This window comes from Megalops cyprinoides, chromosome 8 (assembly GCF_013368585.1).
Source record: "Megalops cyprinoides isolate fMegCyp1 chromosome 8, fMegCyp1.pri, whole genome shotgun sequence".
NCBI lineage: Eukaryota > Metazoa > Chordata > Actinopteri > Elopiformes > Megalopidae > Megalops > Megalops cyprinoides.
Genome location: NC_050590.1, coordinates 38,333,090 through 38,400,190, shown reverse-complemented (window position 1 = coordinate 38,400,190; position 67,101 = coordinate 38,333,090). Strand labels below are relative to the sequence as shown.

The 67,101-nt window shown below is 43.2% G+C and overlaps 1 protein-coding gene, 2 long non-coding RNA genes and 1 pseudogene across 5 annotated transcripts; 3 read left to right on the top strand and 1 right to left on the bottom strand.

The window, feature by feature from the left end:
- Window positions 1-20,937: 20,937 nt before the first annotated feature.
- LOC118782347 lies at window positions 20,938-21,945 on the bottom strand. Its single transcript, XR_005005132.1, has 3 exons — window positions 21,796-21,945; window positions 21,472-21,714; window positions 20,938-21,031 (listed from the first exon to the last, which is right to left on the bottom strand). It is a non-coding gene; the product is annotated as an uncharacterized LOC118782347 (long non-coding RNA).
- A 274-nt stretch (window positions 21,946-22,219) lies between these two features.
- On the top strand, window positions 22,220-30,634 carry fbxo31 (F-box protein 31). 3 transcript variants are annotated; one of them, XM_036535664.1, is made up of 10 exons: window positions 22,220-22,759; window positions 24,243-24,314; window positions 24,453-24,539; window positions 25,578-25,654; window positions 26,070-26,237; window positions 26,370-26,444; window positions 27,194-27,303; window positions 27,603-27,756; window positions 28,670-28,995; window positions 29,459-30,634. In XM_036535664.1, exons 1-10 carry the CDS (start codon window positions 22,336-22,338, stop codon window positions 29,679-29,681), a joined length of 1,716 nt encoding a protein of 571 aa, XP_036391557.1. In that variant the 5' UTR covers window positions 22,220-22,335; the 3' UTR covers window positions 29,682-30,634. The 3 variants fall into 3 exon arrangements, with proteins under 3 accessions (XP_036391557.1, XP_036391555.1, XP_036391556.1); XM_036535662.1 differs by lacking the exon at window positions 24,453-24,539 and having other exon boundaries at window positions 22,223-22,759; XM_036535663.1 differs by lacking the exons at window positions 22,220-22,759; window positions 24,243-24,314 and having other exon boundaries at window positions 24,340-25,094.
- Window positions 30,635-48,371: 17,737 nt separating this feature from the next.
- LOC118781694 lies at window positions 48,372-66,444 on the top strand (annotated as a pseudogene).
- On the top strand, window positions 58,579-60,130 carry LOC118781951. Its single transcript, XR_005005125.1, has 3 exons — window positions 58,579-59,172; window positions 59,560-59,611; window positions 60,055-60,130. It is a non-coding gene; the product is annotated as an uncharacterized LOC118781951 (long non-coding RNA).
- Window positions 66,445-67,101: the final 657 nt, after the last annotated feature.

Genomic DNA, 67,101 nt, shown 5'->3' with positions numbered 1-67,101 from the left:
TGGTGACGTTTGGCCAGGTGTGAGGCAGATGTTTTTTTAAAGTTGCAGTATTCGGGCCAGCCTTTTGAAGTAGTGATGATGCTTTCCCTCAAATCGCATGCTCCACAGGTGCCTCAAAGGTCACAAACTGTTGGATGGAGTTTTGGATAGTGGATCAGATAATGAAGTTTGGGGGTGACTTTTCAGAAAACTGTGAATTGAATAGAGAGAGAAAGTGTCCAATTTGGATGGCAAGGTAATGGAGAATGCTCTTCTTGATAGAGGGAGAAAGAATTATGTCCCCTGTCTCTGCACAGAAGGTAGAGCTCCCAGTGTGCATTTCCCTCTGGAATGTGATGACCGATAATGAAGGGTCAAAAGACGAAAAGGCACCACCTTTCACTGCACAGCCTGGTAAGCGACCATTTCTGAGTGCTATTTTGTTTATCTTTTGTGGCTTGTTTCCCCTATCATTTTGGCCAAATTGAAATGCTTCAATCCCATTACATATGTTTTCCAAAGAAACAATCTTCTCCCCATGCAGCGTTAAAAAAGTTGGGACAGCACTTGGGGCCTTCTAAAAAGTCATGCATTAAATCTGTTGAAAAACATGAGGTGACAGCAAAATACTCCAGAGCATAGAAGGGACAATCCTTGACCATGCCATATGTTTGTTTTGATATTTCAGGGTTTTCCCTGAGAGCCTGAAGGTGGTAATTGTGGAGTTCTGGTGTTCTAACAGTAACTTCTTCCTCAGATTTTTTGATATGTCCGAATGGTCAATCATACAGAAATGACACACCCGCCCATGGCTAAAACTGCAAGAAAACCCTGCCAGGCTATGGGCTGAGAGATTATCTGCAGACACTGTGGCTAACACAACACGGAAGTGAATGCATTGGTCATTATTGTTGACTGTGAAGCCATCATTGTAAAGCCTATGAAGGTCTGTAATCAGTGGGTTCAAAATATCGGCATATGTATATCTTTGTTTAAGCAGCAGATGCCTCACAAGTATGGAAAGATGAATGTGTCGAAGTTGTGTCCTGTACTTTGGCTCAATGTTTCCACTAGAAAAATAAAATCCACAGATTTTGTAAATGGCTTTGTTAGATCCTAGAGGGTTTACAATTTCAAATTCATCAGTGTAAAAATGAAGCCTAATTATGTTTTCATCACTATGAAATAAATGGGAATCTTTCTGGGAAAAATTTCTCCATCAGTGAAGTAGTTCAAATAACATTCTTCATGGACTCTACCATGCGCCACATTCTGAAAGATGTCCTCTCAACATCACTTTCAGTAGATCCTCAATTGGAACATATTGAAATATATCAGGTAATCGTTTTTCATTCACCCCTAACGTATGTTGTACTGGCGATACCAGACTGAGGTCAGTAGAGGCAAATTGCAGTAACTTGTATTCGGATTGTACAATTTCAAACGTGCGATCAAATACAGTTGCATCTGACAGAAGGTCATTCAACTCCTCATTATTTTCAATAACGAATCCAGGCTGAGCTAGATTATGTTTGTGTAATGCTCCTGGAAAAATTTCAAAATAAATTTCAGATCTGTGACTATGGTTTCTTGGGTTAATTTAGGAAGTAGATGTTTCTCCTGGAGATTGAGAATGAAGAGAGAGACATGTTTTTTAAGACCAGATAGAAGAATATCTAAATTGTGACCACTGGCCACAGGCTCTTCTTCTAGTTCATTGTCTGAAAGTGCATCAGATCCAGCACCAGACTCAGGTTCAGCATGGACTTTGTCTTCAGGAGGCACAGGATTGTTTTGTAGGTAATGTTGATGATTTCTGTAAATGTGAACCCTCAAGGCACCCACACTTTTGTATTTTTTTTACACTGTCCAATCGCACATAAAGCAAAAAAAACAAAAAAACAGTTCGTGCTGGTGTGTCAGTTGCACATGGCTCAAGTACTTTGGAATAGTAAACTTGACTACACTGCAAAACCTACATCTAAAAAAATCTTCCATCAGCTTGAAAGAAGGAAATCATTACCAAGGAGGGTTTGCTTAGCTTCACTTCAATTGTGTTGCTCTAGCCACAAACAGGTGTCATTAGGGGACCAAGTCTCAACCATATTTCCTAAAAAAAAAACACACACACACACACACACTTATAATGCGTGGGATACACTCATTACTATGTAACTGTAGCTATGCAGGTCAACACAAAACGTTTCCAAGCATAATTAATAGATTTATGGATGATTTCACAGTCAGAATAACATGATTAGAGGTGTATTCTCTTGTCGTGCATTCTACTGTGATTATCGACGGTCAGTAGATGGCGATGTTGCGCTTAGGACTGAGGCAAATACAATCCTTGGACAAAGCAGCTATCAATTATTTGATACGAGGACAATAAAATAAATAAATAAAGAAACTGGTGCTTATAAGACCCGTGTAGGCTATGTGTTTGAGAAGCCTGTAGTTCAGACACAAATTCGCTACATGCACTAGGCTTTGTGACGTACTTCCGATTCAACATACTTCCGGTCTATTTGCTTACTTGGAGTTAGCTAGCTAGAGAGCTCTTGATAGCGTTAATGTTTAGGCTTTTTCACAATGAGTGTACGCTAGAAAATGTTCAAGACGGAACATTTTCAAAAACAGGAGAAGAAATACTCCGACCATTGCTGTGTCTAGTGGTGTAACGGACCGTAGTTGATCGGTGATCTGTACGGATCCCCACCCACGGTGCGGCACGCATGTGAACCTTGGATTAATTGCAAAGTTTAACCATAATAATTGTGTGAAATAGTTTTACTGCCGCTGTTACTTTTTAAAGTAATAATTTCCTAAATCTCGATGCAGAGTTGCAGTGAAAAGATACAAGCGCCATTTTAAAAACCAGCAACTTACTTCGCAGAAGCGTTGCGAAGACGAAGGCTGCGTCCGAAATCGCTCGCTCGTTCATTCACTCACTATTCACAGTCATACAATAAGTTAATCATTTTCTTGATATAGTTTTGTGTTTGCAAGTTTATTCGAATATTTGTATGAACATCTTTGCGTCTGTGCCAGCTAGCTAGCTAAGTGACTAGGTAGTTGCAACTGACATTAACCTGCTAGCTAGATAATACCGCTACCAATGTAGCTATCACTAGTTAATTTAATGAAAGAACTAGCACCCAGCTTCATCTGTTCAAATTAATTGAAACTAACGTTAGCTAGCTAGCTGGCAGTTAAGTCCAACGATCAAGTGTAAAATGTATATATTGAGTTCTTTAAGTAATAAATGGAAAGCAAAGTGATATTTGTCTCCCTTTTTTGCTGATACGAAAAACAGTCCGATCCGAACCGTGAGTTTTGTGATCCGTTGCACCCCTAGCTGTGTCCCACTTTGTCCAAATTTAACAGCATGCTCAATTTCCATGGCTTTCCGACCCATCCTGACCTGAGAAGACAATGGCTGGTAAACATACGCAGGGACAATTTCACCATCTCCTCTCACACTAAGGTCTGCAGCAGACACTTGATCAGCTCATAGAGCCAACAACCCTTGATGGTCGAAATTAAAAATATAACCTCTGCTTCATGGAAAACAGCTAGTAGGCTATTATGAGAACAGTGTTATTATTGAACCATGCTCCTAGAAGAAGCTTACCCTCATTTTCTCTCCCTACTAAAACAAACTTGATTAACCTTCCTTGATAACTATAATGTCTTAGATGGTGTATATTAGCAGTGTTAACGTAATGTAAATTTCTGATCACCCAAATACACACGTTTCCATCTTATCCTTATTAACTTGATCAAATTATGTGACCAATCAAATTAGGTGTGATAAAGCAGGGAGCCACGGAAAACATCCAAGTTGGTGGGCCTTTAGGAATAGGCCTGCACGATATGAGGAAAATCTGCGATGTGCGATAACATTGTTCAATATTTCGATGACGATATGACTTGCGATAAATAAACAAATACTTAAGTGTGCATATTAGCTATACCAGGGGTGTCAAACATACGGCCCGCGGGTCACATCCGGCCCGCACAAAGATTCAAAACGGCCCGCACATCAACCAGAGGATGTAATACAGGCCCTACTATTTCCGTCAACTCTTTACCATTACCACAAAACGTAATTCGTCATCCATCCACTAGGTGGCAACAACCTATTTCAACTGATCAGCTAGTCATCTTTCATGACTAAAGAAAGATCGCGAGCTAGCTACTTGCTGGCAAGAAAATGGTGTCAAAGATAAGAAAAGTTGATAAAGAGTGTCTGGCCTTTCAGGAAAAATGGACAAACGCCCACCTCTTTGGGGATGTTAACAGTAAGTGTATCTGTTTAGTTTGCTCACAGCAAGTAGCTGTTCCAAAGGAGTATAATATTAGATGGCATTACCAGACTACTCACGCTGAGAAGTATGATCGCTACACCGGCCAGTTGCAGGAGGAGAAAGTGAAGGAGTTGGTGGCTACATTAGCATGGATTGAGGACATCGCTGGACAGCTGACACAAAAGCTCATTCAAAAAGTTCAGGGATTTGTTGCTTTTTCCGTCGCAATTGACGAAAGTACAGATATAACGGATGTGGCACAGCCGGCGATTTTTATTAGAGGTGTTGACTCTACTTGTAACATCACAGAGGAATTCGTAGAACTGGTACCCATGACTGACACTACTACGGCTAGCGACATCTTCAGTAGTCTCGCTGCATCATTGGATAAATTGGGAGTAGACTGGGCCCGTGCCGTAAGTATGGCGTCAGATTTATGTCAAAAGTCGCGAGCGCAGAAAATATACTTGCGAGCACACGAAACATGCTGCGAGCGCAGAAAACATTCTCACGCACAAAGCAGCCACCACGCGCGAGAGAATTTCTGCTTTGCGCTGGCCAAGCGAGCATGTTTCTTGCGCTCGCGAGAATGTTTTCTGCGCTCGCGACTTTTGACATAAATCTGACGCCATACGTAAGTCTTGCGACTGATGGCGCACCATCAATGATCGGTGTGAAAGCTGGAGTTGTGGCCAGACTTCGAGAGGAAGTGTAGCAGTTTGGAGGGGGTGAGTTTTGGAATTTTCAAAACTAACTAGCTAGCTATCTAGCTAAATTAACGGACTAAACTTAGCCATACTGCTAGTAATTATGTTATTGGCTGGACCAAAAGAGGTTAACGCCCCTTGAGGTTTGTGGGGAAATGGGAAACACCCCTTGAGGTTTTGGTCTGCATTGCAATCAAAACAGACATTAGCAACATTATTCACAGAGCAGAGATGATGCCACTTACCGTTAGAAACCAGTGCAAAATAGGCGTCTCCAGAAAGATTCAAGCAAAGGTCGTTGAAGTTCAAATTGCCCTCGCCTGCGTGAAATAGCACCTTTTGTTCGCATAATAGTTCTATTTCCCAGCGTATCAACCTCTATGGTTCCATATGGTACACCCAAGAACCCTTTTTTTCTAAGAGTGTAGGCTACAAAACAAAACAAATGTGATGCATAAGCCTATGCATCACATTTGTAGCGTACTATGTCTACATTAACAACAAATAAAAATACGACATCACTGACTAGGCCTACAAGTATATTAAAATGTTCGGGCTCGGTTAGTTCAAAACTTGTAAAACGATGTTTTTCGCTTAGGATATAAGCGTGGCTCTTTTTTCCTCAGTTTTTTTTTTTTTTTAGTTTTAGCAAATGACATGTAGCCTACTTTGGCTATTAGGCTATACGCGTTAAAATGGGGGGTTCTATTACCTCCCTAAAGACGAAGTATACTTTGCGGCTGCATGATTGTTTGAATAGCATGGTGCAGTTTCATGTAATGAATATCACGATTTAATTATTATTAATTTCATTGATATTTGGTTTCACAAATGCTGTTTGGCGCAGAGCAGGCTAATAAGGGACATGATGTTTGGAACAATAAAGAGTAACTTTTAAAATGCAATAAAACTATGTAGCCAAGTGGAGAAATACCACTTTAAAGAAAAAAAAAAGAAAAAACGGCGTGGCCCCTTTAAGGGATTATTGTAAGGTGACGTCAGCCAGAAACCCGAGCTCAGAAGCCACGTTACGCTGCGTCTTAGTACAGGTCCTGGGGAAGAGGGCAGACAACTTGTCTGGGTGGAAGACGCGTTTCCCCGTCTCTGTGTGCTAGTATCCTTACGGCGAATAGGCCAGTACCGTGTTTTATTTCACTGTTTTATTTCATGGTTGTTTTATTCTTGTTGCTAGTCTAATGTGAAACCAAGCAGGGTTAGTTGTTGAGGAGATTTGTTTATCCAAGACTACGTTTATTTTACCAAGTGCCATTTGTGAAAAATAGCTTATGAAGCTAAAGTTCTAGAAACCTACTTGAGGGGTGACGTCACCGCGCTGTGAGGAAAAGCGCGCGAGACGAGTTGATTAGTTTCTTTTAAATTTGAGTGAATGGTGTCCTACATACACTAGCTTGGGTGCTAGGAGTGAAAATACTTTTTATTTTTTTTCTAATTGAACAAAGCACTTGATGTAAGCTCCTTCTCAGGTAGTAGCTGTTCCTTTTATTTCTTATTTTTAAAACAAATCTCTGAACCTCTCTAAATTGGCCGCTGTCCCTAAAAATAGGGCAGTTTCAGAACCCTAAAGCCATTTATTGTGTCCTGTGATTGAATGAACCGGGTTACAACTATTTGCAGATTCGTGCATGCCGACCGACCGGATATGAAAATGAACGAAAAAGAATCGTTTTGAACACCACTAATTTTTATACACCAACGATACTAGCAAGTTGCTGAAGTGATTTTTGGAAAGGGGGCGTGTCTTATAGCCCTACTTAAAGGTGATTGGCTTTCGCCAGGCGAAATTTTCGCTGGACGTGAACATTTTTTAAGTCAACCGAACACTTATACGCTTATGGCGAGTATGAGCACATTTTCAGAAAAAAAGCAACGCAGCTACCACGGCAAAGGAGAGACAATTGGCGTGGGAGAGAATTGCTGCCCGAGTCAATGCGTAAGTTTGAATGCAGTAGTCTATTCATTTAACATTTAACCACACTTCCTTTTAATAGGCTATTACAGGTGAAAAAGTGGTGGAATGTTATTGAATAAAATGTTATTTTCATTTAGGTGCAATCCCATAGGCACCAAGTGCACTTGGCAGCAGCTGAAAATGAAATATAAAAACATAGTTTAAACAGGTAAGACATATTTTGCTTAGGCCTTGCTATAGGTCATGATTGTACCTCACTTTGGTTTTAATCATATTTGACACATTAAACAAAGTAAATATCATTCAGTGGCTATATCAACTTGTAGTAGTTTTACCCCCCAACAGAATGCTGTTTTAACACACATAAATGTCCTCCTGCCTAATATCCTGCTTAGTAGTGTTAGGAGACAGTTTTGTGGAATGGCATAGCGTTTGTTCCGGAGACACGCGATGTGTATTCGAATACAAACGCTGGAGACAAGCGATGTGTATTTGAATACAAAGCGATGTCGCTACATCCGACCGGAGCCAAATGGCGCCTCTTGTGAACCCTATGGAGCCAATTAGGTTACAGGGCTCAGGAAATACCCAATTAGAGAGGGAGCTGTTTAGCTATGCACAGCTCCACAAGACCAATCAGAAACAGCACCCCTGCTGGTTATCATAGCTCATATGCAAATGTGACTGCTATTAACTGTATAAAAAATGAACTGAATTCTATACCTGTTGAACTTCTGCTCAATGCTGATGTTCCCACGGCCGGCTGTGCTAATAAACTTCCTGTCTTTTGGCTACGAACATCGAATCTGCTTCTTGTCGTAACGAAACCCTTTTTGGGTGTTCCGGACTTTGACTAACAGTAGATTAACATTTGAATTCTAGTGTGTATATATATGTGTGTGTGTGTGTGTGTGTATGTATATATGGCGCACCCAAGAAATTGGGTGACCACATTGGTTATATCATTTGTATTAAATAAATGTTAGGTTTATTATTATAGAACGGCACAGCGTCTTGTGGGATCCTTAATGATTGGCACCACACGAGCAGTTGCGTCCAGGTTTCTATGGGAACGGTCCTCGGCTCTCCCCTCAGATGAAACTTGGATAAGCAACGGAACAGCAGCCTGTGCCATGTCTGTTTCTTTCACCTGTTTTACGGGTTAGTAATGGATAAACTCACAATCATCTTGAGTTCCAACTTTCTCCTGATGTCTGTTTGGTAACTGATTACATTGTTATTTTGACCATTTAAGAATAAAAGCGAAAATAGAAAGTTTGTCATTAACTGAGGTGGATAGCTGAGACAGTGTAAACAGTTAGCTACCGTCTCGCGAACTAGCTGTGGCGGCAAACTACAGTAAGGTTTAGCTTCTCATAGCTAATTGAATTAGTGGTGTCCTATTAATTTACGTAGCTGTTAGCATAGCTTTTTGGGCTCCCACACTCTGCTTTTAAGACGGTTATTTTACGAAGTTTAATGAGTATAAATGAGTATCAATACACTGGTTTTAAGAGACGGTTATATAAGCAATAGAACAGCAGCCTGTGCCATCTGTTTCTTTCACCTGTTTTACAGGAATCATTTAAATTTGTTAATGCGGTCCTGGCTACAGGGACCCGTAACATACAGTATATATATATTTCTCCCAACAGTCACTGATGTTGTCATCTGCCTTGAAAGCGTCCAGGCCCGGACAGCATTTCTGGCTGTGTGTTGAGATCCTGCACTGATCAGCTCTCTGGGGTGTTTACCTCTATCTTCAACGAGTCGTTAGCTCAGTCTGTGGTCCCCACTTGCTTTGAAAGATCAGTTACTGTCCCAATGCCGAAGAACAATAAGCCCTCATGTCTGAATGACTATCGTCCAGTAGCCCTCACATCTCTAGTAATGAAGGTTTTTGAGGGGCTTATTAAGAAAATCATCTGCTCCTCCATCCTCAACACCACTGACCCACCTCAATTTGCTTACTGTCTGTTAGTAAAGGTCCGGAACACCAAAATGTGTTTCGTTACGACACAAGCAGATTCGATGTTCGCAGCAAAAGACAGGTAGGTTTATTTGCACAGCCGGCCGTGGGAACATTAGCATTGAGCAGAAGTTCAACTAGTATAACATTTTGCTCTTTTTTATACAGTTAATAGCAGGCACATTTACATATGAGTTATGATGACCAGCAGGGGTGCTGTTTCTGATTGGTTTTGTAGAGCTGTGCATAGCTAAACAGCTCCCTCTCTAATTGGGTATTTCCTGAGCCCTGTAACCTAATTGGCTCCGTAGGGTTCACAAGAGGTGCTGTTTGGCTCCGGTCGGATGTAGCGACATCGCTTATTATTCAAATACACATCACATGTCTCCGGATCAAACGCCATGCCGTTCCACAAAACTGTCTCCTAACACCGTCCCAATAGGTCTACTGAGGGTGCCATCTCTCACATCCTGCACGCCACCCTTACACACACAGACGTAGGAAAAGGGAACTATGTGAGGCTGCTTTTTATTGATTATAGCTCAGCCTTCAACACCATAGTCCCACACATGCTGGCCTCCAAGCTCAAGGAACTGGGACTGAATGCCCCCCTCTGTGACTGGGTTCTGAACTTTCTTACAGGCAGACCTCAGGTAGTGACAATGGGCCAGTCCACCTCTAACACCATCACCCTAAGTACAGGAGCCCCACAGGGTTGTGTCCTGAGCCCCTTACTCTACTCTCTCTATGCACACGACTGTGCGTCCTCTCACAGTTCCACTTCTATCATCAAGTTTGCTGATGATACAGTGGTTCTGGGCCTCATCTCCAACAACGATGAGGCCACCTACCTGGACAAGGTGGAGAAGCTGGTAACCAGGTGTCAGGTGAACTGTCTGTCTGTACGTCAGCAAAACCAAGGAGTTGGTTGTGGACTTCAGAAGGGGGCAGCAGCAGTCTTACACCCCACTCAGGATTGGCGGGACCCAAGTGGAGAGGGTGAGTAGCTTCGGGTATCTTGGGGTTCATATCACGGAGGACCTGACCTGGATTAACCACATCCAAGCTCAGGTTAAAAAGGCCAGACAAAGGATGTACCACCTGAGACTGCTGAGGAAATTCAGGGTCCCCCCAGCAATTCTAAAAACTTTCTATACCGGGGCTATAGAAAGCATACTGACCCAGTGCATCTCAGTGTGGTACACAAACTTCTGTACAGGACCGCAAAGCAGAGAGTGTTGCGCTTAGCTGAGCTCATTTCCAGGGCTGCCCTCCCCTCTCTGCAGGACATCTATACCAGGCGATGCAGTACCAGAGCCGTCAGAATTATTATGGACTCCACCCATCCCAGTAACTGCCTGTTTAGCTTGCTGAAATCTGGCAAGCGCTTCTGCAGTCTGATGGCCGAAACTTACAGGCTCAGGAGGAGCTTCTTCCCCCAGGCCATCAGACTCCTCAACACGGACATGCCTGCCACAAATACTCTGATTGCAATGTGCGATACTTTCTAGCTTTTATTGTTATTATTGTTATTCCTGTTGTACATATTTTTACTCGAGTTTTTTATTATTACTGTACATACTTCTCTCCTTTTATCTATTTTTATTTAATTTATTTTTATCTGCTACTTTTGCAGTCTACAGAGTTGGACCAGTTGTACATTTCACCGCAAGTTGTATACTGTTATAACTGTGACAAAGTTCTTGAATGAATTTTGAATCTTGCTGAGCTTCCTGCCACAACATAACTCCTTGCAGTTATAAGTACTCAATACTCCAGAGATTTTGCCAAATATAGTAGTTTAATGTATACTGAAACAGAATGCTCTTCATCACAGGATGATGATGAAACCATGTTGTCTGCTGCCACAGAGAGGGATTCAGAAAGGCCTACAGAGGTATACATCTTAATATTATGTATGGTAGCTGCTGATAGTTCTCTCCCCATTTAATTTTTTTTGACATTCTTGTGTGGAATTTTGAGTTTGAAATGTACATTGAAGTGATGAGAATAAATAATGAATAGAAAAACAACTTGCACATTCTTATCCTTTTTAACAGAGCATGACTGGGCATTACCAGGAGGAGGGTCCATCAACCTCCACAGCACAGATTAACACAGTGAGATCAGTAAATGCCAGGTTAATTCTGCATGTAGAGATGTAGAATTTAATGTCATCCATATGTTTTCCCAGTTACCAGTAAAGGAGTTGTACAAAATCTCATCTCATGAAGAAAATGGCAAAAAATGAACTAGATGTTTGGTGTACTTGGAGAGGCAGATCTTGAAATTGAATTACTCAAACCCCGGTTAGAGGTGGGTGCATGGTCACAGGTGAATTATGTTAATTGTTGGAACAATATAAAAATACTAATTGTTGCATTTGTATTTGTAGGAAATAAAGACCAAATGAAATGTGAATGATGTCACATGCCCTCTCTGGGGTTACCCTGAGTTTATGTAGATACTGGAACTGGGCTTTGAGCATGCCTATTGTAATCCCAACCTGGGCTCTAGTCCTGCAGTGGGCCACACTGAAATGCTGTTGGGGGCCCAGTTCAGGGTCAGGGTAAGGGGTCAACAGAGAAGGCTGGCATGGGTACCCTCTGTCACCAAGCATGTGGCCATCAAAGTCTCTTGTAATTATATAATGGATACATTTTGAGGGTGTTAAAAGCAGGAGACAAGGGAATGATATTTGCACAAAGCTTTACTTACCATGTGCAAATCTGTTGCTCAGGGTACACTCATGATACATTTGTGACTCATGCACAGAGCCGGGCCACTTGGCTCATCATTCGTGATCAAGTGTGCTGCTTCTCATATGATCTTGACAGTGCAGAGAATGAGAGATATTAGTTGCAGTATATTGTGATGTATAGTCTTTGTTATTGTAAGACAGTAGTCAATGTACCTGCACATTAATGCTGTGGAAAGACTTCCTACTCACATAGTCTACTTCATTAATCTGAGGTCGCAGCATAATGTTATGAATAGCATATAATTTAAGAACGTGATTAACTTCAACTGGATGATTTCTACATCAGTCACCTGCAATCCTGTGGAATTCTTTGATGCCCAGGGAACACTAATAAAATGTGCAGTAGGCGTTTGAAAGTGCAAGGGACATTTTTCTTACGGGTCTACACAGTTGCTTTTCCGATATGTTCTGTTATAAAGGCAACTTCCGCTGGCAAAAAAACGAAGAGCAATGCAAAGAATTTGCTCTGATCTGAGAGCAAGTCCTTGGTGTGTAATATTAGATATGTAAGGCCGGAGAATGTTGTTCAGATAAATGATATAGTGTGACGAAAGACGGTAATGTTCGATTAGGTAGTCATCAGGGAATGATAGCACATCTAATCAGGGTATCAAAATCCTCTCCCGACGTAAGGCTTTGCGAATTAATTCGGCTTCAGCATCCATCGAGTTAACGAGGTGAGGACACCTCATCTCCGACAGCTGCTTCAGGCTCAGCAGGAGCGAGGAGACAGGGAGAAACTCAGGGTTTGTTAAAGAAAACCTGCCATCGAGCAGGTTAGGTTCACAGAGTCAGTTACCATGGTAACTGACCCAGATTTTGAGTTACCTCTCTTTCTGGAACGGAAAAGCCAGAGTTTCCCTCATCTCAGGGTTAAACTCAGAGGCTGCATTCGAAACCGCCCACTACATACTATGTACTGCGTACTACACAAGTATATACTTTATACTGAATGCTGTTTTTCAGTGTAGTACCCAGTATGCGACCATTAATGACGACATTTGTAGTATGTTACATCGTCGCGTGAAATCATTGCGAGTTTAAAAACGTCCAGATTTCCTCGTGGTATTTTCCAGTTAGACACCACTAGCATTCTCACTAGTGAAAAGTACTGACGAGTTCACGAAAAGTTGCCTATTCGCGAGTTTGGTGGTACGGGCACATAATATGGCACGGAGGAGGAGAAGGGCTGCTACCAAAAAAAAACAAAAAAAAAAAACATTTTGGCCGTGATATTTGAATATGAATGCAATGTCTACGCCGCTAGCTTACAAGCTTAACTTTTTATGGTGTTACACCTATTAGGCTATATGTTGTCAGATTCACGAATGATTTTTTATTAATAAAAAAAAAAATTCTGTGAGAAACAATTGATAGTTTAATTACAGATGTCATACAGTTTTAGATTTCAGTCATTTACATGTAATGGAATTACAAAGGATCATAATCAAGTCAATCAATTATAAGTGAGTACATAGGCTAATATATAATCCCCAGCGCGGTCCTCCAACGTTACAGCCGTCTCGTTGTCCGCGATGTTTTTCCTGTGTTTTACCTGTGACGTCTACAGCCGCACTTCCTTGTGGGATATAGTAGACAAGGTAAACTGGTCTGATGCATACTGGCGACATTTTTCCAAAACAGTACGTCATCCGGGTATCTTTGGCGTACTGGAAATTTCATTTTGTTCGCATACTGTATAGGTAACTACATACTACATTTGGTCAAAATCAGTATACACTGGTAGTATAGTATGCGGCAGACCCGGCCCAAACCAATTTGGCGCCCTAGGCGAAAATTTAGGTGGCGCCCCCCCTTGCATCGGAGTAAATTCGACTGCTGGTGTACATACTCACAAGAAACTGAATAGCTTTGTCTTCGACATTCTTTTATTTGCGATTGCAAAATCAAAACACTTGGAACAAATTAGAAAGAAATACAATAAAAATATGAAATGAATTTTTGAAATACAATATGAATAGCTTAAATAAAGTCACATCACTGCTGGGTTGTGCTGTTGAGGTGGAGGAAACAGGAGGAGCGCTTGATGCTGTAGATGACCCAAGATTTGCAGGGGTGGGACTGAGAAACCTCAACAGCGCATCTGAAGAGAGAAGAGGAATATATTACACCAATCTAATAATAAATATGATATGATACATAATATGATTTTAAGAATAAACTGAAATATGACAAATTAAAAATCTAAGGGATACGTGCATGATGACTACGCTGTACATGTTTAATACTCTTCTGATATGCAAATGATATGAGATTCAATTTTTGTCATTACAAGGAAATGCTGATTAGCAGAATGCAAAGAAGTAGTAAACTGCACTATAATATAGAATGTAGGAATGCTAAGGTATGCTATAACAGGAATGATGTGCACTGTGCAGGCTTAAAACTATAGGAAAAGGAATAACACGTTAGCTTTTTGATTAAGGCTAATATTGCAAGCTAAGAAAACGTAAGCTAACCAGTTTTCAATAAAAATGTAAAAAAGTTTTATTTTAATTTTAACTCTTGCTGCCCCTATAATATTTACATATTTGGAAGCTGGGTGGGAGTGCCATTTTTCATAACAGCTTTGGTCCTTCGTAACATGCCATTAGCCTAACTGAAGTTAAAACAGTTCACGCTAGCTATTTATTGATTAGCAAACCATGTTTGGTTAACAACGTGTCGTTGTTCTCCTACGTACAAATAATGTCATGACATCACCTTTATTGTATCATTACCTCTGTCTTTCTCTCTTTTTTCCTCCTCTTCTTTTCTTTTTTTCCTCCCCTGGGCACCAGACAGTTTGGGACGTTTTGACATGTTGTTGTTGTCCTGTCGTCGTTGTCTTGTTGTCGAGCTTGCTTTTGGGGTCACGTCAATGCGTGCCCCCCTCCCCCCTCCGCCAGCAGGTAGAGTCTAATTAGTCCGGGGGGAAGGGGGAGCATCTCAGGAAAGTAAAGTGTGATCATCATTATTATTATTATTTTTATTCATATTTAATAGGGTTTGCTATGCAGTTAGATATTTTTGGCTCATTATCTTCCTATTAAGATATATAATACCAACTAATTTTAAGAAGAGTAATTTTTTTTTTCTCCCCCGTTTTTGGCGCCCCCTGGATGGTCGGCGCCCTTAGCATTTGCCTATACTGCCTATGCCGCGGGCCGGCCCTGGTCTGTCTCGTCTTTTTAACACCACAAACGCGGTGTCGGAAGTGGGCCTTTGATTCGGCTATCTAGTACCTACATGTACATTGAGCTGTCAAGTGAGTTATTCAAGTTTTCAAGTTTTGTTTGCATACGCTAGCTATACTGCAGCAGCAGCAGTGAATAGCTATGGCCGCAATCATACCCCAGCCAGCTCCGATGAAGCCGAGTGTGAATTGGCAAATCTTCCGGGTGGAATATGAGGATTATGCCCTAGCAACAGGGCTGGTGGACAAGCCTGATGACGTCCAGGCGGCGACTCTGAGGAGCGTTATGTGAGCGAAGTGTCGACGTGTCTACAAACACAACTTGAATCTGAATGAGGAGGAGCGAGCTGACGTGACTGCCATACTGGACGCATTGGAACAGTACCCTTAAACCGGCAAAAAATGTGATATATGAGCGCTACGTCTTCGGCTGTTGCAAACAGGAGGAAGGCGAGACAATAGACTGTTTTGTGTCTCGACTCAGGGAGAAAGCTGCTACATGCCAATATGGAGTCTTAAGAGATGAATCTATTAGGGACAAAATAGTTATCGGCATTGCTAATGAGGGCACATGCAGGCGGTGGTTAAGGGAACAGGACTTGACATTAGCCAGTGATATCAAAGCATGTTCAGCAGCAGAGCTGAGTGATTGGCAGTTGAAATCTATGGAGCAGGAGAGAGCTCATTCGGACAATGTCAATGTTATAGGGAAGCAAACATTTAAAAAATCAGCCAGTATTACAGAGAAAATGAGTGGTCACTCCAGATCACAAGGTGAGGGCTTCTCTGCATGCAAGTACTGTGGCACAGCACACGGGTGGGGGAAAGAACATTGCCCAGCATATGGCAAGACCTGCAAGGCTTGTGGCACAGCCAAACATTTTGCAAGAGTTTGTAACAAAAACAAGAAAAGAGATGGGAAACTCAACATAGTCGAGGGACTGAGCACAGATAAAGGCAACGCGGCCATGGAAACAAATGATGTGTATGCAACAAAGAGCATTGTCGGTGAGAGCAAAAGGCAAAAAATGGTTTGCCAATCTTCGACTAAATGGCAAATAGAAGCGATGTCAGCTTGACTCAGGAGCTACGTGCAATGTTATGAGTCTCAGAGACAAGAAGAGGCTCGCTCCCAGAGAGAAACTAAAACCTAGCAACACCATACTGAAACTACTTAGACCACGGGCTGCCATCATTAGGGGTCTTTACTACAGAGTGTGCGGTACGGGGCAGCAAATACGAACTGGATTTTGAGGTTGTAAATACACGGCAGTTGCCACTGTTGTCTGGGTCCACGTCAGAGGAGATGGGACTCGTGCACTTCACCATCCCGGAGGAGCTCAAAATAGAAGGGCTCAACACAGTGGACAACAGCCTCACCATGCCACTTACCAGAGGTACAGTCATCAGAGCATATCCTGATGTATTCACTAGCCCTGTGGAGCCACTCCCCAGAGAGGTCCACTTTGAGTTGGACCCAACTGTTCAGCCGGTGCGGTGTGCACCACGCAACGTCCTGGTGGCCATGAAGGAAGCTGTGAAGGCTGAGCTTGGACAGATATGAAGCAGAGGGTCACATTACGTCAGTCAGTGAGCCCACAGATTGGATCAGTAATTTTAGTATGGTCATTGTCAAAAGACCAGAAAAACTGTGCATATGTTTACAGCTGCACCATCTCAACCAAGCGCTCAGGCATTCAGGTTACATCATGCCCACACTGGAGGATGTACTTTATAAGCTGCCTAAAGCTAAGGTGCTCACACTGGTTGATGCAAGAGATGCTTTTTTACAGTGCAAGCTGGATGAGGCTAGCAGCCTCATGACCACATTTTGGACCCCCTGGAGCCGGAAGAGGTGGTTGAAACTGCCATTTGGCGTGTCAGTAGCTACAGAGGTCTACCAGCGGAAACAGCATGAGCTGTTAGAAGGTCTTGAGGGGATGAAGCCTATAGCTGACGACATTCTCATCGTAGGCTGTGGCGACAGTGATAAAGAGGCAGGCAAAGACTACGATGTCAAGCTGGCAGCCCTTCTGGGCCGCTGTTAAGTCAAACTGCGGCTCAGTGTCAAGAAGCTTCATGTCAAAGTGTCTGAGGTGCACTTTCACGGCCATATCCTGTCAGCTGCAGGTCTCAAAGCTGACCCAGAGAAAGTCAGAGCTGTTTTAGACATGCCAGCCCCATCCGATGTCAAGGGTGTGCGAAGACTCATTGGATTCATCACTTACCTGGCCAAGTTTCTCCTGTGGCTCTCAGAAGTATGCGAGCCTTTGAGGAGACTCACGGACAAGGACACAGCTTGGCACTGGCTGCCAAAGCATGATGTAGCTGCCAAGGAGATAAAATGGGCTTGTGACAACGATACCTGTGCTGCAATACTTCGATGTGTCAAAACCGATCACAGTACAGAGTGACTCCAGCCAGCACGGCATGGGCTGTTGTCTGATGTGGGAGGGACAGCCTATTGCTTTCGCATTGAGGGCACTCACACATACAGAGCGAAACTATGTGCAGATAGAGAAGGAGTGTCGTAGAATAGTATTTGCTTGCTAGCATTTCCATCATTATCTGTATGGACAAGATAATATCACAGCTGAAGAATAATGATTATTTAGTGATCATTTATTGTAGCTGGTAAGCAGTATAATGGTTACTATTAAACAAATCGCGCGCACATGTACTCTGGGCTGCAGGCCCTGCAACGGAGAGGCCCCTATTTCTACTTGCATGTGACCTTTGGACCCTAAGGCCCGGGCTTCCAGGCCCTGTCCAAATTCTTTCATGTGACCTTTGGTCCTCTACCTCATCTTCTAGGCTTTTAGACTTGGGTAATAAATATGCTTTGAGGCTTTTAGAGGATCCTACTTGGGGAATATAGATGCATATCATTTGGTGGTACTACTCAGTGTGCCCCACGACCCACTCTCCTACTCTGCCCCCTTGTCAAGGTCTGTGACAGGGAGGACAGAGAGGAGTCGGGTCAATGTGTTCTCATTATCAACCAAGGATGATACCTTCAGAAGCAATGTTTTTCCAATTAGGAAGGTCAAGCCAAATCTAAACATCCTACCAGGCTTGTATGAGCGCTTCCGACTATTTAGGTTGCTGCAGAGTTGCCCACAACTCAGAGCAGAGACGGAGCAGAGGGCAAACAGGACTGTGAGAGGTTGAGGAGTGTGTAAGGTGTAAGATTCTAAGCACGAGACTTTGTGCGTGTAACATCTGAAACTCTGCTGAGCTGACCATGGCCTGTGAAGCCTTGCTGTATTGAAGACCATCAATAAACATTTCTACCTCTCCTTCAACCACGGTCCAGACTGAAAGGCTTTGTGTAACAGTTTTATTAGTAAGCTTGCAAGTACATCAATTTCACTGAAATCCAACACAGCGGAGACAGATCACAAGCCCCTCATAGCGATCTTCAGCAAGCCTCTCCTTAACGCTCCCAAGCACTTGCACAGCATGCTATTGGCTCTCCAGAATTACAACCTGCAAGTTATCTACAAACCAGGACTGGAAGTGTTTGTGAGTGACACATTGAGCGGGGCTGTCATTTCCAACACCCACCCGACCCTACACAGGCAGAGCACACAGTCTGCAGTATGGTGGACACGCAGCTGGCGATTGAGCAAATAAATATGGCTGACTATCTTAACATCACAGACAGGAGACTGCTGCAGATACAGCAACACGCAGACAATGACAGTCAGTTGCAAGCCGTGAAGGCTACTATGCTGCAGGGTTGGCCCGTTGGCAAGGATGAAACAGAGTTAGCAGTCAGAGAGTACTGGCCTATCAAAGAGGATCTGAGTGTTCAGAATGGAGTGTTATTCAGAGGTCAAAGAGTTGTGATCCCCAAGTCATTGCATCCTGAGATGCTTGCCAGAGTACACTGCAGTCATATCGATGGCGAGGCCTGCTATAGACAAGCACCGGAGACAATATACAATATAATCGACAAAGAGACAATGCTGAGCCATGAACTGCCCACACACTCCTGGCAGATTGTGAGCCTAGATCTATTCCAGCACAGTGGGAAAGACTTTCTGTTGTTAGTTGATCACTACTCAGATTTCTGGGAGACTGGTGTTCTGCCAGACCTCACCACGGAGACAACAATAAAACGATGTAAGGCTCAATTTGCTAGGTATGGTCAACCTGACAGGGTCATCTCAGAGAACGGACCCCAGTTTGCCTGTGCTCAGTTCCGCCAATTTGCTGCAGAGTGGGAATTTGAACACATCACTTCCTCACCAAGGCATCCTGAGACCAACGGCAAAGCAGAAGCTGCTGTCAAAATCACAAAGAACCTATGCAAGAAAGCCCTGTAGGAAGGCAAGGATGCCTTGAAGGCAATCTTACAAAGGCTAAACACCCCAACTGAGGGTATGGACAGCAGTCCTGCTCAACGGCTGATGTCACGCCGTCTGAAGTTGGCTCTGCCAGTGGCTCACGCACTTCTCAAGCCACGAGTCATTACAGATGTAATGGACAAATTGCAGCACAGGAAACAAGTCTCTAAATTCATTTACACCAGGACTGCTAAGGACTTACCTAAGCTTGCTGTGGGGGATGCAGTTCTGATGAAACCACTACCAGGTGACAGGACAGGCATCTGGCAGCGGGGAGTGTGTTGGCGGAAAGTGGCTCCACGGTGGAGGTCGAGGGATCCCTCTATCGATAGAATTGTGTGGATTTACGTGTGGCAGAGCCAATGCCGTCACAAAACCCTGCGGTTGGTTCAGAGGGGCCTCCAGCTGAATGCAGTGAGTTTCAGCCGCAGAGTGAAATGACTGAGGGTGAGAGGGCATGCATGTTCTTCCCTCGACCTACTCTCAGCAGGCCCTACAGCAGTCCCCTACTTTCACTCGATATGGCCGTCAGATACGGTCTCCCCACAGGCTGAACCTGTAAGGCAGCAGGGACTGTTAGCTACAGAGCCTGGGTAGCTGGGGGAAGAAAAAAAAAGGCAGACTTTGAACTGCCTCTAATGTTCAGTGTTGTTGGTACTGGTTGGGGGGGGGGTTGTTCAATTGTTTTTCAGATTCAGGTCATGTTTACGTTCATTTGTGTACGGGTCAAAGACAAAAAGGGTGTTTCAACCAGCCAAAAAATAAAAATGTAAAATGACCTGGTTTCTTGACTTTATAATGTACATAGAAATGTTGCCTATATCAATTTATAATTTCTTTAAGAGTATTTTGTTCATTTCACATTTTTAATATTATTCATCGAAATGGATGACACAAAAATGTCATTCAGCGCAACGACAGATTATTAAAAAAAATAATGAGGGAACATTCTTAGTCATTTGAACTGCATGAGTCTAGCACAACTCTAGTAAAAGATTTAAAGTAAAAGTAAAGTAAAAAGTAAAAGATTTATGCATGTACCATGTATGCCCTACATGCTGTTATAATTTCATTATAACAGCATGTAGGGCATACATGGTACATGCATTCTTTCTTGTGTGTATCACACACAATTGAAGATAACGTATCAGAGATGCTTTTAGTTTTCAAAAAGCCATTTTGACAGAATTTATCCAGGACAGGGTTTACATTTTCATGGTCGATGCAGGCACAAGTGTTTTGATCACTGGTCTTTGGCTCTGTGATGTAGAGCAGCCGCAGACATAAAAACTGACTGTAAGACAGGCAGTGTTCCTTATCCACCTCTGAGATGTAGAGTCACGTAGGCATGTCATGATACCAGAAAATTAGTAGTCGATACCAATACCAGTGAAATTCCACGATTCTCGATCCCCAATTTGATACCACGGTAAAAAACAAAAAACAAAAAAATAAATCCCATGTACTTCAACATACACTCTTTCATTAAAATCATTTGAACATTACAGAAAACAGTGGCATGTAGCCTTCAAGTAATAAATAAAAAAAACAACTATTAACATTACAGAAAAGAACAGCGGCGTGTAGCCTTCAAGTATTTAAAACAAACAATACTGTGCTTAAATACAAACAATCAACTTTTTATGATGGCACAGCATTTCAATTGCAGTACCTGGCCAAGACATGAAAAAATATGGAAATAATAAATAGACCTATATAATATAATATAATAAAGTGTCTCCGAAAAGCTTCTGATATGGTTGGCTGTGTATGTGTTTGTTGACTTTGCTCTTGCCTCTCCTGGTCGACATCCTCCTCTGGCTGATACTGGAAAATTATGAGATTTCAGTTATCAGGTATAGCTCAAAGGCTGCACACACAATGTACCAACACACACACACACACACACACCTCTATATACTCAGAGTGCAAAGCAGTAGTTTAAATTTACTGACATGGTGACAGATCATTAGTCCGGAAATATTTATTTAAAACGCTAACGTTATATTTCGATGACGGATGACACAGACTGAACAGTAAGGACGGTAGCCTACTAGCAATGGTTACATTACGTTAGCCTAAACACGGTAGCCTTTAGCGTTTAGCCATTGCAAGCGTCGTATGGAACATAGTTGGCTACACAGCAATATGCCATCTGTCTCAAACAAAAACAATGGTAACCTGTATTTCAAGATAAGGATAACAAGGATAACACTTTGCTGGGTACGTTGTTAATGTAACGTTAACATGAATTGAAACTCACTCACCTTGAATTCTTTGAATAAGTGGATGTCTGTCTTTGAGGTGCTTCGCTGCGTTGTGTTTCCTCCTTTCGTCTGAAAAATTCGATGGCACCGTCTGCATACTGGTTTTTGCGAGTTTATCATTAATCCCTGATGGCCCGCCTCCAAGGCAAAGTAGGCTACTTCTATGCACGACTCTCACTGTTTTTGTTTTTGTCGAGTCGAGGAGGAGCGGTCGCTGCAGCTGCGTCCCCGGTAGCTACTGTACTGTAGAAAAATGTACCGTCATGTTTTCAGAATTTTGGAATCGACTTGGTACAGAAGTATCGGCTCTCGTGACATCCCTACCTACTGCAGTGAATTAACCATGTCTTGTAGCTTGCAAGGAGCACAGCAGGTAGTCGCTCCACTTCACAAGCGTAAGGTACAGAGTTCGCAGAGCGCAGTCTGTTTTTATGGTTTGAACTGTTGAAACACAAAAATGTAACGTGAACATAGGCGTCATTTACGCTGGGGACACGTCCGCACCACTTTTTGTCGTGGCCCATTTTGTCCCCACCACTTTAAAAAGGTGTGAACACGTCGAACCCGTCGGTCTCCCCACTTTTCAAAACAAACTGACGCCCGTGAACCTTAACTATATGGTGACGCATTACACTAGGCGACATTGCTGCTATTACACGTAAAATTGTAAAAAGTCTGGAATCAACCTACTTCCTCTGAGAGCGTGGTGCAGCTGCGTAGATTCTCTACGCAGCATATGACATGACGTAACAACTTGCCTGCGTCTGGGGTAACCGCCCAGGCACGCTCGGCTAACACAGATAAGGCTGAACTCGAACTAGCAAGCGGTGCGGTGATGTAATGTTCCCGTTTTGGTAAGGACGGATGGCGGTGTGCGCCAGGCTCTGCGGAGTGGGACAGTCGCGGAGGTGCAGGCGGCGACAGCGACAGAACCAGCAGGGTCAGGACAGTGACTCTGAGATGGACATGGACGAGGAAGAAGGAGAGCGGATTGTGGGTAAAATTAAAGCGGAGAGTGGTCCTTGCCCGCCGGACAACGCCACTGCTGCGTCTGGGCCGTTGGTGACAGATTCCTCATCTCTTGAGGATGTCCACACAGACGTGAACAAACAGACCGACAACACCGGCCCCCCGAATCCTCAGTCATTGTCGCAGCTACCGCCAGAGCTGCTGGTACATATATTCTCCTTGCTACCCGGTACTGCGCTACCGAACCTGGCGTTAGTCTGCAAGAAATTCAGGCAAATTCTCAGCATGGAAACTATCTGGAGAAGACGCTGCAGAGAAGGTAAATTTTTGTAATTACAGGCTAGTTGTCAGTATCTTATGGTTAACTATGGCCTGTGTTATTCTCCCTATATCGCTGTTTTTCTGGTGTTCAGTGACGTGAGCTAGCTAGCTCGCTAGCTAGCTAGTGTGGATACGGGTTTGGCGAACACAGCTGTAGGGTTAGAGATGGGGGTAGTCACACTCTTCACAACACTGTGCCGGAAAAAAACTGTCCCGAGAGAAGAATTCTGGGAATGTGTTGTAAAAACAGTCTGATGGTTTGCTGCTGTCCTCTAGCAACTAAAAATGAAAACGCTTATGGAAGGAGTGCCATTACGCAACACAACAGAACACCTTTGCACTTGAGGACAGAATGCAGAGAAGAAGCTTACCCCCTAGGTGACAGGCACGATTGTGTCATGGTCAGCGGAATAAAACCGCTCTTTCTCTGCATATGAAAATTTGGTTACCACTTTCAAGAGTCTGCAATGAACTGCAGTATGTACAACGCGAATAAGTCTTTCAGTCCTTCACGAGTAACATTCCACAGACGTCACGTACATATTGGAAATTTCCTTAGCAATTTCTGTTTAGGGTCTTACATGTTGTTTATAAAGGCTTTATGTAAATCTTACGTAACACTTTCATGAGCTTATGCCAACAGACATAGACTGCCATGTTGTGTGCAGTGTCCTCATTTAGTTTGGATTTGATGTATAATAATATGTGGATGGTGATCTGGCACACCTTATGACCCTATGTCAAATGGCATAAAATTATATGAATATTTATCCAGTGCTTGTAAGCTTGTTATTTATTTCATATAGGAATCTTTAGTAGAGAATGTTACCAAAATGTGTGGATAAATTAAAACAGTAAAAATTGGATACAGAGGTGGTTTTCCTCGTTTATGCACAGGGCTTCTATACTTAGTCAGCGGTTAGTGGTGAGGCATTATACAGTATCTATTACCAGCGGCTCTAATGAAACTTGCATTGGGGCTATTCTAAGTAGTTACTGTGTTCATACTGTAACATGACAACTGGACCCTATAATTTATAATGCCAGGAGTGGTTTGTCTTTATGCAACACAAGTCCATTGCAAACACATTAAACACAGACACACATCACTCCCACTCAGGTCAAGATCCATTCAAAAACAATTACAAAGATTCTGCTCAGGTGTACTGTACACTCCAAAAAGATTATATAAGTTACAAGGTATATCTTGGTGGGATATATAATACATTTTGTTTCAGAATTAATTGTGTTTGCTTTTTACAGCTCAGAGCAAGGAGAGGGGTCAGAGGTCATGCTCTCTCAAAGTTCTAATTCTCTGTCTTTCTCAGAGTTCTTGCCTTTTGTCTCTCTCTCTGTCTCTCGCAGAGTTATAATAATGTGTCTCTCTCACTGAGTTCTGATACTGTGTCTTTCTCATGGAATTCTAATGCTGTGTCTTTCTCACACAGTTCTCACCCCATGTCTCCTTCTCTCTCTTGCAGAGTTTGGTATGAGGGAGGATCTGCGTAAGATGGAGGTTGTAGGTATATCCAGTCGGGAGCTATATGTCAAACGTGAGTTTGTCTCACACCACGCATACTCCAGATGGTCCCCACCTTTCTGTCTCTCTGGTGCTTACACCATCTCCCCCTTACCTGCATCTCTTCTTCGCTTTGTTTGGTGGCTCCTCTCCACATCCTGTATCTGTCTAGGTGGCAACCCTCATATCAAGTCGGGCCGTTTTATCAAACTGCTCCCTGATTATGAACACATGGACTATCAGAATGTATACCCCTGCTGTAAATACAGGCATGACTTTAACTTACATGAATTGCATGTAGCAAATTGAAACCTTAACTTTAACACACACTCACTTTATGTATATCAGGCACAAAGGATTTTAACACACCACTTATTCCTGCTGGACTTTCAAAACTGCCACACTGCTACATCACCCCTACTCTATTCCCACCAAACTCCTTCTCCTGTCCTGCTCCACTCATGCTGTGCTTCTGCTCCGGTCGTGCCCAGCTCCTACTCCACTCATGCCCTGCTCTGGTGTTGCCCTGCTCCTTTTCCACATCTACTCCTGTCATACTACACATGCCCCATTCCTACTCCACACAATTTCAAGTCCTACTCCAGTCATAACTCATATGCCACTCATATCCCATTCCTACTCTTCAATTATATCCCTTCATACTCCACTCCTGCTCCACTCCTGCCCCACGTCTTCTCCAGGCTTTGCAGTGGATCAGAGGAGGGTGTGCTGAATGTTTGCCTCAATGAGTAACCTGCTCCTCACACTGGCATGTGTACAGAGACCGGATCACTGTGATTCGGAGGGTGAGATGGTAGGTTACTTATGGTATAGAGAAGTGCTTCAGGGTGTTCCTTTCCTGTTGCTGGATAAATGAATGAACAGTGTGTATAACATCACACACAGTCTGTCTGACTCTCTCAATCTACAGGAGTGAAGGATATGATGATGCCCATGGCAGACGGCCAGTAGGCATCAATAGGATAAATGGGACAGGGAAGTTTTGATTGGCTAAATGAGTGACACAAGCCTCTCTGAATCTGCTCTCTCCATTTTTGTAAATGGGCATTCAGAGGCCTCAATTGGCTGTATGATACACTAAAAATATTTTGGGGGCTACTCACTGTAACTTTAATAAAGGTTTCAGCCTCATCATCATCCTTTTCCAGTGAGTGAGGGAGGTTTTGCATTGTTTGACATAACTGTATTGTAATGAGTAAATTGCTGGTAGCATGAGTTGTGTGCAGATGTACAATTGGCTCTCTTGTTTTTCCACCTACTTGCTGCTGTATTCCAGTGCTCCACCCGTACCGGCACATCCTGGGACTGTGGCAGCCAGATATCGGCCCATATGGAGGACTGCTCAATGTGGTGGTAAGAACAATGACAGCACCACCCCCACAGTAGCTAGCACAGTAATATATTTATATGTAATTTATATGTATTTATAGTAATATATATATATATGAGATATAGATGTACACACATTGTTCTACTCAGGTATGCTATCTGACATTACAAAATAGATCCTGAATAAAATATTTTAATAATATTTTTATAATATTATTTCATGTCCTGGCACAATGCTCACCCATCATGAATATCCCTAGTTTTGTTTGTGTGTAACTAAAGACAGGTCACAAAGTAAGAAATCTGGAGGCTCCATGTTACTGTTCTTAGCTCAGATTTATTTTATTCCAGCAGTTCAGAGCTGCTTCAAAGTGGGTTTTCATTTCAAAGTAAGGGTGCGTTGTGCTGTTTCTCTTTATGTCTTCTGCTCCCTCTCCAGGTGGACGGCTTGTTCATCATTGGCTGGATGTACCTGCCTCCCCATGATCCTCGTGTGGAGGATCCCATGCGGCGACGCCCCCTTTTCCGCATTCACATGTGGGAGAGCAGCAAGGCGATTGTGGAGTGCATGTACGGTCACAAGGGCCCCCATAAAGGAGACATTCAGGTAATAGGCACACTCAGGAAATGTAAAAGAGGTGCATTTGCAGTGTTGGTTTTCCATGAGAACTTCTGGTAAGTGTTCAGTGTGGAGCGTACTGCTCGTGCTCCTAATGAGACTTGGATTTGCTCTCTACAGACAGTGAAGAGAGACGAGTTCTCCACCAAGTGTAACCAGACAGATTACCACCGCATGCCAGGGGGCCGCCAGGAGGTGAGGAGGTGGACTCAGTCTCAGGGTCAATGTGATTGTCATCTGTTGAATGTTGCACATACTTGTCTCTCTAAGAGTTTGTGCTCTCACAAAATAGTTTAACACTCAGTATCACTGCACACAAGTGGAAACTGGCGATTGTATTACAACATGCAAAGAAAGCTTGCAGCAGTTTCAGATTAAAGTATGCTACCTTGTCAGGAGATGCTGACACAAAATAAGGAAAACGGTAAGCTTGTTACAATGTGGTAAGCAAAGGATCAATTGGGGACCATAACAACCGTACGTACTTTTAGCTGAAGCCATATTGAAGCCAAACTACTTGTCTAGATGTGTGTGTGTGTGTTTTGTGAGTGCTTAGGAACTCTAAGACAGACTGGTGTGAGGCACTGTGCCATCTCTCAATAGGCTTCCTTTACCATGCAAAGCACCACACAGCAGTCCACAGAGAGCATTATGGGTGATGAAGTCTACAGCTTCAAATTTTGGGCAAACTATAGACTCCACTTCCCATTAATCTCTTTGCAAAATGCTGTGTGGTGCTTTGCCACAGCTGGGTTACCTGTCTACCTGTGTTACTGTGGCATGGTGCTTTGCATAAATTAAGATTAAATGGAGGTAGAGTGAATGTTATAATTCTAATAAGAGGATCTGGAATTTTGCATGGAAGTGTTGTGTTGTTAATGTGAGCAGCTGTGTTCCCTAACACTATATTGCTTTATGTGTTGTGTGTGTGTATATATATCCAGGAGTTCCGCACATGGCTGGAGGAAGAGTGGGGCCGGACACTGGAGGACATCTTCCACGAGCACATGCAGGAGCTCATCCTCATGAAATTCATCTACACCAGCCAATACGAGTATGTCTATGGTATTACATCATCCACAACATCCAGTAGGGACTATAGTACACCATCACCCACGCCAAACAATCATCCAATAAGATTGGATATCCCACATCATCCACACTAGCCAAATAGCTAAATAGGAATTGGTTTATCACAGTACATCACCCGCACCATCCAGTAGCGGAGCTGTATCATAGTAAATTGCTCACGCCAAACAGCTGAGGTGTGTGCAAGTTGCTTCCCCGGTGAACATGGTTTAGAAATGTTTCCCCACTGTATGTGGTGTGTAAGCCTTCCACTCTGTATTTCAGTAACTGCCTGACGTACCGGCGTATCTACCTCCCCCCACACCTGCCCTCTGACCTGCTGCAACCTGGCCTCTTCAAAGGTACCTATGGCAGTCATGGCCTGGAGATTGTAATGCTCAGCTTCCACGGCACCCGAGCCAAAGGAACCAAGCTCACTGTGAGTCCTGCTCGACACAAGTTACACATGGTCCACTCATCCACACACAGAGTCAGAACTTCTCTATTCCCCCCACATGGTCAACTAGTTGGTAAAAAGTAACTTGCAATGACAGTGCTTACAAATATGTTCTTGAGATCATCAGGCATGGGGAAGTTGCAAATACTGTACAGTACTGTCACAACAGATATATGCACTATGAAACTATTCCTTCCAGAAAAGCACATTTAATACAATTTATTTATGCAATCAACAAGTGATTAATATACCATAATAAAAGAGTTTGATAAAGTATTGGTTTAAGTGGTAGTCCTCTGGCTACCAAAAATTCAGCCCCGGTAGTCCATAACAATGCTGTGCAGTCGAGACTCTTTTTTGCGGTACAATGTTAGAAAATTACAGTTCATTCATCACTAGTGGCAGATAATACACAATAGATAGATGCAATTGGAGTGATAAGGTCTCCCCTCAGTTATCCAATAAGACAAATTATTTACTTTTCCACCACAAAAACAACAGGGGGTCTCCCAAGGGGCTCAGACAGTAAAAGTGCTTGTCCTATGGCCTGGGCCAAACTCAGCCATGTCATTTGCTGACAATGACCAGGAGCTCACATTGTTTGAATGTTTATCTGTCATTTACCACAGGCAACACAGAATTTGAGTTCTTTCAGATTTTTCCTCTAAAATGTTTGAGAGGGAACTTACTTGCTTCTAGTGGAAATGGCTAGTTACGGGCATTGACGTAACCAAAAGTAATAACAACCAGTGTTCCTGAGTCACAGACATGATTGATAGCATAGTACCATACAAACACTGCTCTAGCATCAAAGTTGTAAAATAATCAATCACTTAGATTCCAAGATGTGCTGGTTTGGCAGCTGGTGCTTTCATGTCTCTGTGTTGCCCTCTAGGGCGACCCAAATGTTCCGGCAGGACAGTTGACTCTGGACATAGACCTGAGCCAGCCGGTGCAGCTGCCGGAGCTGGAGGCTCAGCGGAATATGGAGGAGCTGTCCCGACTGGTGCTAGGGGTCCACGAGCAGGTGCGGCAGCAGATGCAGGAGCGGCGGGGCGCGGAAGGTGGGCCTGGGGCTGGGGTGGGGGCCGAGGAGGGGCTGGGACCTGCGTCAATGGCGGAAACCACACCCACCTGCTCTACTGCTGAGCCTCAACCCTTCGTCCTGCCCCTGGGCATCATGGCCCGAAATGAAGTGTACCCCCGCTCCTGTAAGATGTGGTGAGTCCCATACACAACACCCCTATCAGACCTAGGCTCTCTCCTTGACTCAAATATGCAACACTCCCCCACCTGAATCACAGATACAGTATCACTCCATTACTCTGTCCCTGAGGCACAGACACAACACCACCCCAAGTCATAGACACAACAATCCCCTCTACCTTAGTCACAGACACATCACCTTCCTTTTCACTGAGTCACAGACACAATATATCCCCACTGCATGAGTCACAGTCACATTTTATTGTTTGGTTGATTGATTGATTTGGCAGATTTTTTGGTTGAATGCTTGGTTGATGAACTAATTGGTTAATTTGGTTAATTGACTGTGTAACAAACAACCTGAACCTACAGGGTGATTTGGCTACAGGCTGGTTGATTTCATTGATTCCTCTATTGATTGATATAGGTTATTTGAATGATTTGGTTGATTGGCTTATTGATTGATCGATTGTTGCAGCTTCTACGGCACAGGCCTGATCGCAGGCCATGGCTTCACAAGTCCGGAACGCACACCAGGTCTGTTTGTTCTGTTTGATGACGACCGCTTCGGCTTCATCTGGCTGGAGCTGAAGTCTTTCAGCTTGTACAGCCGCCTGACAGACAGCCTGCCCTATGCCCAGGCACCATCCCTGGAGCACTTCGAGGACATGCTGCGCAGCATGCAGTCCTGGACATCTTGACGGATGCCCCACGTTGCCACCACCCTACCCTGCCTAAGCCCCACCCCACCGCAGCATGCACAAGGGCCACGAGTTGCAGGAACATGCCGCTTTCTTAACCATAATTGGTGATGATTTTAATACTGCTGGAAATTACTTCACCCAACAAACTGCGTGCCTCCATTTTGTAACAGGTACTTGATCAGAGCTAAGCTTACTCCAAGAGGAGACACTTGTATTTACACACGTATTGTATGAAAAATCAGCTGTAATCATGCAGTTTGTGCGAGAGCCTTTTCTTTCACTGCTCTATCTGCTGTGTACAGTTGGCTACCTGAGCCTCTCTAGGTGTACTGGATTCGTAAGCATGCTGGGTTTAGACCCTGTATTGATGTGCTGAAAGACAGGACCAGAAACACTGAATCACTGTGTAACTCAGTGCCATGTGACTGACATCTCAACAAATGTCTCTATCCTGTCAGTGTGACCCCTCATGTAATCAGAAAGGCTTATCGTGTGGTTGTTTATGTGCACAGGAGAGCCTCGTATTCAGGGTGAATTGCAATGCTTTCATTGTACACCTCTCGCTTTCTGAATGGCATATTTGCTCATCTGAGGTTAAATGCCAAGGTACTGTACTTTGGCCTGGGTTTAGGCACCATGTCCCTTAGGCTTAATCCAGCCCCCTCATCCACAGCCATGTCAAGAGCTGATAGACCCTCAGTGTTTAATGTTTAATTGGGTTCTCTGGTATCCCTCTGGGCCACAATGTAGGGGAAAGACCACAGTCTGACCACAACATCATGAAGAGCAGAAATAGCCCTAAGGCAAGCCAGCACTGCGGGCCTGCATTTCATCTCATCCAGTCTTGCCTGCCACTTGGGTACTGCTGAATCATGAATATCTTTAGAGTACTGATTCTCAATCCTGCTCCTGGAGCCCCCCTGCTCTGCACGTTTTCCATCTTTCCCTGGTCTACCTACCTGACTGAACTCATCAGTGGCACTTTTGATTAGCTGAGCACACCTGATTTAATCAAGAGCATGTTAATCACAAGGATAGATAGAAGATATGCAGGACAGGGGGGCTCCAGGAGTAGGATTGAGAAACACTATCTTGTGCTTGTTTGTAAATAAACAAGCAAAGCAGTTCACCATGTTTGCTTTCTAGTTCATGAGGAAGGAAGAAATCCCCTTGCTTGTGTGTTACTGTCTTCTCTCCAAAATAGGAATGACACAAACATACTGCACTAAATGCTGTTGATGATAACTGTTGCAAAGAACAGGAGATGAAGGTATGTTTTCACACATGAACTACCAAGTATACGTGAAAAAGTCCTATCTTGCTTGAGATCATTGAAAAAGACACTTCCTGGCTATCCTCTTTTACACAGGAAAAACACTCCTACTTACATTTGACTCTCCTGGGCTTGGGGCAAACTTACTAAAAATACTTACGAAAATTACTAAAAATGCCTTGGAATATACTGTCAGCATGGGTCAGTTTGCTGTAGAAAATGTCTCTGGCTTGTTTTTGGAATTTCTGATGTCAAGCTGAGGAGTTGCAATGGAAAAATGGTCCTGTGTAGGATGTGTCTATGTGTATTATATGATAGTTTTGTGGGATGTGGCTTTTGTGTGAGATGTGGCATTGGTTAGGATGTGACAGTGTGAGTGATGTGACAGTGTGTTCACACAGCTTCTGCAAGGGCCAGTACAACAGTACAAACCTGAAGCAGAATAGGGTGATGATAACACGCAGAAGACGGATAACACAAGAATAATCTATTTTGTTTTTACTCTATGAAGATGAAAGAGCAATGAAAATGAAGCAGGGTCATTTACTCATGTATTTCTTATGTGCTGTTTGTGTGTTGATCTCAGACCAGAGCATTGCACAGGCTTCCATTTCAAGTGCAATTTCTAAGCAGGTAATGGTAATCAAAGGTCAAAGATCAAAGAAATGAACTCTAAATTCAACCACTGTTTCCTATTCTGTTCCATAAAAGTGTGTGCAAACCGTAGCTGAAACAAAAATGCTACACATACTTTTGAAAACATTATTCTGGTGTACAAATGAGCTTGATTTAAATACGAGTGCGCTTATTTTTCTTGACCTTTGTTTTGTTAGCAAAACAACAAAGTTGGTAAAACTAGAAAATGATTAGAAGTATATCCCTTTGTAATCGGAAATAGAATAGGGATTTTTGTTTGATTCCGAAGTGTAACAACGGTGTCCCGCTGATTTCAATGGTTTGAATATGTTTAACTGTTAAGTTGCTGCTTTCATTGTTCAACATTGTTAAACATTAGACCACCTTCGGTATTTCACAGTACCGTGTTCCACAGAGTTCTGCAGCTTTTCTGCTTCTCTGTTCTCAATAAACTGTTAACAAAATACATTCAAAGTTTATCGTTTTCACCTTGTGTTTCTGCATTAAGGAAAAACATTTGTGATGATAATTGGATCTGCGTCCAGCCAATTGGTCTATTAATTGCAGGCTCAACATTTGATTGAAACCCACCATCACGGCGGAACACAGCCTGTCATAACCCAATCCATGCCTGCTGCCCGATCCGTTCTGCACATGCGGAAAAGTCAAGCGCATGCGCAGAATTTAACCTCTTTTATGTCATTGCCCGATACGTCCCACGCATGTGTAGCAGAGCTGAAGTGATTAGCTCGTGTGAGTCCTGCGTAAAGCCTTAGGTAGCGGGTAGCAGGTAGCCGAGTGGTTGCAGTGGCTACGTCACTCCCCCCTGAGACCTGGTTAAGTAGCGTTGTCGCCGACAGGCTAACGGCAATTTGCCACACATGCGGGATTTTTTTTTTCGTCGCTTTAAGTCTGAGCAGGAGATGGTATCGGTTGGTAAATTGGCTGTATGTGTACGCTGTACAACAAATATGTCTAAAAATGAGTTCTACGCAGACCTCCAGCAATATCCAGAGAGCCGGAAAATAACAGCATCGCTATTAGACAAGGTTGTGCGAAAGAAAGTCACCCGGGTGGCTGATAACTACGTCATAAAAGGTAGGCTAACTAACAACAAACGTTAGCCAGTTATCGCTAACTAAGTTAACGTTAGCTAACGTTAGTCAAAACGGGGTTGAAGTTAACGTTCTGGCCCACCAGCTACTGTGGCTAAATTATCAATAATTGATTTCTAAAGTTATCATTTGCACCAGCCAAATCTTTCGGCCCAAACTGTAACCGCAAACAGTGAGGAGAAATCCGCTGAATTTGACAGAAGGTGCATTGGATTAGAATTGGGGACCTCGTTATGAAAGACACAGATCAGGACTCCGCAACAAACCCAATGCTGTTAAATCTGGCCTGGAAATCGCATGTGAATATAAACAATAATTATAATGAATAGATTGCATTCTCTGGCTCGTATAATGATGGGATATGGTGTAATTAGGTAAACTGTTGTGTGTGTCAATAAATGTAAATCGTTTAAGCACTGTGTTGGTTTATGATCACATTTGTCTTTGCATACATGTCAACCCCTTCGGATGCCCACCTGTATCACCTTCTGGAAACATCCATAAAATCCTTAGGATCTATACATCGCAACAAATGAATTAGATTTTGTTGTGTTATCATCATGTAATCTTACATTTTATAATTTTACATGATCTATCAGATGTATATTAAATAATGTCTGCAGTAACGATTCTGTGTTACTACAAACCGTGTGATTCAATGGAGTAGGCTAGTAATGTTACCTAGCGTTAGCAGCTAGGTAGCAGTTTAGCCACATATCAACGGATCCCCAGTAATAGTAATAGCGAAGAGTTGTGCTGTTGTAACGGGTGGTATCTTGCTGAGTTGTTTAATTCGATGTTACGTTACGGCCAGCGTCATTGCCAGTTGAGCTGAATGCAAATTGCGGCTAGCTTATCGGCAACAACGCTATTTAACCAGGTCTCAGGGAGTGACGTAGCCACTGCAACTGCTCGGCTACCTGCTACCCGCTATCTAAGGCTTTACGCAGGACTCGCACTAGCTAATCTCTTCAGCTCTGCTACACTGTCAAGTGTAATATTAATAAGAAATCGCAATATGCAAGGTTTATGTTTTATCTAAGGCTAGAGACAGTCAGTTAATTTACCTCGAAACTAGCCAAGACGGTCGGTGACTGCTAAAGTGATGTCTGACATGCATTCTTTCAGCTATCTTTACGGGGGGAAAAACCCGTGTTAAAATAAATCTATAAAGCTACTCATGTGATCATGTTGGTGGGAATATATTTTGTGGTAGCCTATGTGACTGCTACAATGGAAATATATATATATATATATATATATATATATATATATTATACCGATATTATAGAAGCATGGTAAAGTTATTTAATAACATTGAAAAAGTCGTGAATTTTTCATGTAAGTCTACGTGAGCCAAAGCCACTTTCTGCTACCAGCCTCCTGTGTGACAACACGGAAGTATTGGTCTATTGTGCGAGACTTCAGGAAACAAGCATCCAGGGGAGTATTCCAGAAAGCGGGTTTAGTGAAAACTGTTGCTGTATTCGAAACCGCATACCAGGGCCGGCCCGCGGCACAGGCAGTATAGGCAAATGCTAAGGGCGCCGACCATCCAGGGGGCGCCAAAAACGGGGGAGAAAAAAAAAATTACTCTTCTTAAAATTAGTTGGTATTATATATCTTAATAGGAAGATAATGAGCCAAAAATATCTAACTGCATAGCAAACCCTATTAAATATGAATAATAATAATAATAATAATGATGATCACACTTTACTTTCCTGAGATGCTCCCCCTTCCCCCCGGACTAATTAGACTCTACCTGCTGGCGGAGGGGGGAGGGGGGAGGGGGGCACGCATTGACGTGACCCCAAAAGCAAGCTCGACAACAAGACAACGACGACAGGACAACAACAACATGTCAAAACGTCCCAAACTGTCTGGTGCCCAGGGGAGGAAAAAAAGACAAGAAGAGGAGGAAAAAAGAGAAAGACAGAGGTAATGATACAATAAAGGTGATGTCATGACATTATTTGTACGTAGGAGAACAACGACACGTTGTTAACCAAACATGGTTTGCTAATCAATAAATAGCTAGCGTGAACTGTTTTAACTTCAGTTAGGCTAATGGCATGTTACGAAGGACCAAAGCTGTTATGAAAAATGGCACTCCCACCCAGCTTCCAAATATGTAAATATTATAGGGGCAGCAAGAGTTAAAATTAAAATAAAACTTTTTTACATTTTTATTGAAAACTGGTTAGCTTACGTTTTCTTAGCTTGCAATATTAGCCTTAATCAAAAAGCTAACGTGTTATTCCTTTTCCTATAGTTTTAAGCCTGCACAGTGCACATCATTCCTGTTATAGCATACCTTAGCATTCCTACATTCTATATTATAGTGCAGTTTACTACTTCTTTGCATTCTGCTAATCAGCATTTCCTTGTAATGACAAAAATTGAATCTCATATCATTTGCATATCAGAAGAGTATTAAACATGTACAGCGTAGTCATCATGCACGTATCCCTTAGATTTTTAATTTGTCATATTTCAGTTTATTCTTAAAATCATATTATGTATCATATCATATTTATTATTAGATTGGTGTAATATATTCCTCTTCTCTCTTCAGATGCGCTGTTGAGGTTTCTCAGTCCCACCCCTGCAAATCTTGGGTCATCTACAGCATCAAGCGCTCCTCCTGTTTCCTCCACCTCAACAGCACAACCCAGCAGTGATGTGACTTTATTTAAGCTATTCATATTGTATTTCAAAAATTCATTTCATATTTTTATTGTATTTCTTTCTAATTTGTTCCAAGTGTTTTGATTTTGCAATCGCAAATAAAAGAATGTCGAAGACAAAGCTATTCAGTTTCTTGTGAGTATGTACACCAGCAGTCGAATTTACTCCGATGCAAGGGGGGGCGCCAAATTGGTTTGGGCCGGGTCTGAGACAGACCATCACGTTAGTTGACAATGGGCTTTAGTAACTACTGCTCAGTACAATAACCACAACCGAGCAGGATGCTGGGAGACTACTCACTTTGCATAAGGTGAACTACCACTGAACGACCAATAGATGGTGCTGTAATAACACCCGTAACAACGCCGTGGGGGAAAACAACGCTGCACTTTCTATTGATTTGCAGTGCACTGTTCTCTTTATTGTCTTAAAACTAAAACACAACCATGCCAAAAACGTGTTGCGTGGTGAGTTGCATGGCAAATAAGATAACTAACCCTGATTTAAGCTTTTACAGGATTCCAAGACGCAGAACGAGCCAAAAAGACGTCATAGTTGGCTTAAAGCTATTAACAGACAGGAGGGCTCGCTAGCCACGGGGACCTTATGGGATCCGGATACTATTCACGTCTATGTGTGCAGCTGACATTTTGTGTCAGGTGGCTCAAAAAGTTAATTAATCGTCTGTCTGAGAATTTCTTACAAATTTGTATATGGTTGATTCCAATTCCCCAGATACATTAGTTTAGCTAGTTAGTTAGCTTGCTATCTACAGAGTAGGGGTGGACGGATCGATCCAAATATCGATAGTATCAATACCAACGTTGGTATCACTATCGGATCTATACTAGCGTGATGAGATCGATTCTTTTATTCCAGTTTCTTTTCTACGTTCAGTACGTTACTCTAATTTCATCAAAAAGTAGACACGTGTGTGTAAAACACAGCTCCCTTTACGTCTTGCCTGCTCACTCTGCTCCCCCTCCCCTCCCTGTTCTACTGTTTTGCTGTCACGTGACTCAGTAGCGCCTAGCAAACACTGTTAGTTGCCCTGAGCGAGAGCGTGGCAGAGAGAAAGAGGAGCGCTGTTTGGAGTTATTTTACAAGCGAAAATGAAAATATTGCAAAATGCGATGTATGTAAGACAGCTGTTCGTTACTGTGGCAACACCACCAATTTATACAAACATATAAAAAATCACGAAAAAGAGAACGCCGAGTTGCAACAAACAAGACGAAGGAGGAGGAGAGAAATCCCCCAGGTAGACCACTGCCGGCACAGAGACAAAAGTCGCTGGCAGAATCTTTTCTGCGAGAAAAAGAATATCCAGGTAACTCATACACAACAGTGAAACTAATAATTTAGTCATATCGGATCTTCAGTTTTAGTTAATGTTAATTTTCAAAGTGATACTAGTCATCATAGTTGTTACTTTAGCAGACTGATTAAATATAGACCATATTAAGACATTCAAATAACAGTCAGCTCATTACAATATGTTATCTAAATGAATTATTTCACTGGAGGTAAAAAATATTTTAAACCTGAAATATGAAAATGGCAGAATATAATAATCCTTTAGTGTTAACTGTCAAAGGGGCACTGGGATGTATTTAGGCCACATTTAGATATAGATATATCTACATATAGATATATTTGCACCATATTTACTTTATTTTTCTCAAACATTTCTGTGTACTTTGTTTATAAAAAAACTAAAGAAATTTTTATTTTGTTATGATATTGTTTCTGAACAAAAACTGAATACAAAGTCTAATTGAAAAAGAGGAATTTAAGTTTTACAACATGTTGTCCAGTAATAATTTTGTAATTTTGTAACTTTAATAACTTTGTTTATTTTTTCAAAAAAGCCAGAGAAGAAGTGCAATGTTATTATATATTTGTTTTTGAACAAAACCTCTAACTAGGAAGGAAGAATTTGACTTTTTTAAACATTTGTTCCCTAGTAATAGTTTTGTGTACTTTGTTCTTTAAAAAAGTCAGAGAAGTGTAAATAAAGGGAAAAATTGTTTTGTTATTATATAGTTATTTCTGAACAAAAACCTCAGACTGAAGGGAAAAGGAATGTAAATTTTCAATATTTATTTTTCTTTTGTGCAGATTTTATGTTAATAATATATATTTTTTTATTTGCCTGACTTTGCTTAAAATCTGTTCTAGGTTTTAACATGCACATAATTAATTAACAGTGGAAAGCAAAAATCACAAACACATTTGGTGGTCAGAAAATGATTTCAGAATTCAGATTTAACATATGATGAGACTGCTTGCCCCTACATGAAAGCACATAAGCTGCTTGTTTAAGTACAAAGTATCAGTATTGGCAATACTGGCCCTGTATTTACTTGGTATTGGAACGGTAAAAAATTTGCAGTATCGCACACCCCTACTACTGAGCCGGCCCGTGGCATAGGCGGTATAGGCGAATGCTAGGGTCGCCATCCATCCATAGGGGCGCCCCAAATGAGGGAAGAAAAAAAAAAAAAAACTTTTTCTATTTTTTACTAATACTATATTAATACTATTATTTCGAAATATTTTAAAAGCCCACAACAACATAACTACTTAGCCTATTTTCGGGGTTGCCCGCAGCATCACCCCGGCGCATCGCCAGACCCCCCACCCGGACTTTCCTGGTTGTGGAATGGGCGAGTTATCTGAACTTAGTGACGGCGAAACGTGATAGGACTAGGCTAACGTCAGTAGCGTAATCATGTCAAAAAGACCGAAGCCCTTTGGTGCCCAGGGAAGAAAAAGAAGAAGACAAGAGGAGGAAAAACGGGAAGCAGACACAGGTAATGTGATGAATGAATAGTTTATTTATTGCACAGTAATACTAGTTACAGTTGGAGCAGGGTGTTACTAGCTTACTTTGGACGATAGTAACGTTCGCTAATGTAATAAATAGCTAGAGTTAACGTCAGTTACTCCCACATTATTTTTTTTTTATTATTTTTTTTTTTAAAGACCCACCACCACCCCCCCTCTTCGGAGGACAACTTTATTTTTAAATAAAGGCAATAATATGGATAATAACATTGATATCCATAAAAGGGGGGATTGTGTATAGCACAACATACAGAATGTGAAATAAAGAAAGGACGGGAATAGAGTAGGACGGGACAATAGCAAAGGACTGGGAAGACAGGACTAGACAAGACAATTGACGAACATGAAGAGGCAAGTTATTAGAGATTGAGTAAAGTAAGCTATGATTCACATTGGGTGGTCATGGTTTAGGGATGCTGAAGGAGGTTGTCAGATATATTCTGCAAGAGTGTAAGTGACATGTGTCTATGTGTATGTGTAATTGTGGTAACTGATAGGCAAAATAAGTAAATAAATTAAAGAAAGAAGGGGGGGGGGTGAACCGAGAGTAGGAATGTTAGGGGTCAGGGGGTGAGCTGGGGTGGGGGGTGGGGGGAGGGGGGCGCCAGAAAAAGGGGAGCAGGGGGGTGTGTGTCTGGTAATATATACGGCTTGTAGTTATATTTGGATTGAATTTAGAAAAGTTAGAAATGGGTACCAAATGTCTTCAAAGGCTGATATTTGGTTCTTTTTGTGAGCATTACTTTTTTTCATTGAAATGTATTCTGAAATTAGATTAGTCCAGTGAGTGATGTGACAGGATTTCCTTGATTTCCAGTTTTGGAGGACTACTTCCTTAGCGACAGTTAGAGAAATTAGTTACTCCCACATTAAATTTGTAGGGAAAGTCGGAAAGACTATTCTGGTGTTTGGGGAATAACCTACAACATAATTTTGAGAAATACACTTTTTCTTTTAAGTGTGCTGCACGAACCATCCACTGTCTGTCTCAAGAAGCGAGGCATACATTTTTACTGACATCTTAGTCTAGTTAGCAAACATTAGCCGTTCTTGTAATAGTCACTTAAAATGCTTTTCCTTTTCCATCACCTTTTGTAATTAATAGTTGTAAGTATGGCTGGGCGATAAAACGATAACAATAATTATCACGATATAATTTTACTTGATAGAAATATAGCAAATATGCAATAAATTTTCGATATAACTAATGTCCACGCTTAGATATCATGCACAGAAATGAACCATGAACTGCTGAACATGTCGCAGGAATACAGGTAAACATTGCGCAAGTTAGGTTATACGGTGAGAGGTGTAAATTAAGGCCAGCACGTGGTATTGTTTACAGACACAGTGGCTGACAGGCTTGTAGTTGGAGCAGAATAAGCAAAATAAGTGAAATGAGCGACTCCGAAGAAAAAGCAGTGCCTATGACCAGCTCGAAGGACGAACACATCGTCGACAAGAAAGGTCACTCAACTTTGGTAATAGTTTGGAGATATTTTGGCTATTTACAATCCGACAAAAAACAGAGCAGCATGCACAAACTGTGCCAAAGACATGTGCCATCAAAGACAGGCATCACCACAAAACTGTTTCATCATTTGAAACAATATCACCCGTTAGAACACGCAGAAAGTAAGAAATTACAGTCCCAAACGAGTGTTGTTAGTGGACCCTCGACAAGCACCAGGCCAGTACCCAGTGCGACTACCCAGCAGCAAACGATCGTATCAGCATTTTCCAGCACCGTGCCTTACGACAAAAAAAGAAGACTCAAAGACATCACAAATGCAATTGCGTCATTTCAGTCCTTCCACTTGATGTTCTGCTTGTGTCATTTTTGTCTTCCGGTCTGTCAGTGTGTCATTTGTTTTATTTTTCTTGAGTGCATGTGCTTTTGTTTTTGTTTTCAGCCATCGCCCACCTCCTGTCCCGCCTATCTGCCCTGCTGCCACACCCACCACCTGAAGCCCATCCTGCACACCTGGTCCCTATTGTCTCATCATCAGTCTGTGTATTTATACCCCTCTATCTGCTCTGTTTCTTACCAGTTTTTCACAGTGTTTCAGTCTGTTTCATTCCTGCCTGTTTGTTGTTTGTTTGCTCTGGGGTTTTTTTTTTTTTTTGGTGACTCTCTGCCTGTCTCGTTGGATTTTTTCCCTTGCCTAGTGTTTTGGATTTTCTGCTCGTGGATTCTCTGGTTTTGACGCGGACTGTTCTGTACTATGGTTTTGGATATCCTTAAATAAATGCCTGGTTTGTCATTCCGGTCTGCGCCTGGGTCCTTCTACCTGAAAGCCTGACAGAAGGATTCAAGAAGCTTATCAGCTGTCACAGGGCAGCTTTAAAACCTGAGACTGTAGACAGCCTTTCTTTCTTGCACGTAACTTGTAGGGTAATGGCTTTGCTTGTACAGAAGATACTGACCACAGTTGAGATTTCTTTTGTCTATTTATTTAGTTTACATTGTCAGCTAAAACACTTACAAAATGTTTCAACCCGTCTGTACAAAGGGTTTGGCATGCTGACCAGAAATTAAGATTTCTTTGTCTATTTATTGTTTTATTTATTGACATTATCCTTTAAAACACTTTGCAGTCTGAGTCATCTTACATGTGTGCTGTATCACACTACAGCACTTAATTTTTCTATTAAGATATTTATTTCGTTGAGGAAGAGGACTGAAAAAGGATTTTGCTTAATTTTACTCATGCATATTTTGATGTTGAAAAAAGATTTTATTATAATTGTTTTGAATGTTATACCTCAGATTTGTGAAATGTTCTGCTGTTTGGCAAGTGTTTGTCATGCTCTGACCATAAAGAATAGTTTAAAACCACGATTAACCGTGGTGGTGGAATTGGCTGCGATGCAAGGGGCACCACTTTGGTCAGGCCCGGCTCTGGCTATCTAGCTACGGTAGCTTGCTCTAGGTTAGCTAGCTAGCTAGCTACCAAATTACTCAATTGATCTTCACCAATCTTGAAGTTTGCAGGGACTAAATGGCTTATCCTCACCCGTTAGTCACTTTTTATGAAGCCATCTGGTACGTGTGGAGAATAACATTGTAGTCAGGGTTTGACGTTAATATTTAGTTACCAGCCATCATTTTCATCAGCCAAAGTCTAACTGTAATTTTAAATTAAATGTTTTTTAAATTAAAAAAAAAATCATACATACAACTGAGGTAGTCCAATCAGACCAGTTTCTCTATATCTCTGGCCGTTTCTTTGGACAGAAGGGTACTGAAATAGTCTGGTGTTGACATTTTATGTTAAACCTGTTTCACGGTGTCCCGCAATTTCCCATTTGCTCCCTTTCAACTTCGCAGAATGTTTTCCCCCATGAGGGACGTGGTTTTCCCTCCCGTGACGCATTGTGCTCTGCTTCTATTGACAGGAGATGCATCAATTTTCTAAAAAAAAAAAAAAACGTATATACCAGAGGCTTTCAACCTTTTTGGAGATAAGGCACATCAAAGGTCAAACCAGAAAGTCAAGGCACACCAACTTAAAGTTGGTTATTGAATATGTCAAGCAGCTAAGTCTAACACTTGAAGCAGCTGAGGGATGCTGGATGGTGCTTTGCTAATGGACGCGCTTGCCTGTCTAGTAATGTCTGGTGATTAACTGAAAGTCCACAAACAGTGTGAGATGCTCAAATTTTTACCGTACTTCATTCCAGCAGAAGCAAGAATCCATACACAGTCAGTAAATCCACAAACTGAATAATTCACCAACACAAAACTCCCGCTCGCCCAGCATAGCGTGTCAAGCAAAGCGGTCAAAAAACTGTGTGCACCTCTCCTGCCGCCACGCCTGTCACCTGAGGAAAGGTTCCCACCTATATTGCCAAATGAATCACCCCAAGAGTGACCCCTACAGGACACACCTCACAACATGACAAAATGGCTCTTACAGAATATGAAGAATGTCATACACATTATGATAGGCTATAATGTCATTAGCGAGATGTGACCCATATTGCACTACAGCAGACTGCCAAATAATTATCAAACAGATAGTTAAATCAGACATGCAATCGTAGCCTATAATTTATTAAAAATGCATTGATGTGCATTAGAGAAAAAACGTGTCCGACATAGTGCGGCAGCACGAACAGCAATACTAAATAAAAATAAAATAAAATAAATGGGCCTAAAATAAAACAAAATATTACTCCATTAACGCTTTCGCACGTGCGGCCGCAAGGAAGGCACTGGCCACATCTCCATCTCACATGGAACATGAGCCATCAAATGAAGAGCTGGATATGCCTGAGAGAGGTGATGTTGGAAGAGACTCTTCATCTAATATGGACCTGTCATGTAGAGAGTATCCTGATAAGGAGCAAGACCTGGGCTCAGATGATGAAGGCTGGTCAGGAGTAACCACATGGGAGGCTGATGAAACCTTGACCTCTGACACTGAGGAGGAAACTGCACAGTATTTGTCCCTGGAGGACGAACTATCAAACTGAGCCAGTGAAAACAACATCAGGCACAGTGCAGTAGATAAACTACTGAGAATTTTACAAAAGCATGGACACAGTGACCTGCCCAGTACTGCATGCACACTTCTGCAAACCTGCAAAAGAGAAGTGAACACACAACAAGTGTCTGGAGTGGAGTACATTTACTTTCCACTACAACAGAAAATACAAGAAGCACTGGAGACATACCCTGATGAAAAACCTGCTGACCTCCATAGTATTGGCATATCACTTAATGTTGATGGTGTACCATTATTTAAAAGCTCTCGGACATGCATGTGGCCAGTTCTTTGTGGGGTGACGTTGGAACCTGTGACCATTTTCCCAACTGTCTTGACATGTGGAACAGGAAAACCAACTGATCTTGAATTTTTAGAAAAGGCAGTGAGGGACCTGGTCCCTCTGCTCAGAGAAGGAATTCACTTCAGGGGAAGAACCATAGAAGTCACACTCAAGAGTATTATATGTGATGCCCCAGCACGGGCATTTGTGAAAAACATCAAACAGTTTTCAGGGTACTTTGGGTGTGATAGATGCCAACAGAAAGGTGTGTGGCTGAACAGAGTAACATATCAAGACACCACCAACCAGGCTCTCCGAACTGACGAGACATTCAGATGTCAGTCACAAATTCAACATCACCTTGGTGATACACCCCTGGCTGTCCTCCCCATCGATATGGTGGCATCTTCCCCATTGACTACATGCACATGCACATGCACATGCATTGTTTTGGCATGATGAAAAAGCTCCTGCTCATCTGGACTAAAGGAGACAGATCAGTAAGAATATCGATTGGGCAAAGACATGTCACGGTTCTGGCGAAGACTCAATTGCAGACCACAGGAGCGTCGAATTCCAGGCGGTTTTATTGAAATCACAGGCAGAATCGTAATGGAGAAGCAAGCAGGATCAAAAACCAGAGAGGCAATCCGAGGGCAATCCAGGTTCAGGGAAACAGGAGCAGGCAGGGTCGAACACCGGGCAGACAGAACAATCGATCAGAACGATCAGGGCAGAGCGGCAGGCAGGAATCGGGTCAATAACAGGCGGATCAAAAACCGAGAAAAGCATACAGATGAAAACATGGCAGGGACAAAACAGGTGAAATACACACAGCTATGAACTAGCAACAGGACAGGGACACACGGGTAAGATATAGAGCAGGGCTAACAAGCGAATGGGAAGCAGGTGCGCAGGCAATCAGGCTATGGGAGATCGGGCGGGGAGCGGGGCAGGGCTAGAACACAAAACAAAAGCACATGGACAGGGAAAACAACAACACCACAGCTAAGGGGGCAGAGCACTGACAAGACAAGACAGTGCACGATTGCTGTCCCTTTGAAGCAGCATACCTTCTGTCTTTGCATGGAAGCCAAGGAGCCTGGAAGAGTTGGATAGATGGAAAGCGACAGAGTTTCGCCAGTTCCTGTTGTACACTGGGCAAGTTCTATTGAAGGGAATTCTCAAGGATGACATCTACCTGCACTTCCTCACTTTCAGTGTTGCCATGGCTATTCTGATCCGTCCCAGTCTTGTGGAGAAGCATTCAGCATATGCACGCGAACTTCTACACTACTTTGTGGAACAGGGAAGGAAAATCTATGGTGAGGAGTTCTTGGTGTATAATACCCATGCCATGTTACATATAACTGATGATGCAGAAAACTTCGGTGGACTGGATAATTGCAGCGCTTTCATGTTCAAAAATTATTTACAAAACATGAATAAGATGGTATGCTCAGGAAGAAACCCATTGATTCAGGCGGCAAAGAGACTGGAAGAGGATGGCAGACAAAACAAAGTCAACAACAAAGTGACAAGGAAGGAAATGTCAACAAAGACAGGGCATACATTTTTTCAGAAGGGAAAACCTGTGAGGTCTTGCAAGTGGGAGAGGAGTCTACAGTGAACCAGCACCGCTGTTCACAAGCCCATGCTCATCTTTCCTGATTGGTGTGTACAAATACAACAGTAAAAACACAGTCATGAAATGGATACAAAGAGAAGAGCTAACAAAAACAGCCATAAAGATCAGTAAAGGCGAGAGCACAGACATCTTTTTGTCAGTGCTCCACAAGTTTTAAGGTATTGAAATAATGTATGGAGATGACACAAAATTATATGCTATTATTGTTGCTTACAAGTCTTTTGTTTCTTGCAGAATGTTTGCAGTTGTCGAATTTTTGGAAGAAGGGACCTGTGAGATGGTGCCAGAAAAATGGCTGGTACAGGAAGATGAGGTATGAATGTTAGACCTCTTGTAATTCCATGTCACATATCTGCAATGTGTACAGCAGCATTACATTACATTGTCTTTTCAACACTACATTTATACAAAACCACAAAAACTTCTGAATGGGTTCACCTCTGACTATATTGACAATCACTCTGTTTACCAATGGAGACACTATACTTCTACTGGCCACCAATCAGTCCAGCTAAAAAAATAAAAGAAAAAGTACAGCCGGATACTAAAAAGTGGGCCTTTCACAGAGTTAGAGTGTTTGGAAGAACAGGTAGGCTACTCTTTGATTATAATCATTAAAAGCAATTTTTGGAATTTCTTGGAATTACTTCTAATCCTATGCACCTTCTATGTAAAAGCAAAGAGGGCAGCAATGGAGTCATCAGTCGAGAGCTCAGGTGAAAATGTGAAAAGAAAAAGGAAGCCCATTCAGTACAGCAGCTCTGAGGAAGGTACATGGACCTGAGTGTGAAATTTCTAAATAAGTGTGATATAAGTGATACCCCCCCCCCCCCCCCCCCCAACATTATTATGTTGATACTTTCTAAAGTTAACTTTGTAGATCTTTAACTTTATTTTCACTTTTTCGTTATTATGTATTATGATGTTACATGTTATGGTCAGTAGGTGGCAGCATAAGCCCATGAATGAAGTTTTTGTAGAAAAAGGAATGACGTGAAACAGACGAGACTGGGAAAAAAGAGAAAAAGACGAGACTGTTTTGTGCATTGTCATGTAATGAGAAATAAAACGCAGAAAACCTTCTAACACACTTGGTTAAGTTATTTTATTCAGGTGTGCAACATAATTTAAATAAGTTACATATAGTTTAATAAACAGTTTCTGAAAATAATTATATATAACAAAATCGGTTTTAGTGATGTATGTCTTACTCAGTGTCACAACTAATGCTTTAAATTATTTTTCTTTTAATTGTTTGTTTTAAAGACAACACACAGATACAGAGGCATAAGAGGGTCTGCATGGATAGTACCGGAGGTGGGCTCATGTTGAACAAGTTTTTCAAAGTTTGTTCAGCTTTCTCTGAATATTTCTTTTCTTCTCTCTGCGTTGTTTCAATTGTCACCTCAGCTTTGGAACCTCAGCTGCCAGTTCCACCACCAGTGGTTGGGCCATCCAGAACTCCAATTCCCATGGCTGGGCCAGCTCCTAGAAAGGACCATGGCAATGGTAGTATTACGATATTTGATGTAGATAGATAGATAGAGATATTTTATTTATCCTGAGGGAAATTTAAGCACCCTACTGCACTAGCTGTTCGGGCACACACACATACAGAACAAGAAACCACTCATACACTACAAGTATTGAAATACAATTGTGAAACAATAGTCTAATGGTAGTTTAATCTTTTCCACTCTCTGCAATGTTTGTTCAATTAGTTAACTAATTGTCATCTCAGCATTGGAGTCTCAGCTGCCAGTTCCACAACCAGTTCTTGGGCCATCCAGAACTCCAACTGGCATTCCCATGGCTGGGCCAGTTCCTGGGAAGGACCATAGCCATGGTAGTATCATATTATTCAATTCACAATTTATTGGTATATACTCAATACAGTTGGACAATATTACAAAATGTTTCCTGGAATCTCACTGTTGTTGTTATGTCTCTAAAGTAGTTTTATAAATGAACTTTCCATCCCCAAGAACGCCATCTGAGTGTACTTACTCAGAAGGTAATGAGCATGGAAGCTGAGATGACGGAGATGAGGAGAACCCTGGTGGTCATGCACGAGGTCCTGGCCTGCACCCTGGGTGCAGGAAATGTACATTGTATGGTGGAAGAGATGAACCTCAATCCCTGTTCCACTGTGGAGGAATTGCTGTCTCTTGAAGAGAAAATGAGGGATGACACATATAGGAAGAAACTGGTAAGTAACTGTACAGTAGGCTACAGTAGAATTGTATATATCCGAAATGTAAAAACAAAAATAGTGTTACTAGGACGCAACAATAACCAAACCTAATGTAATAAAATTATCTAGATGAAATAACTTTTGGTTCTAAATGTCATATGGCTAGACTCAATGCAGTAGGCCTAATCAAAAGTCTTGTACGTTATATTTTTTGTCCCATATGCAATAAGTTACTAATTGACACATTACTTTGCAGACTCAACACTTGAACCTGATAGGAGGGCCAAACCCAGGCAAAGAGCACACGCCGGGTGATGCAGGCAGTGGCGTCATACCATGTCTGGAGGGAGTTCAGTCTAAAGGGGAAAAGGGAAAGATGCCCCTTCTGAACACCAGAGTGATGAACTCAATACAAAGTAGCTTAAAATAAAACACAAATATTCACAAACATTAAAAGTTTATAAACTTAATATTATTCACCAACTGAAACTTACCGTTTCTGTTCTTGTTGCAGAGGCAGTCATGAAGTCATTTTCTAATTTACAATTAAACAAGGTACAGGACATCATAGGGGAAACCCTGAAGCATGCTCCAGTATGGTGTCATAGAAATGTAAGCTTCTCATGCACTCCACATTTCAGAAATCTAATTATTATTATATATTCATTAGACTGGTTCCAGCTGGGCATGACAAGCGTTAACGAGACATTTAAAAAGCTGCAGGTATACCAATGTATCACCTCTGACACACCCACAGAATGACAGAAAAACCTAGGCCACCTTACTTGCCTGTAACACACTGTTGCACACCGTTTCGAGTAAAACTGTTCAAAGAAACGGAGGGCTATAGCCTACTACGAAGCGAGGTTATTTGCTTACCCAGGCAATGTCTGTCAGGAGTATTTGCTGATCTCAAAACAGTGTCTTTTTCAGTGTCCACTTTTGAAACGTGTACTTGATCAGCGGTGACTGCCTAAGTTACCTGTATAAGCAATCGTATTAGCCCTCAGATCAAGCCAAAATATCAATAATCGTCACTGGTTAACACAGATTTGAACAATTAATGATAATACATAGTCTACAGAAATCACTAAAATACTACCTATTTGTGTTCTTTCAGGTGCAGCAGCAGAATCGATTACCTGAACATCAGAACGACAGCGACAGTGATGAAACTATGCTGCTATTCGACTAAGAATATAATAATAATAATTCTAACAATTTCAAATAAATATTTACAGTGAATTGCAATGTTGTTTCAAGCCTATCAATTGTATAGATATTAAATAAGTTCAGCAGTTTTGAATTCGAACTCATGGAGCATATGAGCCCAAAAGGGACGAAAATAAACATACAGAAACGTACATCAAGTAACATCCAGGGGTCGTTGTAGCAACGTAAACTACGTCGCCAAAACGTCCTCTGTATGTAACTTTTGGTCACAGAAAGACGTTGCCACGACGTCCAGAAGATTCACAAATATACGTCTCCACAACGTTATCGAAGTATGTCGCGGCGACCAATGCGGTACGTAATCACAACGTTGCCACAACGTAACTGTTAGCTGGGTAGCTACGTTTGTTACTTTGCTGCAACCACTGCAATAGGCGCGCTGATATTACATCGACTGAGGTCGTTTTCCGATCTACTGATTTCTTTATTGTATAGCCTATTGTGTACAATAATTCACAATTAAAATGGTACTTATAAAATATAGACGTATTACTTACCAGTGATTAAGTGTTTGCTACAAGCATAAACATATTTGCTATCGGGTTCCCATAGGATTCCCTCGGGGTCCTCCCTCTGAATAGCCTGAATCCATAAAATCCGCCTTTTGCCCTCCCTTTCACACGAATGTGTGGGGGTGTTTTACTGCTGATGGTGCAGGACACAACACAGCAACCTTTAGGCATGGTGACAACCTCTATCTCCTATTTGCCACCAATCAATTTTACCACTTTGTTTTCCCCCAAAACGGGGCGTGTCCGCCAAAACTATTTCAAGCTGACGTCTCGTTGCTCTGGTCAGTATAAAACATCAGTTTTTTCACAGTATAAGTGCGCGCGCACACACAGACACAACTATATAAAAACACATCGGGCTCAGAATTCCACGGCACGCTTCACTTTGCCTCACTACACACCGGTTGAGAACCACTGTGCTAAATAATGTTAGCATGTAATGTAATCTTAGCTCATTCCACTGATCACTCACAGCACGGAAAGGGGAAAGGACGCAGGAGCTGTGATCAAAGCCATTCTTAAAGGTACGTTTGTGAGTGGTTACATATTTGATCTCACCGAAAGGTACAACACAGTCTCTGACCTGTCTGTGCTTTGTCATATCAGGATCCCCGCCTAGCATGCAGGAAGGTGTTACTTGCAGAGTTGTATTGTACAAACACTGCATCCCGCTCTGTGAGTCCGCTGGATGTGGTGTCTGACATCATTGGACTTCTTACGAGAGAGATGAGAGCTGTTGCCTGGCCAAAGTTAGAGTACAAGGATCTGTGCAAGCCCAGTGTCTGTGATCTGTCAGTGCACAGAATCTGTGAGTAGTCATTTGCTCCTTTTCTTGCAGATTTGCACACTTCCTGGCCCTGCACTGGCACAATTGGCCTATTTCTTTGTTGAAGCTATCAAAGTGGGGTCCATGGGCCATGGCAAATCTCTGGAGCTCTTTCCCACCATCCCCACAGCACTGTCTGCCACAGAGATGTTGGCCTATGGCAAGGATACAAACAGGCTACCACTATGCACTTCCACGCTTTTAAGGGTGTTGATGTGTTTCACCAGTATCCATGGATATTGCTTCTGTAAATACTCAGCTTCATATATCTATATACCCAACACAAACCATGAAAGCTGCCTTGCATAAGATGCTGCTGGGCATATTGTAAATTTCTGTCAGTATATGAATGGCTGCTGCAGAGTATTGGTGGGTTGTGTGTGGCTCATTCCTCAGGGGAACTGCGTTGGGATGAGACCAGGAAACAGCTGATCAACAGCCTGTGCTCCAGCAGGTCAGCTTGTCTGTGGAGATGTCTGTGTATCTGATACACATAGTACCTGGTTTTGCTTGGTTCTTAAAACACTTGTTCTGTGCTGGCAGGTGGGACCCTCACTGTGTGATCCAGCTCACTTCTGTGTTCAGGTATGTTCCCATAAGCTGTGTGCAAGCTGAGAATGTACACCATGCAGACAGACAGGCTTCTTATGTGACTCTTACCCATGGATATATGTTTGTGTGTGTTGTGCAGGGATATGCCTCTTTCCAAGGAGGAGCTGCAGTTTGTGGTGTAGAAGGTGCTGAGAATGTGCTCTGAACTGGACCTCCAGGAGATCCCTCCCCTGGCCTATCACCTGCTGCTGCTGTCAGCCAAGGTGTGTGAGTAAACGTGTGTGTGCTTGTGTGCGTATGTATGTCTGTGAATACATGTCTACCTCTACTCTCTTTTCTTTTTAGTGTGTGCTACATGCATGTAAATGTCTTGTCTTTTATGTTTGTGTGTGTTTTGTAAGAAAATCATTCTGGAAGGTCTTGTCAGTTTCTTTAATGAGCTGGACCAACATCAGACAGACAAAGAGAAGCAACAGCGAGTAAGTTTCTAACCGGACTATCCCTGATTTACCATAATTCTTTATCTCATATGACTATAGCATATAAACACTGGAGTGATGTCTCCGTGTTATGGCTAGTCAGTGAGTTGTGTCTCTAATGATTGGTTGCTGGGTGGTTTCTTTGCTCTGATTGATCAGTGAGTGATGTTTCTATGCACTGGTTGGTCAGTGAATGGCATCTGTATGATTGCAGTGGTACAGATGTGGAGGTGGAGATGCAGTCTGTCCCTCAGGACCAGCTGCGGCACGTGGAAGGCACCACCATTCTGCATGTGGCATTTGCTGTGCAGCTGGACCACAAATTGGGCCGAGAACTGCTGAAAAGCCTCAAGGTCTGCCCTGTCTATTTATCTTCAATTCAGTTAGTGTTATTGGCATGATAACTATACACTTTTGTCATGAAAGTATGCACTGAAATACATGTGCATTCATTAGCAACAAATAAAATGGGTGTTTATTTTGTTTTTGTGTCACCCACTGTCCCTCATTGTGGATAGTGGCAACATACTGTAGAGCACTTACCAGGTATGAATATTTTTGGTTAATATAATAACAAACAGCCCATCAGGTTGAGGAAGATAGTTGTTTTGCTGGTGAGTGCTAGTCCAGTATTTCAGTTTTTGGTACCCTAGGGAGATGTGTTTTTTGATTCCCTGACATTTGGGTCTTTTTGAAATGGCACAGTTTTGACTTATCAGGTATTTTGTCAGTTTTGACGTATCAGGCTTGCTGACTGCCTGGACCCACAGTCTTGTTTAGTGGTTGACAGAAAGAACAGGTCATTTGCTCATATGAAATTTGAAATTTGGTTGGTACTGTTAGTCAAAGTCCGGAACACCAAAAAGGGTTTCGTTACGACAAGAAGCAGATTCGATGTTCGTAGCAAAAGACAGGAAGTTTATTAGCACAGCCGGCCGTGGGAACATCAGCATTGAGCAGAAGTTCAACAGGTATAGAATTCAGTTCATTTTTTATACAGTTAATAGCAGTCACATTTGCATATGAGCTATGATAACCAGCAGGGGTGCTGTTTCTGATTGGTCTTGCGGAGCTGTGCATAGCTAAACAGCTCCCTCTCTAATTGGGTATTTCCTGAGCCCTGTAACCTAATTGGCTCCATAGGGTTCACAAGAGGCGCCATTTGGCTCCGGTCGGATGTAGCCACATCGCTTTGTATTCAAATACACATCGCTTGTCTCCAGCGTTTGTATTCGAATACACATCGCGTGTCTCCGGAACAAACGCCATGCCATTCCACAAAACTGTCTCCTAACAGTACACTGAGCCCAAGAGTAGCACTGCCAGTTCATTCTGTCTCTGCTGGGACTTGTGGTCTGAGAAGAGTTCAGTTCCTCTGATTGTGATATTGTGTTCAGTGTTTCAGCCTTTTGTTTGGATGTAATCACTGGATTTCTGCTGCTGCTGAAGAACTTCAAGGTCCTAGGCAGGATCACCTGCAGTCAAGCAAGCCAGGGATTGTCATCAAGCCAGGAGAGACAGCCATTCTTTCAGCCCTGCCCCCTCTTTGAGAACCATCTCATAATTTGTTGCTTAACTTCAATGCTCCTCTGCTTTTTATGCTCGACTCCTTTCTCAACAGCACCTTCTATGCTCTGCACTCTGTCAGCATCCCCCTGTGCTCCACCACCTCTCTATGACCTGCCATCTCTCAGCACTGCCACTCTTTCAGGCCATACAGCAGCACTGGGCCTCTAACATGCATGTACTCAGGATGATGTTAATTCAAACTGCGTGCCTCTGTGTGTGTAATATGTGCCTGTGTGAGACAGCTTCAGGTGGATGTCCATGCGTGGTATAACTGCTGCTAATGAGTCCTTCTGCCTGGAGATCCTGGGTGACCTCAGGCGTTGTCCGAGTCAGCAAGCAGATGTGAGACACATGCTGTATGAGGTATGCCCCATCTGTCTGTCCATCACACTGTCTGTCTGTCATTCTGCCTGTCTTTCCTGTATCTGTGTGTTTACTTTATTTTGTCTCAGGGTTTCCCCTGTGTCCTGCACCGCAAATCCCAGCTGGCCAGCTCTATCATAGAGATTCTTCTCACACAGGTGTGTGTGTGTGTTTGTGTCTGGATTGATAGTGGGGGTTGTAACAATGAGCAACTTCTCTATGATACAGTTAGGAATTTAAAATTGGGAGGAAAAAGGGGAAATGGAGTCTTGCAAAAAAAAGGTGTGCATGCATGTATAGTTGGGGATGTGTGTGAGACAGTATACATGGTAATTTGTCTGAGTGAAGGAAGGGTGAAATCTTTTCAGGTCCTTGTTAATAATGTGTGTGTGTTGGCAGCTGAAGCAGTACTATAACATGGAGCAAGACCTGCTGCCTCCTGTGAAGCTGGAACAATGTATCAGTACTCAGGGAGAGACTGTCTTCCTGCAGGTATTGGTATCTGGTATTTCCTAAAAGCCCTGCTCCACATTTACACAGCATGACATATTTACACTTCAGTCCACATTAGATCGGCTTTATACGTTTATGCTACTTTACAGTCCTTCACATTTACACTACTGTACACTCTCCAACACCATATTTACACTCCTGCTCTACATTTACACCTGTGATAGTGTCAATTCAGTTAACTTGTAATACTTTGATGTGATGAACTCCAGTCAGTTGTCCACATGTAGGCATGCGCATATTCTGTACTCTATGTGCATGGATGAATTCCAAACAAATGCAAGGCAGGTAAGATGCAAAAGCAAACATTTAACTACCAGATTACAGGGAAATTTGTCTTTATTTTCAGTATAATCCTTTGCATTTCTGGGGTTGTATAGTCTAAGACTGTGTACCCGTTGGAGCAATGGATATTTTTCATATAAAATAAGTGCAGGATGAGGTTAATAGTGATTCGCCTTTAAATACATTGGCTTCAGCAGCCAGTAGAAGTTTGCCCCAGACTTGAGTGGTGCTTGAGTGCTGCGTCCAGAGGATGAAGACCATTTTGCCACAACTTTGTAAGCTCACAGGTGCAGGAAAGGCCTTAAGGATGGCTCTGCAGGTTATACAGCAGCATGGGCTGCTGTCCGCAGCTTGTTGGTTGGGGGAGGGTTAAAGCCCTGCTGCCATTCTACAGGTCCATCTGGTGAGCTGCACAATGCACTGCCTGTTTTGGTACAAGGATCTCCAGCACCCAGAGGAAGATGAGGAGAATTCAATTCAATTCATTTTTATTTGTATAGCGCTTTTTACAACACAAGTTGTCACAAAGCAGCTTTACATTGTTCCCAGGCCTGAGACCCCCTGAGAGCAAGCCTAAGGCAACAGTGGCAAGGAAAAACTCCCTATCAGGAAGAAACCTTGAGCAGAACCGGGCTCATGGGGGGGCCCATCTGCTTCTGGCCGGCACTGGGCAGATAGAGTTAGACACAAAATGATGCAATGTACATTTGTTATTGACAAACAATAGCAGTTAACAGTAGAGTGATTATAAGAATGTCTCCTAGGATGTCCGGGTCTTGGAATGCAGTTGGCTTTGATGGGCAGGGCAGCGAGGTAGCAGGACTGGAAAACGAGATGAGACGCTTGGGCTACAGCTCCGGACAGGAGCCCGGAGCAGGGAATAGGAAGCAAACAGAAAACAGTGGTTAGTGGATGATAAGAATGGCAGGGATGTAGAACAGAGAGGCAGGAGAGGAGGGGCAGAGAAAAAGGTGTGCAACAAGGAAAGACCCCGGCAGGCTAACATTATGGCAGCATACCTAGGGGACGGGAGGCAGGGGACCGGCATAGTCATGAGGGCGACCCTAAGACAGTCAACACCAGATCACGGCACAGGGTCCATGAAAGCAATGACCACTTAGTCCACCAGAGACTCTATGATCCACGCCAGCACCAGGCCATGTCCCTCAGCTGAAGGAATTACTATATAGATATGTTTTGAGCCTAGACTTAAAGGTGGAGAGAGAGTCTGTTCCCTGAATCTCAGAGGGTAAACTGTTCCACAGGAGAGGGGCTTGATAGGAAAAGGCTCTACCACCTACAGTAGTTTTGCCCACTCTTGGAATGGTGAGAAGCCCGGCATTTTGGGAGTGAAGGGCTCTCTGCGGAAGATATGGATGAAGAAGGTCCTTAAGATAGGGGGGGGCAAGCCCATTTAAAGCCTTAAATGTGAGTAAGAGTATTTTAAAAATGATCCGGTATTTAATAGGTAGCCAATGGAGAGAGGCCAGAACTGGGGTGATGTGCTCAAAGCGTTTAGTTTTAGTTAAGATTCGAGCAGCTGCATTTTGCACCAGCTGAAGGGGTTTTAATGAGACGTTTGCACATCGTGACAAGAGGGCATTACAGTAGTCTAATCTGGATGTTACAAAGGCATGGATTAGTTTTTCAGCGTCGTTAATTGATACGATCGCCATCCGTAGGAGGAACAAGAAGGAGGAACAAGGTGGGTTCAAGGATGAGCTGCAGACCATACTGGAGAGTGTCACCACACACATGATGAAGAGCAATCTGGAGGACTTGGAGCTGGTCAACAGCTGCCTGTGTATCTGTCTCACTGTTTCACAGTGTCAGTGTCAGTCTGTTTCACATACTACTGAAGAGCTCTGCATTTCTCTTGTTCTTGTAGTGCTCTGCATTTTTCTCACTCCAGTAGGGCTCTGTACTTACATTTACATTTATTCATTTAGCAGATGTTTTTATCCAAAGTGATGCACAAAAGTGCATATAGTGGGCAAACGGGGACAAGGGCAAGATGTGTACAGGTCATACAAAGCAGATAGTGTATGTAGATACTTCCGTCGTGCCTGTACGGATCTATGTTTCTCTCTGTAGTGTTGCGAATTCCTCCTGGCGAGTAGTACAAAATGAAAACATCTTTTCTTGTATTCACAGGATAAGTCAGCTGACTTCTCATCCTCGAGCATTTGGATGAAGAACAACATTTACGCTGTGATGATGCTGGGCATTTATGAGGTTCTTATCGAATACAACTACACCACAGCAAACTACAGGTATGCTGTGTGAAACCCTGACAGCCCATATTTCCATGACTTTTCCCTCTCTCTATGACATGCCTTCTCTGACATGCTCTTCTGTCTCCCACACAGTAAGGCTCATTTTGAGCTCACTTTGGCCACTTGCACAAGCTGTCTGAGATACTGAGGGAGATGTCCAAGATGAGCAGTCCAGCATGCTCTCCCTGGGCTGTGTGGCTGCTCTGCTGACCGCCCTCTTCAGGTGTGTGTTTGCATACTATAGGGGAGGGGGGTGAGGGTAATGGCAGGCTGTGGGCGGGGTGGGGGGGGGCGTGAGTGCAACAGTACTGTTCTGTCCCCAGTGTGTGTAACGTCTGTACAAATCGACATGGAGTAAAGTTGAAGGGAGTTTACTCTATCTTTTGTTACATTGCATATTTTGTAAAAAAGCAATGACTCTCCAAAGCATGAACTGAGTATGAAAAGAGAACACAGCTTGCTGATGCACATGGCACAGTAAAACTAGTTAAACTTCCTGGTTAGTCTCTGACCTTTGAGTCACACCACTTCAATTGACAAATCATAGAATTACAACACATTGCAATACAAAATAGAAAAAAATACACATTTTAGCCACTAGGAGCCACTGTTAACAATAAACAATTAACTAAAAAATGTCTGCCGTGACAGTAGGCTATGGGCAGAGAGGGGTGAGGGTAACAGCAGTCTGTATTCTTGTTCTAGAGACTGCACACAGAGCCAGGAGGAGACTCTGTCAGTCCTGTGCTCCAGCTTGGAGTTCCAATAAGCAAGCCCATTTCACTACCCTTCATTTTGGTTTGTTTATTCCGGACGCAATGTCATTACTATGGCAACCAATGTGGATAATACTGAAAATGAGGATTGCTGCCCGTACATACAGATTGGATCTGATTACTTGCAATAGGCTACATAATGCGGACAGTTGTTGGAATTTGGTGAAATTGCTACAACATTAATGTACTTGCAAGCTAACTAATAAAACTGTTGACACAAAGAACTTTAGTTTGGACCCCAGACTAGAGAGAGAAAAGACTGTTTATTGATGATCTTCAGTACAGCAAGGCTTCACAGGCGAAGGTTGGCTCAGCAGAGTTTCACACACAAAGTCTTGCTCTTACAGTCTTATTGTACATTCACACCGGGAGCAGCGAGAGCGTCAAAATTTGCTCTGGCCACCATGCCGACAATGCTGTTGAAGAAGTGGACACTCTGACATAGATGAAATGGGCGGCTACAAGTTCATTTGGAATGCTTGGGCTTGCCAACGTTATTTAAAGGGGCCATAAAGCAAACAAACGTGTCGACCAGTATCTTAGTGCTGACTGACCACAAGTAGGGTAGTTAACCTCATGAAATCTTAATGTGAAGGTAAATCAATCGATGAAGAAAAGAAATGAACAATTATAATTACATGTTTGGTAACAAAAGAAACTAACGAAAGAAACTAATTAAAAGCCATTTGTGTGGTGTGACTTTTGTATTGAGGCTAAATGCTAAGTCAAATTTCAACATGCAGTTTATAGTACACGTTCACTAGCCTTGGTCTTTAGTTAACATTAACGTTAATTTGTGTGTAGCCTACGTTAATTATCAACCTCTCCTCCATTGTGCTTGGGAACTAATGTTTGGTGGGAACAAAGGTTTACACCGTTGTGTTCTCTAGAATTCTCTAGAGCGGAGGACTTATATTCCAATTGGTTGCCGCCGAACCGCATCATAGCTCATTACCATAAAGTTGCCCAGACTTCAACTTTATTCTGACACCCACACCGCCCAAGACGCGCCGCCAACGGTCGTGCCGCTGCTCGCCGCCGAGAGACGCTGACTCACAAAGAAAATGAATGACTTCCGGTCGCTTTGACGCTCTCGCCGCTCCCGGTCTGAACGTAGGGTTACACCTTACACACTCCTCAACCTCTCGTGGTCCCGTTTCTCTCTTGTCTCCCCTCAGGGGCAACTCTACAGCAATAGTTAGAAGTGCTTACACAAGCCTGGCAGGATGTTTAGGTTTGCTTGACCTTGCTATGCCTGGGCAGTTGTGCCTAATTGGAAAAACATTGCTTCTGAAGGTATCTGTGGAGTAATAGTGAGCACATACTGACCCGGCTCCTCTCTGTCACAAAACTTGACAGGGGAGGCAGAGTGGGAGGTAGGTCAAGGGGTACAACTGAGTGGTACCACCCAGTGGTATGCATCCATATCACCCAAGGCAGACCATAGTTACACACAAAGAATGGGCTAAGAGCCTTGACTACGAATTAGAGGACCATAGGTCACATGCAAAGAGTGGGACCGGGCTTGGGATACAAGGTACGAAACTAATATATCAAAGCAGGCCCCGTCAGTGGTCAGGCATATAGTGATTGAACTAACAACTACATGAATGTATGGAATTAGGGGCCTCTCAGTTGGTAGGCCTGCACCATATGCACACGATCACAGTGTGCATGTGCACGTGATTCTTTCAATAGCAGCATCACATTAGAATGTCACATTATGACTCTTGTAATTTGGGGGTTTTGTGGTATTTTGCCACATTTATCAATGTATATTTTAGTGTCAATCTAACGTTAGCTTGCGTGTAGACTAAAGTTGAATGTGCACGCATCCGCCGAGACATGATTAATTGATTAGCCTACTTCAGTACACCGTGGGGCTATTATACATATTATTGTTATATTGTCAAGAAAGGAAGTGTATGATTTTCAGTTTGTGGCTTTAATTAGTAGCCTAGAAGGCCCAGTCTTCCAGCAGCGTCAGTAGGCTAGCCTATAGTGCTCCATTACCCGATCCGTCTCCATTACAACATAAAGAACTGATAGTCTAGTAGACAATTGTATGGCCAAATTCATAAGTAGGCTAATGTAAATAAAATCACATTATTAAAAGAACATTATAACATTATAGCCTACAGCCATAGCCTGAATGGCTGACATGGACAAATGGACATACCTGGTAGCGCAATTCCTAATTCCTGTTACACCCCCCTTCCTTTGTTTTTTTTCCCCTTCGGATCTACACTGATCTCATACATGGCCTCTCTGGAATCCAGTTGACGGAAATCCGTCATAGCGACAGAGAACTTTAATCCATGGGTACTGCAGCTGAAGGCAATTACAAGGGTCCCAGAGTCGGTTGTTGTGACTTGTGATTGTGTTTCCTTCTCAGAGGGCCTTAGTGTCTCTGCTCAGTGGGGTGTGATAGGTTCCCAGTTTTATGTAGCACCATGTATATATATTTTACATGTAGTGTATTGTGTCTCCTGTTCTACTGCTACTATGTCTGTAATTTGTATGTCTCTGTAAAACACCTCTGTAGTGTCTGCAGCAAGGATGTCACACATCCTTGCTGAATGGCTCTGCCAAGGTTCCATTTGTCTCCGGCCCACCACTTAACTCAATCCTTTGATATGTATGACCATGGACTGTATATCAATACACTACACAACTTGATTCTTGAGAGATTCTCTCGGTACAGACAGCCCGAATGTCCTGAGTTTGTCTCTCCCTTGCGCATTGAATTAAACATCAATTCTCTTAAGAGAAGTCGTCGGCGTGTTCTTCATCGTCCTGCATTGAGTTCCACGGAGACGGGCAAAATATCCTAACAGGTGGAACACAACTTCAACAGCAGGGAGGCCCAGCTTCTGCTTAGCATCTTAGGAGTGCTCACAGGCCAGCTGGACCCCTCATCTCCACAGGTATGGCATAGTGCCTAAGGCTTGCAGCAAGGTGTGCACAGCCAAGCTTGACTCACTCAGAACTGAAACCTGAACTGTTGCATGTTGTCAAAATATCACAACATCACATTTAACTTCCTTTTTGCTTACTTATCTTTAGCAACATGTTAGTATAGGTGAACTTGTTTTTTGGATACTATGGGCTCAGGATTTAAAAATACAGTCATTAATGCCCAACTTTAACGTAAACAACTGTAAGTCGCTTTGGATAAAAGCGTCTGCCAAATGAATAAATGTAAATGTAAATGTGATAGATTGGTGATTTACACAGGTTACTATCACCAGTACACCTCACACCAAGTTTTCCTAGAGAGTTGTGCTTATGTTCCGATTCCTTCTCATTGGCAGTTTGTTCAGGAGATCACATGGACTGTTAAAATCACCAAGGAGACTGCATTGAGTAAGTTAAGAGTGTGCTTTTTTATCTTTATGTGCTGCCTTTAAAGAGAGGAGTGAGGAATAGAGCAGGGGGCTACTGACAATGCCCCTGGGCTTGTCAATGGAACTGCTGAGGGTGAATGCAGCCTGACTGGAGGACAGTCAGAGCTAGCAGGCAAGGTCAGTTAGTAAACAGGTTTGACTGACAGGTGTTTGGTTCCTTCTTCCAGAGGACATGACATTCTGTAAGGCACTGCTGTCTCACTTTAACATCATCATCAAGACTGCCCTGCCCACTGCAGTGAATGCCATAGTTCCCAGGGAACCTGTAAGAGATGCAGACATCCTTAAAATGGTTATTATTGGTGGGATCAGTAGCAACCATTGCTCCTTGAGGGATCAGTAGTAACTGTGTTTTGCATGCAGAAATAAGTAGTTAATGCTCCACTTCACTCCTCTCTCTAGCTGCTGGTTCTGGCCCAGGTGGGTGGGATCCTGGATGAAGTTGACTGGGTGATTGCCAAGAACAAGTGCCAGCAGACTAGCAAGAAAGCTAGCTCAGGTACTTGCTGTCCAGTCTGACACATAGGGTGGAGTGACTGTGTGTGTGTGTGTGTGTGTATGTGCGTGTTGATATGTGTCTATGTGGGTGTGCATGTTAGCAAGGGGTATGCAGGTAGCACAGCAGAATCCAATGGTGAAGGCCATGACACTACAGATGGGGACTCTGCTGACAGTGCTCAATGAGCTGGTCCAAACTACCTTGCCTCCTGGACCCTGTACAGACTTGCTGCTGAGAGTGCTGAGCTGTACCTACACTGTCCTCACCACTCTGGCCAAATACGTGAGTCACATACACCATCCTCACCTTCCTCGCCTCCTCAATAGAAGGGGACAGAGGAGTCAGTATCACTTTGAGTTTGAGTTTAACCTGTTTGTCCCTACAGTACATCCAGCAGTGTTCCAGCCAGCCCTCTACACTTCCTGCTTGAATGGAGAAGATGGTGAGTTTGCTAGTGGATGTGGATTTACTGCACATGCACATACTGTCCTGCTCACATCCTTACAGTCCAAATTGTTTGTCAAGGTGAAACTGTCTGGGTCTCACCTGACACCACAGTGCTACCCCCTCATCACCTATTTGCAGGTAAGAGCTGAAAGGAGGACCACCTCCTCTCTCCTAGTGCTGACATGGTGTAGCGAAGGGTGAGAGCAGTCACCCCACCCGGCCTTGAACCTGGGTCTACGGGGTACCAACCATGCGACTTTGACCGTGACGCCAAAGAGCCAGGCTCATTGGTATGGCAGTCAGAGCTCATACTCAACCATAGTGATGGCACTCCTTCACACATGGGTGAGGTATAGTATTAATGATTTTAATTGCCCTTTCATCATTTTGCATGTTTGTCACATTTGCCTGAAGTGCTCACTGTGACAAACACAGTGCCATGTCCCTGTGTCTGACTGATTGAGGTTGCTGTTTTGTTTTTTTGTTTTTTGTCTGGTAGAGTGGGGACTTAAGTGCTGGGGCTCAGAAGAAGGAGGACATGGCTGCAGCCTCAGTATGGCACTTTTACCCAATACAGTTTATGTGGTATTAATGACTAACAGTATATGCAGATTTGGTGTATGACTTTTTTCCGGATTTTAGATGTATTTCAATGTCAGCCTGTCCTAAGCATGTGTATGCATATGCATGCATGCATGTGTGGAAGCAGAACTTACTGACTCAAAGCACACTTTCCTCTCCAGGCCAGAGTTCTGCGTGAGACCAAAACTATTCATTTACATTTATTCATTTGGCAGACGCTTTTATCCAAAGAGACTTACATAGGTTATAGTTCTTTACAATGTTATCCATTTATACAGCTGGATATTTACTGAGGCAACTGTGGGTTAAGTACCTTGCCCAAGGGTACAGCAGCAGCGTCCAGCGGGGATTGAACTGGCAACCTTTCGATTACGAGTCCTGCTCCTTAACCACTATGCTACACTGCCGCCCCTATTCCCACCCTGATCTTCGGTATTGAGCAATATGAAAGGTTTCTTATCCTGCTGTCCAGGAAATCAAAGGTATGCCCAAATCTTGAATAACTCAAAATTAAGTCTAACCCCAGATGTAGAGAGATTTATTATTTTGTAAAAGACATGTACCAATTAGATTTGATATACTATTCTCTGTCTCATATGTAACTGCGATGACTGCGATGACTGCATTTTTACTTGAGATGAGATGGTAGGAGTACAGAGACGTGCTGCCCTCTGCAGGTGAATCTGATGCAGTACATAAAGCTGAGCATTTCCAGAGACTTCTGCATCAACTCTGCCACAGTGGAGGCTGTTCTGCAAGAACAGCAGGAGAGCCAGCAGTCCTGGGGTCATTCACAGCTGTGAGGCATTTTGTTTGCAATAACAATTTTTTAAGCAAAATCCACAATATACCAATTAATGAAAATATTCACTAATACAATGAACTTCTGTTAGTTTTTTAATAAACATCTGATAAATATACAAGCTATGTTGCCATGGACTATGAGGACACTTTGGATTATGAAGAGGTAAAAGCTGCAATCTTGTCAAAGTATGAGATCAATGCAGAGACTTATCGGCTGCAGTTCAGGTCCACAGGCGTCTTGCCAGGAGAGACCCCAAAAGAGGTCTATGTGAGATTGACGTTGCAGTAGGAGAAGTGGATCCAGCCAGACAAGCGTTCCAAAGAAGAAACAGGGGAGCTCATCATTCTGGAGCAGTACCTATGGATGCTGAACCCAGAGCTACAAGTGTGGATCCGCCAGAACAACCCAAAGAGCAGCCTGGAGGCAGCACACTTGGCTGAGGCTTTCGTGGCTGCAAGACGAGGTCTCAGGAGCTACCACTTTGCCTGGAGGAGCACCGCGCCGGTAAGCCTGTTGCGGAAAGGGGGGAGTGGTCTAAGCCTGTTCGTGCCAACCCTAGAGAGTTCACACACTCAACTAGACCTAAGCCCCAAGCAACTGTATGTCATAATTGCGGTCAGGAGGGTCACGCGAGGTACGGTTGCCCTGTTAGGAAACCCAAACCTGCTAATATGTGTTATGTTCCCAGGCCTGAATTATCAGAGGGGGACGGAAACAGTGCAGAAAAGTTGGTATTTTGTTGTGCTTAATGGTCAGTGCTTGGAGGCCTTAGTTGACACCGGAAGCTCTCAGACACTTGTCAGACAGGACAAAGTACCACAGGACTGGTGGAATCTAGACTCTAACATCAGCATATGATGAAAAGGTGTACCCTACAGCAGATGTTTATGTTGTGGTGCAGGGGCAGTCATACTATTTAAGGGTGGGTGTCATCAAGGATCTGCCTTATTCTGTTGTTTTGGGTCAAGATGTACCCATTTTGTCAGATCTGCTGGGCACAGTGAGGCCTAGTGAGGTAGCTGTAAGCAATCTGGCAATCACTAGATCCAGAGCAAAGAGTAGTGGCCCAGAGTGTAACCCTTTTGTAGAGTTGCCATTCCATCCGTCTCAATCTCCACCCAAGACTAGGAGGGAGAAAAGGCAGGAAAAACTCAGAGGCACTGTGAGGCAGAGGAGTGAAGCAGACTTACCAGAGCCACCCCTACCTGTAGATGTTGCCCCAGTGAACATTGGAGAGTTGCAGAGGGAGGATGTGACATTGTCACCTTTGTTTAAAGATATTTCTAAGTCAGCCAATGATATCCTTAAAGAAGAGAGTTACGTGCTTAAGGGGGGGGGGGGTACTTCATCACAGGCAGGGGGAGACAGAGTGGCTAGTGCTACCTAAGCCCCTGAGGCATACAGTACTGGAACTAGGCCACTCAGTTCCTTGGGCGGGACATTTAGCAGCACAGAAAACCTATGCGCGCATTGCTGCTAGATTCTGCTGGCCCATGTACACTGATGTCATGAAGTACTGTAAGACATGCCCGGTGTCAGTTAACCTCAACCAGATGCCCTTCTCCTGCCCAGTTGCAATCCTTGCCCCTGATAGAAACTCCTTTTGAAAGGATAGCAATGGACATTGTGGGTCCTTTAGAGAGGAACAAGACAGGCAATAAATACATTCTAGTTATCTGTGACTATGCTACCCACTACCCAGAAGTCTATCACTTCCTAGGTATTAAGGCTATTAAGACCACTCCTTACCATCCTCAAACTGATGGGCTCATTGAATGCTTTAACCGCACCCTCAAGTCCATGCTGCAGATGTTTGTCAATGAGATGGGGACTGATTGGGATGTGTGGCTGCCATACCTCCTCTTTGCTTACCAAGAAGTGCCACAAGCATCAACAGGGTTCTCACCATTCAAACTCCTCTACGGTCACCAGGTGAGGGGACCCCTGGATGTCCTGAAAGAGACCTGGGAGGGAGGAAAAACAGAGAGCCAGAGTGTGGTGGTGTACATCCTACAGATGCGGGAGAGACTGGAGAAGATGACGGCCCTGGCACAGGAGAGCATGAAGGAGGCTAAGGAGAAGCAGAAAACCTGGTACAACAAGAAGGCAAGAACCCATACCTTCTGTCCAGATCAGGATGTTCTGCTTCTGCTCCCTAGCAGTGAGAAAAAGCTGCTAGCCAAGTGGCAAGGCCCATACAAAGTGGTGCAGAAAATGGGGCCCGTGACTTACAAGATTTCCACGCCAGATCGCCAAAAGCCCTACCAGACCTTCCATGTCAACTTACTGAAGGAATGGAGGTCTCGTCCTGAGTTAGTGAGCCGGCAGCTGTTTGTGTGAGCCGTCGAGGAAGAGGAGGAGACCCCAGAACAGTACTTCCCAACCGACAGCAGAGCACACTCAGTTGACCTCACTCACCTGTCAACAGCAACACCAACAACAGCAGCTGAGGGCAGAACTAGGGACAGGTGTTATTCAAGAAAGACCTGGTCGCACCCGTTTGTGCCAGCACAGCATCCAGCTTAAAGAGGACACACCAGTGAGGCAAAGGTGGTACCAGAGAGGCTGCTGTCAAACCTCAAGAAGGAGGTGGACCTGATGCTGGAGTTGGGGGTCATTGAGCCGTCTTCCAGTGAGTGGTGCAGTCCGGTGGTGTTGGTGCCGAAGAAGGGCGGGAGCATCCACTTCTGCATTGACTTCCGCCACATCAACGCCATCTCAAGGTTTGACTCATACCTGATGCCACGCATTGATGAACTGATTTAAAGACTGGGAAAAGCCAGGTACATCAGTACCCTTGATTTGAGCAAGGGGTACTGGAAAGTCCTATTGACACAAGTGTCCAAAGAGTACACTGCCTTTCGTACTCCATTTGGGCTGTTTCAGTTTACAGTAATGCCGTTCGGCTTGCATGGAGCACCAGCAACGTTCCAGCGGCTCATGGACCAAGTGCTACGGGGGGAAGAGGATTTTGCTGCTGCATACTTAGATAACATTGTCATTTATAGCAAGTCATGAGAAGAACATCTATCCCATGTGCGGCAGGTGCTGACCAAGCTCCAGGAGGCTGGCTTGTCAGTCAACCCTCAGAAATGTAACCTGGCCCGCACAGAGACAGTAGTACCTGGGCTATGTGCTGGGTAATGGACAGATCCAGCCACAGGTGGGGAAGGTTGAGGCAATCCTTGCATGTCCTACACCAGCAACAAAGAGGCAGGTGAAGTCCTTCCTTGGCCTTGTGGGCTGGTATCGGAGGTTCATTCCGAACTTCTCAGACCGTGCAGCTCCACTGACGGAGCTGACAAAGAAGGCTCTCACAAGGTGGTATCTTGCCATTCAGCCCTTTCGTTTTACAGTAAAGTACTGTTGTGGGGCAAAGAATAAAACTGCGGACTTTCTTTCTCGCCTCCCCGAGTGCGAGCAACCAGAGGGGGTGGGAAATGTGACGGAGAAAGAATTCTCCGCACAAACGTGCGCATCTGCCTCGCTATGAGGAAGCGGGGGAGTGCGGCAATGGGAAAATTTCACACAATGTTAAAATAATACATGGACTCAGTTCAAAACGCATCTGTTTGTTTCCTTGGCTAGAAGTGCTGTGTTCAGTCTGTTCATGAAAATCGGTTCATTGTGTTCGGGAAAGAGGCTTGTTACAACAATGTATAGTATTGCTTGGATTGTTTGTGGTTGCTCAGGTTTAATAATGCTATAATGCAGCGAACACGAACGCTCGCTTTCGGGTGCACACAAAAACAATCAATCGCGTTTGCCAATTTAACAGCCAAGCAATTATGATTGTTACAAAATGTGATAATTGCAATTAGGTTTAAACAACTCACCTGTGGGTTAGAGCTGCTGCCGGGAACAGGCAAAAGGAGTGCTTACACTGGTCATGGGAATTATATAGCCTTATGGGTAGCGTAGTTTCCATCTGTTGGAACGTGGAAGGGGGATGTTGTACTACCAATGTAAATTTTATCCCATAACGTTTATTTTGAAAGAAATATGTGGGATTGTTAATGGTATGTGTATATTTCATCATGGGATGAATTAGTGTCATAATTTGGTGCTCTATACTTGTTATTGATTTTAATATTTTGACCCAGGTAATGGGTTAGTCCAGGGCGGGGCTCACCCTATTTAAGCACCCGAGTACCATCATTTGGGAGAAGAAAGGCCGCAGGAGAGTATAGACTCTGTGAGCCAGTAAAAGAAGGAGGCACCTGGGAACAATTGCCCGGTGTTATTTATTCATTATTGTAAATAGTTATTTCTTTGTCTTGTTTGTTGTATAGCACTATTAAACGTCTTGTCCTCCACCCCAATCTCTGTTGTTGTCACCTGTTTTCCACTTGCCATCCCATCACAAGCAATAACAGGAAACAGGCTCTGTAGTACTGGTATAGCAGTAACAGAGGGAACAGGCTCTATAGTGTGGGTGTAGCAGTAACATGCCCCTTTTCCACCAACGCATTTCAAGCGCCGGTTCGGAGCCGGTGCCTAATCTTTAACCAGTTCTTTGCGTTTCGACAGCCAAAGAACCGGCTCTCGGCCAGGAAAACTGGTTCGAGAGCGGCACCAGTTCTTTGCTGGTCTAGAACAAAGAGCTGCTACGTCAGGGGCTGGGGGTGGGATTATTGTGACCCCTGACGGTTTGAATGACTATAGACCTGTTGCACTCACCCCCATAATTATGAAGTGTTTTGAGAGACTGGTATTAAAGTACATCAAAACCAGTGTCCCATCGACTTTGGACCCACACCAATTCGCATATAGAGAAAACAGATCCATGGAGGATGCCATCGCCACAGCTCTCCATACAGCCCTGAGCCACCTGGAACATAGTGGGAACTATGTAAGGATGCTCTTCATTGATTACAGTTCGTTTAATACCATCATCCCGGACATCCTCATCAGAAAGCTGTTTGACCTTGGCCTCTCCTCTCACATCTGCTGCTGGATCATGGACTTTCTCACCAACAGGCCCTGAGCAGTCAAACTCGGCCCCCACTTGTCCTCCACCCTTACGCTCAGCACCGGCTCCCAACAGGGCTGTGTGCTAAGCCCACTGCTATACTCATTTTATATTTATGACTGCACCCCCACCCACCCCACCAAC

Excerpts from the sequence above, each read along its gene's own strand:
- fbxo31 (XM_036535664.1), top strand. The coding sequence starts at position 22,336 with ATGGCGGTGTGCGCCAGGCTCTGCGGAGTGGGACAGTCGCGGAGGTGC. Across the intron at positions 25,655-26,069 it reads GAGGACTGCTCAATGTGGTG|GTGGACGGCTTGTTCATCAT; the intron begins GTAAGAACAATG and ends CTCCCTCTCCAG. Across the intron at positions 26,445-27,193 it reads TGCCAGGGGGCCGCCAGGAG|GAGTTCCGCACATGGCTGGA; the intron begins GTGAGGAGGTGG and ends ATATATATCCAG.